General features: G+C 45.9%; 2 protein-coding genes and 1 non-coding gene across 5 annotated transcripts; 2 read left to right on the top strand and 1 right to left on the bottom strand.

The window, feature by feature from the left end:
- Positions 1 to 9,806: 9,806 nt before the first annotated feature.
- On the bottom strand, positions 9,807 to 33,076 carry LOC125406361 (phospholipase A2 group V). 3 transcript variants are annotated; one of them, XM_087906991.1, is made up of 6 exons: positions 32,917 to 33,075; positions 21,337 to 21,448; positions 17,041 to 17,090; positions 15,405 to 15,549; positions 11,003 to 11,109; positions 9,807 to 10,318 (listed from the first exon to the last, which is right to left on the bottom strand). In XM_087906991.1, the coding sequence occupies exons 3-6, from the start codon at positions 17,078 to 17,080 to the stop codon at positions 10,197 to 10,199; spliced, it is 414 nt and encodes a 137-aa protein (XP_087763117.1). In that variant the 5' UTR covers positions 17,081 to 17,090; positions 21,337 to 21,448; positions 32,917 to 33,075; the 3' UTR covers positions 9,807 to 10,196. The 3 variants fall into 3 exon arrangements, with proteins under 3 accessions (XP_087763117.1, XP_087763115.1, XP_087763116.1); XM_087906989.1 differs by lacking the exon at positions 21,337 to 21,448 and adding an exon at positions 24,890 to 24,963 and having other exon boundaries at positions 32,917 to 33,074; XM_087906990.1 differs by lacking the exon at positions 21,337 to 21,448 and having other exon boundaries at positions 32,917 to 33,076.
- Positions 33,077 to 41,122: 8,046 nt separating this feature from the next.
- On the top strand, positions 41,123 to 41,282 carry LOC125406380 (U1 spliceosomal RNA). Its single transcript, XR_007233882.2, has one exon. It is a non-coding gene; the product is annotated as a U1 spliceosomal RNA (small nuclear RNA).
- A 736-nt stretch (positions 41,283 to 42,018) lies between these two features.
- On the top strand, positions 42,019 to 45,387 carry LOC148121661 (phospholipase A2, membrane associated-like). Its single transcript, XM_087906988.1, has 5 exons — positions 42,019 to 42,123; positions 42,761 to 42,812; positions 43,024 to 43,168; positions 43,473 to 43,582; positions 44,944 to 45,387. The coding sequence occupies exons 2-5, from the start codon at positions 42,770 to 42,772 to the stop codon at positions 45,084 to 45,086; spliced, it is 441 nt and encodes a 146-aa protein (XP_087763114.1). The 5' UTR covers positions 42,019 to 42,123; positions 42,761 to 42,769; the 3' UTR covers positions 45,087 to 45,387.
- The last annotated feature ends 15,561 nt before the right edge of the window (positions 45,388 to 60,948 follow it).

Genomic DNA, 60,948 nt, shown 5'->3' with positions numbered 1-60,948 from the left:
ACTTACCATACCCTCCTTTGTTGTTGCTATGATCAAATGCGCTGACAAAAGTAACTTCTGGGTGGAGGAAGGATTCATTTTAGCACAGTTTCAGGGTACAGTCCATCGAGGTGGGGAAGTCAAGCCAGCAGGAGCTTGAAGCAGCCAGGAAATCAGAGGGATGGATGTGTGCCTGCTAAGCCCAGCTGGCTTCCTCAGTTTTATACAGCTCAGGATCCCCAGTAGGGAATGGTTGTACCTGCAATCAAGATGGGTTTTTCCACAACAATCTACATAATCAAGATCATTGAGGCATACTCTGAGGCCCATCTCCCGGGTGATTCTAGATTCTGTCAGGCTGACAACTAATATCACAGTAATGAAGAGGAACAGAACACACTACCCAAACAATATGCTGCTTCGATGTAAGGGCTGTGTACTGGCAACTGAGAATGGATAGATTTAGAAAGAGAGCACTTGGCCTCCCCTTATCGGACCAGCAAGGTACCAGTTTCCCTTTGGGGAAGGGGGCCCTTTCCTCTTGTGCTGTGGAAATCAGGCATGAACATCAAGATGACTTTGCACAGATAGACCTTAGCTTAGAAACCCTTATCTTTCATTACCTGCACTTCCTGGTAATTTCGTCCGCAATTCATCATCCCTTGAAGACCAAACTTCTCTTTCTTAAAATGCTATGGATGTTAAACTTCATTTTAAACTTCCATGAATGGACATGCACACACGTACTTATTGTATATATTATATATATTTATATTATATAAACACATATTATATATGTGCTGTATATAATATTATATAATATGATACACACACATATACATATATACATATACATACATATATGTATATATACATACATATATGTATATATATATATATATATATATATATTCCCTGCAAATCTGTCCTTTCCTAGTCCAATTTGCTGGTCCCATAGTGACTGAACACAGAGGGTAGAGAACATTTTCTCTCCAACTGTGGCCTGTAATTTCCCATCGATACTCAAATGACTATAGAAAAAAACCCAAACCTCGTACTAATAGAAAAATGACTAGATAGCCCCAAACACATTACACACTACTGGGGAGACGTGTTGCATGGAAGGCTGGCAGAGAACACCCCTGTCATGGCCATCTATGGGGCTCAGTCCCATGAGCAGGCTTGTCAGTGCTGGGGTCTCCTCATTTCCAGGCTGTAGAAGCATGGATAACAAGTTGTTGGCACTTTTTGAGCCTCAGTTATTACCCAGGAAGAAGAATTACAGTCCCGTCCCCACTAGTCTCGAAGTGTTCCAATGAAATGGAGTGTGTTTCACAGTACAGAGACCAGTGTGGAACCCAGCAGCTGTAATCATCCTTGTTACCATCAGTGTTGGAGGCCACGGGTGATGTGTTTTATTGGCACTTTTTATGACTGTGTCCTTCCGTCCTTCCCCGGGGCTCATTGCCACCCAGAGCAGCTTATTTGAGCTCTCTGAAGTGATCCAGCAAGTCACAGAGGAGTGATCTTTCTGCTGCCACTGTGACTTGGAGAATCAAGAGTAGCTCACAGATGCTACCAGCATGTACTCTCCTGGGAAAGCAGCTACACTGTCCTGGTCCCTTGAGTTGCCCTGAAAACAGGGAGCCAACTTAGATTGCTTGGACTGTCAACTCCAGGGTCAGAGAGCCTGTTTTGAGTGCTACCTTCATCACAAATCCTAGTGCAACCTTCCCCAAGACACTTCTTTCATCTCTCAGGTTCCTTCTCAGTCAAGTGGGCTTCTGGGAGATTCGGTCCAGGTCAGAATACTTGGAAAAGGACAACCCAGCACTCCACACAGGACTGAATCTCTAGAGTTCTCCATGTTCCACAAGGTGGCAGGCCTGTCTAGATGGAGCCATGGTCTGGAAGGTAATGACAGGTTCACAGTTTACAGCCCCACAGGTTTATTGGGACCCGGAGTAAACTTGGCACCCAGCAGCTGGTTCGCTTTGACTCATGGGAAACCAGTCGCGCAACATTCTAAATTTCCCAGATCAGCAGTTCAGGGCTGATGACTCAACAAATTTTTGGCACGGAGAAAAACAAGCCTTCAGAGTCTCAGAGCTGGGTGCTCAGACTGGACAAGTGGCTTGGCAGATTCCCAGAAACTCTGCAGAGGGGAATACATGACTTTGAAATGCAACCTTTCTTTTCTCTGAGTCATTATGTTCTCCTAAGCTCCTTGCTAGGCTAGGAAAAGATCAGTAGGTCAGTAGGTCAGTAGCATGATGGGGGGCGGGGGGATTGACCCGATGACCCAGAACCATTTAGGAAGGGTAAGGAAGGGCTAGTGAGATGGCTTAGTCTCTAAGCCACTTGCTCCACATGTGAGTGAGGTGAATGAGGACTGAAGTCTGATACCCTAGAATTTGTGTGAAAGATCCTTCACAATAGCGGCTGTCTGGCACCCCAGCTGAGGTGGGCATGGGTGGAACCTGGTGCAGGCTGGCTAGTTGGTACCGCTGAACTGATGAGCTCCAGATGCAGTGAGAATCTCCCAGCATCAGTATCACCTTCTGGCCTCATGTCCATATGCACACATGGGAATATGCACACACTCTCGTACGTGTACACACACACTCACATGCGGGAGGGAGTAAGGCAGTTGTGACAGGCATGCACTCTGTTTTAAAAGCAGAGGGGCTGGAGAGATGGCTCGGCAGTTGAAAGAGCTGGCTGTTCTCCTAGAGGACCCGAGTTCAATTCCCAGCACCCACATGGCTGCTCACAACTGTCTGTAACTCCAAGATCTGACTCCCTCACACAGACATGCATGCACACCAATGCACAGAAAATAAAAATAAATTATCTTTTTTTTTAAAAAAAAGCAGAGAAGTTGAAGACCACATTGTAAGAAATTATTCTGCCATAACAGATGAAGGAAGCTATAAATAAGCCCTTAAAAGGTAATAAAAAAACCAATAAAGTGTACCTGTGTGGGTGCCACTTGTCGTGATGTCTCCTGTATTCATAATCAGGACATGTCTCCCACACACTGACCTCTGGGCCACCGTGCCAGCTTCAGAGATCTGGAAGATTCATGCCAGAAACTCAAGTTGCCCCAGATTCTAACTGCCTTCAGTATATCCCTCAGGTATGTGTGAGCATCAGGCGAGCTCTGCCCACCTTTTGGTCTGGGAGTAACAAAACAGTATGCCATGCCTGTGACATCTTCAGTTTCCTGGGACTTGTTCCTCCCTGGTGTCTCCACAGCTGACCATGGATTTCCATGCTGTGGATCACCGGCTCTCGTTACTTGGGCATTTGGTTATTCTGAAATGAACTTTCTGCCTCTGCATCATAAGGGCAAAGAATCTTAGAATACCCCTAGAGCACAGTCTTAGAATCCCCCAGGCTCCTCCTAGGCAGAGCTTTCTCCTCTCCATTAGGTCAAGGGGGCTGAGCTGTGCCCCCAAGCAAGTAGGTGTTCCTGATCCAGAGACATCCATGTTGTAGGTTGGTGTGGCTCTGCTTCAGGGGCCCTGGGGCCCAGGGGTCCTTGGCAAGCCTTCACCTGCCCTGTCTCTTGGTTTAAGCCAAGACTTTGTCCCTTAACCTGTTGGCCTCTCATGATGCCAGTACTTGTCTGTTGCAAGCTATTCCCTGCCCCAGTGTGAACCTCCTGAGGGACAGACTGGCAGGTATCTGAGTCCAGTCAAGCGTGGCACAGGTAGATGCTTAGTAAGCCTGTGTTACAGGACTAACCATGGGTGCTCAAGGGGGGGTGGACCTTGGGAGAGCAGAAGAGGAAGGAGGACCCCTGCTGGGGAAGATGGAGATGGCACACTTTTCTGAAGGAAGCAGAGCGTTGAAGCCCAGGACTTTGCCTGGTAAGATGGAGTTGGTGCATCCATCCAGCCTGATACACCACACAGGCAAAGGGCAGAGTGTGAGAACGGGTAGCCTTTGGGACCAGCTGCAGGCCCGTTTGCCTGATGTTCAACTAGGGTCTCCCCGTAGCTGCTGCCTCTCTCATAACTGTGGCTTCTTTCTCCTGCAAGCTCATAGTACTCCCCTAAGCAGAACTGCACCTTTTGAGCATCACCTGCGGTCACACCCACGAGGGTGGGGTCTGGAAAAGAGGAAGGGGAGAGTAGAGGGTCCCCCCACTCTCTGGCTCACCGCTGCCTTGAATCTCGCTTCTTGTGTTTTGGGGCTGACATTGCTATTAGAGAGCTCAGGCTCAGGTTGGGGCTCCGCTCCCATGACATTCAGAATATAATGCATACTTTGTACCCCACTTTATCACAGAGACACCCCTGGCAAGCTAATGAAGAGGGTGTGTATTAGCTCACAGGACAGCCATAGAACAGAGACATAGAGAACAGAAATCAAAGGCCTGAGGCCTCCTTGGGGTGATGTAAGCCCCATTTTGCTTTATTTTTTTAAGGTTGATTTTTTTAAGTATGTGTATACATAGATGTATGTCTGTGTGTATATTCCCATGAGTACAGTTGCCTCGGGAGTCCAGAGGAGGGTAACCATTGTATCTCCTGGAGCTGGAACTACAGGCAGTGTTGAGCTGCCTATTGTGGGGATGGGGAACTGAACCTGGGTCCTTTGCAAGAGTAATGGGTGTGCTTCCTGCAAAGCCATCTCTCTAGCCCATTTTGAGGCAGAGACTCAAGTAGTCCAGGCTGTCGCTGACCTCTGTGTAGCCAAGGATGACCTTGAACCTCTGAGTCCCCTTCCTTCACATCCCAAGTGCTGGGATTGCAGGTGTGCACCCCCATGCCCAGCAACTGTCCCCTTTTGTTTACTGATTTACCAAAGACCAACTACATGAACACATCCTACCCAAACAGCCAGGTACTGTAGAGCAACCGTGGCCCACTTGGGAGAAATACCGGTGACTGTCAGCAAGACGGACCTGCATATTCACGCACAGCCCACCCATCACAGGGAACTCACCTCTTACAAACCATGACAGGGGTGGTGTCAAGGCGTCTGTGCTCCCTGCCAACATGCCCAGCCCTATCTCCTATGTGTCCCTGCCCTTTGCAGGTGCAATCGCATGTGACTGTATGACTTGGTAGATCTAAGCAACCAGCAATGTCTCTCAAAAGAAGTTTTTTGGCAGACTCTGGGCCACAAGGCTCCTCTAGAGGCCCCTGAGACAGTAGGCCCTGTGTTGTGGGGTTTGTTGTTATCTAAGGCATCCTTGGGTGTTAGTGTAAGTACGTTTAAGTTGGATGTGGCCTTAGTATAAGGCCCTGCTTGGTCTATATGGGGAATTCTAGGCCGGTCAGGGTTATATATCAAGATCCTGTCCCTACAACTGCCCAGACAGAAAGGACTGAAAGAAGTGAGAAAAAAAAAAAAAAACAAGACAAACAGGCAGGCGGGAGGGAGGAAGAAAGGGAGGGAGAGAGGGAGGGAGGGAGAGAGAGAGGGAGGGAAGGTCAAGACAACAATAAAGAAGAAAGAATAAAGGGAGGAGGGAGGGAAATTTCTTCCCAGTCACCAGGTCCACCCAGCACAATGTGGCCTGTGGTAGAGAGCCGAGTGGTGTCCTGTGGATTAAAAATTAATCCAGTTCAGGTCCCTCTGTCCAAGTCATGACCAGGACAGAGAGTCCCAGCTGCTGGGCCATTGCAAAGCAAGGAAGCAGTGTGCCATCCTGACAGCCGAAGCCAGTGTTTGTGACAGTTCCATGCCAAGACAAGTCACGCAGACACCTGTGAAGCAGGAGCCGGGGGCCGAGCTGGTCTGCTCTAACTGCTTCAAACAGCTGCTCCATGTGGAGGCCCCAGTGTCTTTCTACCCGAGCCTCTCTGTAGGTATCTGCGCCCTGCCCAGGCAGCAAGAAAACACTCGTGTCCCTTCTGCAGGTTTTGAGTGGGAATTCGAACCACGAATTCATGGTTTCTTCCTGTAAGCTCTCCTACCCTGTAGTTTTTATTCACTGAAATGCTCTGTCACACCAATGACTTGGCCGTCCCAGGACCACTGCTTGAGTGGGGTATCATTAGTAATCAATGAGGTCACTGCTTGAGCCCTGCAGGCTGTGGAAAAATGCATGTCCCCGTTATCCTGAAATCCAGTGCATTCTAATCAGGAAGAGAAACCAATCCCAGATAATCCCAAAGCAAGCCAGAAAGCCTTCCTTCGGGTTCTGTTCCTCGGAAATTACAGCTAATAACAAATTCTATGCCATCCGGGGGCTGGGCAGAGGCAGGACACCACTCTGCAATGATATACTGATGTGGGGATCTCGGTATGGGAGGCAGGCTGTTTCTTTTGTGCCTGCTGCTACTACTACTGGAAGCTGGCAGGGCAGACAATTGAGAAGGGAGAACGGTTGTGGAGTGGGTGAAGAGGTCGGACTGGGAGCTGGGAGGGTGAGAGGTGTCCACAGGGTAGACTGCGTCACAGAGTCCTTAGCCCAGTTTGCTGTGTCCTATCCTGCGGAAGTCTCCCAGTCCTCTCTCACTGAGTCAAAAACACAGCTGGGCCCGGCGCAGAAGAAGAGAGACCAGGCAGGTTCCCACCTGCCAGGCGAGCCAGCCTGTGTCGTGTCTGAGCCATCAGCGAATCTGACTTCGTGCTAGGCTCAGACCTTCCAGGTGCAAAGTGAGACAGCCTTCGACTCCCCTTCTGTTTTCCAGACAAACTACACAAAAACACAGCCTTCCCTTGTGAGACCCAGTGCTTTGCAGGGAAATGAACTCTGGGAAGCACAGCTCGGGCTTGGCTTACCACACTCACCCTGAGGGAAACAAAATGAGGCTTCCTCCAGACTTGTTGCAAGCCCTGGCCCTGGCTCCCAGTTTCTGAAGCAGGCGGATACCATCTGCTCCAGTCTGAGCATCAGGCAGCTGGCTGCTTCCTTCCTACCTGCCTTCCTTGGAACCTGTGTGGCTTCAGGCAAAGCATTCTATGTCCCCGAGCTTCTGGTGGCACGCTCACTGCGGGAGGAGAGCTTCTGCCTCACATGTGGGTGCTCGAGAATAGGCAGTCTCCTGCATGGCGGAGTTCTATGCATTAGCTTGTTCAGTTCTGGCCTCCCTGTCGTTTACCACTAGGAGACGTCCCCTCGACCTCGTTTGCAGTCTGAGGACAGCTATGTGGAGTGCTATTTTGTTTGTGATCTAACAAACAAAGCTTGCCTGAAGATCAGAGCGTAGAGGTAAGACACTAGTTAGCCATAGAAGCCAGGCAGTGGTGGCACACACCTTTAATCCCAGTATTTGCGAGTCACATATCTTTAATTCCAGCACTAGGAAGGTGGAGACAGGAGTGATATGGCTGGGCAGAGAGAGGAATATAAGGTGGGAAGAGACAGGAACTCAGATGCAGTCTGAGGCTTTGTAGAGACAGGATCGCCTCTTCAGTCTGGGGGTTCAGTAGAGGTAAAAGTCTCTCTAGTGGCTGCTGCCCCACTTCTCTGGTCCTTCAGCTTTTGCCCCCTGATATCTGACTCTGGGTTTTTATTATTAAGAACAATTAGAATTCGTGCTACAGCTATGAGCATGTGAACACACACACGCATAAGCACACATACATGCACACACCCCTCCCCCCACCACACGCACACGCTGACATCCATGGGTTCAAATTTTTGGCCCATGTTGGTATCCAATTTGAGTCCAAAGCACTATTTCTGATGCTGGCACAGGTCCTGTGGTCCCAGGGGCCTGAGTGTGTATTCGTGTTCTCTACTGGCTTTTACACATAGTGCGTTTCCCTATCTCTTAAAGGGCAGCCATGAAATTCCAGGGCGTTTCTGCTAAGAAGTGGGCAGATCAAACATGAGGTTTCGTCACAAGTTTGGAGGTTCCCTCAGCTCTCTGCTTCCTCAGAGCTGTTCCCAGCAGAGGGTGGGCCCACGGTGGCAATGATCAGGTGTTATTCCGCAGAGGCAGAAGGCATCCTAGAGCCCTGCCAACCTAACCACCCAGGGGGACAATTCAAAGAGGCATATAGAAGAGAGGAAAGGAGCAGCTGGCTCTTGGTTTGAGTCCAGGGGCTTCTCTTGGGAACCCCGTAGTGTGGGATCATCACTGAACTGTGCTGTCTTCTGTTTCTCCCTCACTGAACCAGACTGAGGACAGTGCATGACGGTGGGCAAAGCAAGGCCTAAGCATCAGATCCTCGGGTCTGATTCTGGGACCAGTCTCCCAACCTCTCCTGGCCCGAGTGGGTAGGTAGAGGTTCCTCGTGGTCCCATCCAGGTGTGCTGCTGTTTCTCTAAGCTCACAGCATCCCTGGCCTGGCTGAGAATCTTTGGATACTGGGGCTCAGAGCTGGGAGGCCCAGAGACAAGGACCTGAGCATCTGCCCTTTGGTAGAACTTACCAGCAACATGACACCTAGCCTGCCACCAGACTGTGACAGAAGCAGAGTCCAGGCCTCTTCATGACATCAAAACAGACAGAGGGACACTTCTGAGTTCCCCACAAACCCACTCAAGGCTGAGCTTGGGAAACAGTTCTGATTTTGAGAAAGAAAATGAATGTGTGGGTACATGTGTTTGTGCCCATACCCATGTGAGTGAGCATGTGCTTGTGTGCGCGCCTGTGTGTGCACGCCTGTGTGTGTGCACCTGAGTGTGTGCACATACAGCAACTTCAGTAGTCATTTCTGGTGCTGACTATTGAGCTCCAGGAATCTGCCTACTGCTGATTAGAAGTTACTAATCAGTCACTGCTGAGGTTAGAAGTACACAGCCCCACAGCCAGCTTTTTTATTTTTTATTTTTTATTTTTAGTGAGTCCTGGTGATCCAATCCAGATCTTCATGCTTGCTTGAAGCTGGCTCTTTACCAGTTGAGCCATCTCTCCAGCCCCTCCCTCACCCCAATTTTGAAATTTCCACATGTGAAATCAGCTTGTGAGGCCCACTCTGCTGTTGTTTAAATATAGTCACTAGCGTATGCCAAAAATGTGTGAATTTGGGGTGATCTCATGTAATTACCTTAACTTAGAAAGTGTTCAAACACTGGAGTTCTCTAAATAGAGACCTCAAGTGTCCTGCACATATTTTGGAGATGTGAGTGAAGGAGCCTGGGCCCTTCCTCGGGAAGATTCTTTCTTTATTGTTGAATAATGCATCTCTCCTTCCTGTCATATTGGTGTGAGAAATCTCTGCCTTTTACAAAGTGACAGGTAATAGGGATTTTCAATGCCCCTAACTTGGTGAAAAATAAACAGATTGCTAACCTGTTCTTTCAGCCTCCTTGAGTCTCATTTAAACCGTGTCTCCCCACCCAGTGACATCTCAGGACTCCAGCATCCCTGTGCCCGCACCAGGTGAGCTCTAGGAGTCTCATTTCAGTTAGCTAACTGGCACCGCTAACTGGCACCCTTTGAGACACAGTCTCATGTAGTCTAAGCTGCTCTCAAACTTACTAAAGAACAGAGGCTGACCTTGAAGCCCTGACTCCCCTGCCTCCTCCACCCACCAGGTGCTGGGATTAGGGATGTGCACCCATATGCTCCCAGAAAGCGTCTCATTTTCTATTTCAAGGAAAGTCAGAGGGATTCAGACTACCCAGAGGTTCGAACCAACCCAGCTGCAGAAGCCGGATGCTGCCCTCTCTAGCCAGGGTGAGTCCCAGGTAGTACAGGGCTGTGCTTCGTCTTCCTCTAGAAGAAACATGAGCTCCAGGTCTGGTTTGAAGAAAGCCAAGGTTTAAGAAAATGAACTCAAATAAAATGTGAAAGGCTAAAAAGGCTCCCACCTGTTTCCACCTCCATCCCTGAGGGCATGCAGGTGCTGAGGAGATTCACAAAGGTTTAGGCAATCCTACCCCAGCCCCATCAGAGGAAATGCTGGGGGTGTTTTCTAGCTTTGCAAATGGGTTTATTTAATATCTACAGAGCAGATTTATAGAGTTAATTTGGCTTCTACTCAAGTAAAAGGTCTCTGGAGGGTGATGATGACAGTTCGGTTCCAGAAATCGAAAGAAAAGTCAATAGAGCACTGACCTGGAGCTGGGGGAGCTCCCAGGCCCAGAGCCAACTTCACAAGTGCCAGCTCAGCCATCCTGGGAGCTTGCCAAGTTGGGGTCAGAGTCCCTCTCTAAGACCTTGGGTTTAGGCCTAGGGTGCTGCCCAGCCCAATGGAACGCAGAAGAAGACAGATCCAAGACCTTGGGGCGTGCATCAGGAATACAGCAGAGGGGGCCTCCACTGTGGGAGGAACCCCCAGAGCAGAGCCCACACAAGGTATTAGCAGAGAAGCTTGAGGTAAAACTGATAATCAGGATTGTAGCTCCCGAGGTTTCTCTTCAAGCAGTAGACCAGCTTCCGATCACAATCACAAACCCTCCTCGAACAGTAGGACCCGGATTCTACAAAACAGACACCAAGTGCCGAGTGAGCACAGGAAAATTGTACCCCACCAACACTGACTTGTTCAAAGTCATATCAGAGGGTGTCTTCTAGTCTGCATAGACCCCCCAATCTTTGTCCTGCTCTGAGGGATCCCATAGTGGGTGGAGGAGGAATCTGCTCCAGGGTGAGACAGAATCTGATGGCAGAGCTGTGGCTCCTGAGTTAGGGAGATGTGTAATCTGATGGAGGAGGCTCGGCTCCTGAACTAGAGGGCCAAGATCTTGAGGTTTCCACTCAGGGAGTACCTGGTCTGGTGGAACAGACGCCTGTCCTTTGGGTGGAGTGCCTAACTTGAGGGTAGAGACAGTTTCTGTGGGAGACATTAAATAGAGATGCACCTGGGGCCTGGCTGTGAACTCAGGGCCCTGGCACGAGCCCCTCCTGCTGCACACTGGCAAACCTTTGGGCTTCAGTTACACATGGGAAATAAGGGAGGTGAAACCTACTCTGTCCAGGAAGAGGAAATCTGCAAGTCCATAGTACCTAGTAAAGAATGGGTCTAAACCGGGCCCGCCCTTCCCCAGAAACCTAGAAAGACTGCAACAGCCCGTGCCTTTCATCCTCACTCTGCCTCACAAGATACAAGCTGGCCCATCTCTTGGGCAGCATGACACCCTGTCTGAATGGAAAGCCCCCCTTACCGCAGGTGACCAGGCCCTCTGTGACTTTGTAGTCATAGGACTGAAACCCGCCATTACAGCCTTCCTTCTCCACTTCCCGATAACAGTGCTCATGCAGAAAACAGCACCTGTCAAAGTGAGAGATGGGGACGCTGAGTGGACAGGCACCCCCCTGACCTCTGTACCTGGGAGAGATTCCAAGATGAGAGAAAGTCCAAGTTAAATCTAAACGAAATCAGAGCCAGAGGTGCTTGGTGGGTGGGGAGCCACACGAAGATGTGGTGCTTGGCTGTTTAAATTCTCTCTGAAGGACTTTCTAACCTCCCGCCCCTACGAGAGGGTCTCTCCTTGTCCTGCATGCACCCCAAGCTTTATGCAGCTTGCCTGAGAAAGTTGGGCTTTCTCTAAGCCCGTGACAGTTCAGGCAAGATGCTCTACATAGAAGGCTTGCCTAGTAACAGCACCTCCACCAATGAGCCAATGCTAACACTTGCCTCTGGCCTCCACAACCAATGAGCTTGGTATCTAAGCAGCTTATGTAAAAGCTCTGGTTCTCCTGCTAATTAAAATTTCCCCTTATCTCACCCTCCTTGAATAGACCCATGGTGTCTACGGCATGCATATTTTCCTTACAGTGCACCCTGTTCCCAAATCAATAGTCATTCTTTGGAGATTCTCTCTGAATGTTATTTAGCCTGACATCCCGAGCAGGTGTGAAACTACAACCATATCCTCCTGGCAGAAGCTGTGGCAGTGAGTGTGAGCTGGCAGGGATGGTGTCACCCACTAGAACTGCCACTGATCAGAAGTTCACAGGCCCGCTTCTGCCTCCTGATGGCTAGGTGGAGTGTAGGTGTGACGGTTTGAATGAAAATGGCCCCCATAGGCTCACAGGGACTGGCACTATCAGGAGGTGTGTTCTTGTTAGCATAGGTATGGCCTTGTTGGAGGAAGTTTTAAATGCTCAAGTTGGGCCCAGTGTCACTCCCCGCCTGGCCCTTGATAATGCAGATGTAGATCTCTCAGCCACCTCTCCAGTGTCATGTCTGCCTGCCTGCCTGCTGCCATGCTCCCCATCAAGACAATAATGGACTAAACCTCTGAACTGCTAATCCAAATTAAATACTTTCCTTTATTAGAGTTGCCATAGTCATAGTGTCTCTTCACAGCAACAGAACTCTAAGACAGAAGTCGGTACCAGGGACTGTGGTACTGCCGTGATAGGCTGGACCATGCTTTTGTCTGGAGGAATGTGCAACACTTTGGGACTTGGCACTAGAAAAGTAACTGAAAACTTTAAGCGAGGCTTAATGGGCCATACTAGTGACTAATGGAAGACAGTGGTGCTGAGGGTGATTTGAATGGGGGAGGGGTTTATTGCAGTGTAAGACGGTTCATAGCAGAACATCAATATGCGGCCTAGAGACTGCTCTTGTGATACAGAATATGACTGCTTTCTGCCCTTGTTCAAAAAATATCTGCCTGAAGCTAAACTGAATAGCTATGAATTACCAGCTTTGGCAGTAATTTGGCAGAAAAGAGGTCTTTCCGAAATGACTTAATATTGATTGTGTTGCTTGGTTATTACTGGCCAGTCTTATGCAGGTCGCAAGCTGAGTAAGGAAAAATTGGGGGGAAAAAGTACAGTTTGAGGTGAAAGGGGGAACCAGAAAGTATAATGGAGCTAAGTCCTGTATTCAAGGAGATAAAGAAATTAAAGAAAAGTCTGCTGCTAGATGGAATACAGGGGGTGGTGACCTCAGAGAAAGACCCCACCCAGCTAAGCTTCCAATTTGTGTGAAGGAATTAAAGCAAAGTTTAAGGCCAGGTGTGGTGGCACACACCTTTAATCTGAACACTGGGGAGGTAGGAGTAGGTAGATTGTAGAGGTCTACCTACATACATACCTGGTCATATCAGGTATGCCAGCCTGGTTTCAGAACAGCCAGGCATAGGCAGTGAAGGAGACCATCAACACCAGAAAACTGGTGTTTGAACAAGGGGCCCATGTTCCAGCCCCTGCAAGCAGAACCTGGCAGCTTCAGCCACGTGGTTCTGGCTTTCGAGTGAAGGATACAAGAAAGGGGCTGTGCAGTCTCCCTCCCGACTAAGGAAGGCCACTGAGGCCAGGTTTATGTCAGCGGTGCCCCTGCAAGGAGGCCTGGAGGTGCCATTGTGTGAAGCTGTGAAGGTGAAGCCTGGATTGCCTTGGAGACCCCATAACGTTGGAGATGCCAGAGCCGTGGGAATGGTGACACTCCCCTATCAAAAGGTAGAATCCAGATCTTTCCTCTCTCTTTTCAAGTTGACACATAGTAACTAGGCATATTGATGGGCACAATGGGGTACTATACATCCCATTAAAACTGTTCATCTTGGGATACTATACATCCCATTAGAACTGTTCATCTTGACTGTCAGCTTGACCGGATTAGTAGCTGTCTAGATGATTATAGAATCTTGAATGGGTCTATGAGGGATTCTCTAGCGATTCGATCATGGAGGCTAATGAGTGGCTTCATCCACTGATGGACTCAGAATACGATGGCATTATTAGGATGAAGCCAAAGGTGGAAGCAAGACCTAGTTAAATGAAGCGGACCACTGGAAGTGTGTCTCTGGTGACGATAACCTTGCCCTGTCATCTTTCTGTATCCTTCACTCTGCTTCCTGCTCACCATGAAGGGGCTCCGGTGGCAGATATTCCACCATCATATCCTGCCTCAAAACAGGCCCAGAAACACGGCCCCAAATGGCCATGAGCTGAATACATTGAAACTGTGTGCCAGAATAGCTGATTATGTTCTTCAGTTGTTCTGACAGTTATTTCATCACAGTGTGTGTGTGTGTGTGTGTGTGTGTGTGTGTGTGTGTGTGTGTGTGAGAGAGAGAGAGAGAGAGAGAGAGAGAGAGAGAGAAGGAGAAAAGTAACTAAAGGACCCATGACACTGCATAGCCATCGTAGTGATGCAAATCACTTACCCATCACCTCAAACACACATTTCTTTGTGGCGAGACCATCCAAGATCTCTCTTGGGCTGCTCATCTCCTGAGCTGCTCACTGCCCATTGACTGCCTTCACAGAACATCAATGCTTATTCCTCCTCTGTTGCATCTGTGCACTCATTGGCTAGCCTAGGTCTCCTCCCAATGCATCTGTGCACTTGTTGGCTAGCCTAGGTCTCCTCCCAATGCATCTGTGCACTCATTGGCTAGCCTAGGTCTCTTCCCAATGCATCTGTGCACTTGTTGGCTAGCCTAGGTCTCCTCCCGATGCATCTGTGCACTCATTGGCTAGCCTAGGTCTCTCCTCTCTTGAGCATTTGTGATTGGACCAATTAAGAGGACCACATAAGCAATACCGTGGAGCGTCAGAGGCATAGGACAAAAATACTATCTTGTGTTGTTGTTGTTGTTGAGACAGGGTCTTGCCAGGCAGCTGGGGCTGACCTAGAACTTGCTATACAGCTCACATCAGCTTCAAACTCTTGCTCTTACTGCCTCTACCTCTCCAGGACTGGGATTGCAGGCTCACACTCCTTCACCTTGTAGTTTGGGAATGTTTGTTCATAACCTCCCAAGAGTCTACCATGCTGTTAGAAAGTCAAGACAACCCTGCAAAGGACTCATAGAAAGGGCCCGAGGCAACAACCCAAGTTACAGCCATGATCCACCTGTGGTGTAGATCAACCAGCCCCAGCCAAACTTTGCAAAAGGAAACTGAACAGATAGGAGCGATTCTGCCATGGCCTCCCCAGACATCAGGTCCATGGGCAAAGTAAACAATCGTGTTTGCATTAAGCCAACACATAAGGATCATTTCTTATATTGCAATAAACCAAGTGACAAATTAAGCCATTGATATATTGGGACTCTTGGGAGTTACATGGCATATCTTTAAAAGCGGTTTAATTCTTCTGAGTCTTAGTTCTTCTTATTTTAAAGATTTATTTTAGAAGCCAGGTGTAGGGGTGCACTTCTTTAATTCCAGCACTAGGGAGGCAGAGGCAGACAGATCTTTGTGAGTTCAAAGCCAGCCTGGTCTACAGTGTGAGTTCCAGAGCTACATAGGGAGACACTATCTCGAAAAAGTTAAATTTAAAAAAATATATATTTTAGTTTCAGTTGAGTGTGTGTGTGCGCGTGTGTGTGTGTGTGTGCGCGCGCACGCGCACGCACATGTGAGCACTGGTGGCCAAAGAGGCCTGAGATATCAGGTCCGCAGCAGCTGGAGTTACAGGTGGTTGGGAGCTGACTAACATGGGTGCTGAGAACTGAACTCAGGTCCCCTGCAAGAGAAGTGTGCACTCTTAAGCACTGAGCCATCTCTCTGGTCCTGAGCCTCAGTGGTAGACTAGACACAGAATAAAAGGGGGTAATGAGAGCAGAGCCCAGGGCATTAAAGGTGATAATGTCAACTCACCAATCAGTATAATCCTTGGGGATCCCTTTGTCGCCATTGATACAGTAGCAGCCATAGAAGTTGTAGCCAAATACTGGCTCCTTCCCAGTCACTTCCTTGATCATGGACAACAATTGTCCGAAGTTTCCGTGCACAGCAGGCACACCTGCAAAACAGCCCAAGCCTCCAGGTGACACTGGGAATGCTGCAGCAACCCCACTTGGGGGCCGGGGATGTGACTGGGTTGACAAAGGGCTCGCCTAGCATGCATGAAGACCTAGTTTTGACCACCAGCAGTTTTCAAACTGTGTGTGGAGCAGGCCTTTTCCTAGCACTCACGAGGTGGATGCAGGAGATTAAGAAGATCACGGTCATCCTTGACTACGTAGAGAGTTCAAGGCCAGCCTGGGTTACATGAGATACTTTCTTTAAAAATAAAAAATCAAAAATCAAATTTAGAAGCAGAGTTTCGAGACAGCTCCCTCGCGTCACAAATTGGGAAACTAAGACTCCTATAAGTCTAGAAGGAAGTATGTTGCCTAGGGTTTTCAATGTAAGGAGCCAGGGGCTCCTTCCCTTCCTTGGGTCTCAAGTTCCTCCTAGGATCTCTAGATAGCTGGAAAGGCATCAAAGAGCAGAGTTGCCCATCAGGGACTTGTATGAGGGGCTAGGGAGCTACAATGAAGTCTAAAGTCAGATGCATTGTACCAGGCCCTCAGACCTTAGCATGACTGACTCCATGAGGGAAGTACCACTTGGGCCATAAAAAGCAGCACATAGACAGCACCACCTGCCAAAATGAAAACAGCAGCCTAATTCATGAAAGTCCAAACTGGGAAAGTTTCTAATTGTACTAACCTTGCTTTTTAGCTTCTGTTGGTTCTGCATCCGGCTAACTGTTCTTGTTAACTGAAGTCTGTCAAGCCAGGATATGGTTTTTTGTACTTAAAAGCACACCCGGGGAAAAGTTCAAGGCTACACTGTGAACATCCAGTGTGGCTGCCAGCCCCACTAGTAGACTTTCTATTGACTTAAACCCAGGTCCAAGTAGTCTTCTCTGAGGGCTGCCCTGCAACTTTTCAGAACCCTCCAGATGGGGTAGTATGCAGAAATACTGAACAGAGAATGACTTCAGAATCACCAGCTGGAGTCTGTCTGTCTGTCTGTCTGTCTGTCTATCTATCTATCTATCTATCTATCTACCTATCTATCTGTCATCGACCTATCCATTGAACCTAGTGCACCACTGTGCTGCAAGCGCCCTGCTGCTGAGCTGGCCCCCAGCCCGGGGCTGGGATATTTCTGAAGGATTTTGTGCTCTACTTTATTCTCGCTGTTTGTCTTTATTCTTTTTTTATACTTCGGGGGGATATCTGCCTCCCACATTTACAAGCTCCACGTCTTCATGTTCATAGCCTTCACACCCTGGCCTACAGTATCCAAATCCTGCCACAGCACCATGTCCACCAGTGCAAACGCAGGGGCCCAGGGAGATCAAGGCCTTTGCTGATATCTTTGTTTGCCCCGTCAGCACGGAGCTGAGGCTCAGACATAGGTCTCTGAGCCTCAAAGGCTGCTGGTCACCTTTCTTTCCTCTACCCATCACTCCCAAGGCTGGGGGAGGAGGACATCCAGAGATCAAGGAGCCAACACTTACTGCAGACCAGGAACCAAGCCAGTATGAGGAGGCCCTTCATCTCTTGGGTTCTGGAAAACAAAACACATCCCATTGTAGTGACGAGCTGCGGGCAGGCCTGCTTATCATCCTGCCCAGCTCCCGCACTGCTAGCTTAGCCCCAGAAATAATAACACATAAGTTGTATTCATTTAAATACTGCCTGGCCCATTATCTCTTAGTTACTGGCTAACTCTCACATCTTGATTAACCCATTTCTAATAATCTCGTGGTAGCACCACGAGGTAGTGGCTTATCGGAAAAGATTCAGCATGTCTGACCTGGTGGCTGGCTCCATGGCATCTGCCTCATTGCCCTCTTCCCAGCATTCTGTTCTATTTACTCCGCCTACCTAATTTTCTGTCCTATCAGAGGGCCAAGGCAGTCTCTTTATTGACCAATGAAAATAACACAATAGACAGATAACCCTCCTCCATCATCCCATGGTGTCTTTTAAATAATCGCTGCTGAGGCCAGTTCGGTCCCCACCCAGCTCCAAATTATGTCTGGGTGTTCCCTCCCTCATTGGGTAATCCACAGACTGCTCCAGCCGGAAAAGACAGGCAAAGCCTACAGGCCTTGATCCTCCGAATTCCTTGGAGAAAGAAGGTCATTACTGACTCTACCAGAAAGTGGGGGTGACAAGTACCCCCTACATTTGTGCCCTTGGCAGATGTGTAAATGGATATGGCTGGCACAAGATTAAGGGCAGGAACTGGCAGGCCCTAGATCCAGCTAAGGATCAATGTGGCGGGCTGTTGGTGAGGTGGCTCAGAGGGTAAAGGTGCCTACTACAAGCCTGGTGACTTGAGTTTGACCCCTGGGACCTCCATGGAAGGAGAGAACTGATTCCCACAAGTTGTCCTTTGATCTCCAGGAGCACACCTTTATACATACACACCGTGTACCAAATAGAATGTAAATAAAGGGAAGAGGAGCTGGGGCACTGAGGGAGGAGGGAGCTGGAGCACTGAGGGCAGAGGGAGCTGGAGCATTGATGGAGGATGGAGCTGGAGCATTGAAGGATGAGAGAGCTGGAGCATTGAAGGAGGAGGGAGCTGAAGTATTGAGGGAAGAGGGAGTTGGAGCATTATGAGAGGAGGAAAATGGAACATTGAGGGAGGAGGGAGCTGGAGTACTAAGGGTAGAGGGAGCTGGAATGCTGAGGGAGGAGGGAGCTGGAGCGCTGAGGGAGGAGGGAACTGACACTTGTATCTTGCTCCTGAAGTTCATGGGACTAATGTCTCTGAGCTCCCTGATGGTTATTTGAGGGCTGTAGCTGTTGGTCTTGGCACTGTTGCCACACTGAGAATGTTGGGTGGCCAGACAGTTGCTCTAGAATGGAGTCCAGGACCCATAGTGAGTCCTGGCCTTTGGGGGTTTCACTATGGCTTTGTGGCCCCAAGGCACACTGCAGGTTCTGACAGTCTACAGGTGTCACTGTTCCCATGGGAACAATGGGGCTCAGAAACTGCCCAGAATCTGCCAGAGGTCACTCAGCGAATGGAGTGGAATCGAAATGTGAATCTGGGTCTGGCCCCTCTCTACACTGTGCCAGCCCTCCTCGAGAGGTAACGTCTCTTAGTCCTGGCATTCTGTCTTCCTTGAAACTCATCCTCTAGGACTCTGCCTTAGTGTCTGTCTTTAACAAAAACACAGTTCCCGACTGGAAGTTTGCTGGCAGTCCTGGCCAATAGGCCGAGGAAAGGTTTCCAAGGTGGCCTCTAGAAGGTTCCTCTGTCAGAAGCTGTCTGCTCTTCTCCACTCCCAGAATCCCTGACCCCTGAGTGTGCACAGCTGTCCAGCTGGTCTGTGGCCAGTTAGGACTTCCTTTCAGATGCCACACTGTCTCCAAGCCCCCCAAGTGGCCAGTGCTCTCTGCCCAGGTCCCTGGCACCCCGCAAAGGCCTGGCCTCCAAACACAGCATTTTAGACTCCTGGGACTTCTGGCTACTGAGCTGGCCTTTGTCCAGCAGCACCTCTGAGTTCCAAGAACATTCCTGAGAGTGCTGTCCCCACACAGCCTGTGCTCTGAGGCCTCCAGGCACCAAGATCAAACCGCCCGAGACACAAGTTCCCACAGTCATCCCCTCTGCTGCTTTCCTGAGGTTGTTCTGAAGTAAAGACGCCAGAGGCTACACACTGGGCATCTCCAATGTGCCAGACACTGTTCATATCACTCCCAAGCCAGCCATGGCCCTGACAGGGGACCTATAGACAAGCCGCTGTTTCTCCCCTTCAGTGGGATTTGTCAGATGAGAGGATGAATGGATAACAGTTGTTGATTTGACAGACTCAGGAACTGTGAGGCTCTGGCAAGAGGCTGGGGAGATGGCTCCATGAGTTAAAGCCTTGTTGGGCAAACATAGGGATGTGTGTGGCTCTAGCACCCACCTAAGGCAAGCTGAGTGTGTTTGCATCTGCCTCTACCCTCGTGCTGTGGGGCACAGCCCTGGGATTGGCTGACTCATTCCAGATTCTCCAGATTCACTAAGTGACCCTATCTCAAGGGAGTAAGTGGGCAGGGTGATAGAGCAGGTCACCCAGTAGGGCTCTCAGACCTCTGTGCTCACATATAGAATGTGCACACATGCACATGCGCTCGAGCACACACACACACACACACACACACACACACACACACACACACACACGAGGGGGGAGGGGAGGGGAAGGAGGTGAGAGATGGGGAGGGAAAGAGAGGGAGGGAGGGAGAAAGGGAGGGAAAGGGAGGGAGAGAAGGAGAAAGGGAGAGAAGGAAGAAGGGAGAGAGGGAGGGAGGGAGAGGGAGAGGGAGAGGGAGGGAGGGAGAGAGAGAGAGAGAGAGAGAGAGAGAGAGAGAGAGAGAGAGAGATATCTTGCATGGGTGAAAAAGTTACCCAAAGGTTTAGCCCAATCTGGTGAATCCCTCCTACTGACTCTTCACTTCTCTGAGTTACTGGATGTTTAACTCTGTTGTTCTTTTCCTGATTTCTTTTAGTCTTACTTTTTTTCCCTCCCCCGCTTCCCTCCCTCCCTTCTTCTTCTTCTTCTTCTTCTTCTTCTTCTTCTTCTTCTTCTTCTTCTTCTTCTTCTTCTTCCTCTTCCTCTTCCTCTTCTCCTCCTCCTCCTCCTCCTCCTCCTTCTCTCCCTCTCTCCCGCCTCTCTCCCTCTTTTTTTTTCTTTTGTAGGGGTGTCTTGAAGTCCAAACTGACTTTGAACTACATAGCCAAAGCTGACTTTGAATTTTTGATCCCCTTCCCCCACCCCTTGACTGCAGGCATGCACCAACCACTGGTCAGCTTATATGGTACTCTGCGGCACCCAGGGCTTCAGGCATGCTGGGCAAGCACTCTGCCAACTGAGCTACATTCCCGTCCCATGTATTTTCTTTCATAAAGCTTTGACATCTCAAGGATCTTAATGAATAGAAGGTGCCCATGTAGGCTAGCCAATTCCTACACAGCTAGCACCCGGCTCTCCTGTGGGCATGCTTTTCACATGCCAGTCAAGCAAGTCAAAACCTTCAGCCCCAGCTCCCACACACTTAACTCTCACAGGCCAGTCCAATCAATGTTAGCCCAATGGACCCTCAAGAGAAGCCTAGAGCTGCCCAGGCGAATCTCACTAGCCAATCCATTCTGCTCCCTCTCTTGCCCTTCAGACTCACTCATGCCAGTGACAACCCCACCCAGTGTGACCCTTGGCTCTGTAGCCCTCTTCTCCTCTGTAGGGAAGACTCTTAAATAATCATCGTCTTTGTGACCTGCTCTCCTCACCCGGGACTCTACAGAGCTCCTTGTGCTGTGCCATTGCTGTGTGGATAAGGGAGTTCCTACAAAAGAAATGCAAAAATAAGACACATTGGGGAGAGGAGCTGGCAGTAGGTCCTGGAGACAGCTGTCCAGCTGACCATCGGTAGAGCCCAGGGCAGCCCCGAGACAAGGCTGTGGCTTGTCTGTTTTTATCTGATAATCACAGGGGCACTGGCTGATAATTTCAGAGTGGAGTAGGGCTGCGATACTGAAAGGTGGGAAGGCCAAGGCAGACGCAAAGGAAACACAGAGGAGAATGTGGAAACCAGGGAGCTGCCAAGGTCATATGAGGAACAGGCCCTTCAAGGCCACATGAGGGAGCCCCATAAGCCCCAGACCCCCACTCCTATCTCCTGCCTGGAAAAGAATACCATGGTCCAGTCAGCTTTGAGATGACAGCGGCACCCTGTGCTGCCTCTGCTCCCCCACAGAGGGGCAGGGCCCACACACCCCTACTGGGAAGCCCCAAGAATGATAGCCTCACCTGAGGGCCCCTCTCTGTCCTCAGTTCCAGAGAATGGGCAGCAGCTGGACCTGCTTGGGTTTAAGCTGGACTTGACGCCTCCCACAAGCTGCCTGGGCCACCTCCAAGTTTCCTGGGAACGCAAAGAGGCCCACTTCAAAACCCCCTGTTGCTCTTCCCTCTAGATTCTTGCTGCAGGCCTCAGGACTGGGTGGCTTTCAGGAGAGATCTCCGGAAGGGACTGGCTTGAGCTGACCTGGGTCCAAGGCTGTATTTCCCACCAGAGACGGAGCCCTGGATCCCCACCCAGGCGCACTTCCTCTGCGATAGTAGGCCTTTGTGGAATGATCCAGTCTCTGGTTCCTTGTGGTTTTCCAGCCACAGCAACAACTTCTATTTTGTTCTGTCTTCTTCTCCCTCTGCTCAGAGCCGGGTCAACTCTGTCTTCCTTCTCTCCTTCAGCCCCAACATTCTCTGGAGCCTGTAAAGCCCCCCCCCCCCACCCGGGGACACTGCAAGATGCCACTTACTTAATCCAGCTCGTAGCACTGTTGACATCTGACTCACTCACTATGGAATTCTTACACCCAGCTTGTCCCCAGTAGCTATTTAGTAGCTGTGTGACCCTGGGCAAGTAACAAAACCTCTCTGTTTCTTCAGATGAAACACTAAACACAATGACACCCCCCCCCCATAAGCCGTGCTGGACTGTTGGGGAATATTATTTTCAGGTGTGTTGCTTTTGTTTATGCTGCATTCTTTTTTTTAACTTTGTGGAGCTGTGATTCTTTGCCTGTCTAAAACTTCTGATGGTCCAAGAAAGAGCTGAATATCTGATAGCAAGGCAGGGGCAAGGGTAGGCGGGGCTGGCAGACAGAGAAAATAAGTAGAAGGAGAAATGAGGATGAGGAGGAGCAACCCGACAGCGAGGGGAGGTGGACATCAGGGGCCAGCTGGCCAGTCACCCAGTTACCCGGTCAGCCACGGAGTAAGAAGGAAAGTCAGACATACAGAAGTCAGGAAAGGAAAAATCCCAGAGGCAAAGTGTAGGCAGGATAGTTTAAGTTAAAAGCATTCAAGAAACAAGGCAAGGTAAGGCCGGGCACTCATGAAAAAGAATAAACCTCCACGTGTGTGATGCGGGGCTGGGGGGCTGGGCAGCAGAGTGGTGGACCCTTTAAAAAAAACAAAAGAATAAAGCATCACACACCACTGAACAAACTATTAAGTAATGTCACACAGAAGAGCATGTGGCTCAGTGGGTAATGTCACAGCTTCTACATCTTCGGTTCAAATCTAGACCTGGTCACTGACTGAAAACATTGTCTCAGGTAGTTTGCCTGCTTGGAGAAGCAGCCCTGAGCCTTAAAGGAATCAGTGCACATCTTAACACTGGTCACAATGGTCAGGGCCAAACGCTGCTAGCAAATGAATGATGGAGTGTTCTAGAAACAGGACAGCGTGCACTAGTGTGAATCCAGATAGCTCTCTCCATCCATCATCATCACGGCCATTATCACCTCCTCCTCCTCCTCCTTCCGCTCCTCAGTGCAGCTAAACTGGCTAGCCATCAAGCCCCAGAGATACCTAGGACGATCAGTGTATGCCACCATGCCTGGCTTTATTTTAATGCTAGGGATCAAAGTTGGAGCCTCATTTACTTGTGTGGCAAGCACTCTGCTGCCTGAGCTATCTCCACAGCCCTCCTGACTCTCTACCCTGCCTCCCTCCTATCTCTCTCTCTCTCTCTCTCTCTCTCTCTCTCTCTCTCTCGCAGTGAGCAACATTCATGACCACTTCTCTCCCTATGGCCTAACCACAGGAACTTCTACATAGCCCTGGGAACTCAACTCCATAAAAAATACTTGTCTACTGTCTGCCAGACACCGAAGGGGGTCCACTGCTGAAGGAGACAGAGCCCCTGCCCTCTGGAGGAAAGAGACCATTAGCGAAGGCACATGTTTGGTAATGACACGCGCTGCGGCCAGCACCATCTATTCTGCATTCTCTTCCTCCTCCTTGACCGAGTGTCTTCTCCCTGGGGAAGGCTGGGTGGGGATGCATGGCCATAGGACATGCAGAGATCAGTGAACAGCTCACAGGAGTTGGTTCTCTTCTACCAGGTGGGCTCAGAGACAGAAGTCACAGAAGCAGGCTTGGCAGCAAGGCTTTACCTGCTAAGCCAACTTGCCAGCCCCTCAAATCACTTTCTCTGTCACAAACACCTGCTGGCCTCGCCATCCGATATGGAACAAAATGGTCTAAGTAACAGAAGACAAGGAGATAAGGATGCGTGCTCTTACATGTAACACTTATAACAATGCAAAGGCAGAACACTGTTAATAAATGAGTGATGGAATGTTCTAGAAATAGGACATGGTGTGCCTGTGTGAATCGTGTGTGTGTGTGTGTGTGTGTGTGTGTGTGTGTGTATGTGTACGCATGTGTAGCAGAGTGTTTGTCTGGCCTGTAGGAATCTCTATGTTTGGTACCTAGCTCCAGTATAAACTGGTTCTGGTGGCATGCATCTGTAATTCCAGCATCCGGGAGGTGTAGGCAAAGAGGGCCATTCTCAGCTACATAGCAAGTTCAAGGCCAGCCCAAGATATTGAAACCGTATCTCCAAACCAAAAAAATGCCACCTCCCTTTGCCTCTGATGGCCTTCTCTAGCTTTTATTTTTCTCTAAACAACCCATTTCTGGGGAGACACCTCCATGTCCCCTGATCTTCACCCCTCCTGGCCTGGATTCTGCATTGCTGCAAGCCTGGCACCCTGTACCTGAGGTTCACTCCTGGGGTGCCCAGGGCATTTCACCTCCTCCAGGCTCTCCCTCTGCTGGCACAAGCCCCTCGGAGTCAGCCCCCTGTCTAGATCCTTCTCTGATCCTGCTACCCTACCCTAACACCCCAGACACAGGCGGACGCCCCACCACACATACACACCCTGACTCGCTCTCAGGAGTGTCTCTCCACTCACCATCAGCGCTCAGGGACTTGCTCTTAGTCCTGAACGGGTGTCTAGGTGACAGGTGTCTAGGTGGGTGTGAGGGCTAGGCTGAGTTCAGTAGGAGTTTTGACTTAGCAAGATACGCTTAACGACCAAAGGACAGGGTGTGGGAATGAGAGGACACAGTGCCAGTCAGGGGACCCAAGATTCCAGTCACATGCCCCGATTCCAAACCGTGCGTTGTCACCCTCGCAGGGTATTTAACTGCTCCGAAGTATAGTTCTCTCACACAAACTATAGCGAAGCTATGGCTGTCTTTAGCGCTGGCAAAGCAAGCCTGATGAGATGGGTTGGGCTCTTGAGGCCAGAATTCCTGTGTGATCCTCTCTGCTCAGTCACAAGAACGGCTCGTCACACTAAAAGGGTCCCCAGGAAATCCCCATGGGTTGAACCAGGCATCTGATAACATATTATCTCTCTGGAGTTTTCTGGATCTAAGAGCAGCAGACCCAAGTTGCTCAAGTCAGTGCGCAGTGGAGTACGTAAGGGGTACCCACTCCAGGGGAAGAGGAGACACTGTATTGAAACCCGCAGGGTGAGGTGGTCAGTTGGCAGAGCTTTCCTACCCTGCCTGCAGCTCTGAGTTCAGTCCCCAGCACTGTAAACCAGGCCTCGTGGCACACGCTGACATTCCCAGCACCTGAGATGGAACCAGAAAAACCCAAAGTTCAAGGTCGCCCTCAGCCACAAGTTCTAGTTCGCTAAGAATACATGAAACCCTGTTTCTAAGGGTATGAACCGGGTGGAGGGCATTTAAATTGAAGGGTGTCCGGGGTAAAAGGAATGGACTATGTCAGACCCACAGGCACCTTCAGGGAACTGAAAATAGCTGTGGAAGAGCTGGCATTTAATGAATAACTGCAAGGGCAGAAATTGCTCCTTAAAACCTCCCAGGCTCTGTAGCCAAACACATTCCCACAGTGGACCAACCCCTGCCACCAGCACAAGGTCCCTGAACTGTGACCTTGGACAAGTTGTTCAACGACCCCACGTCTCAGTTTACCATTAGGAGTAGTGGGGGCCAGGGATTCTTCCCCATTCTGAGATGCCCTAAACCAGGTGTTTAGGCACACAGGATGGTGTTGATAAATGTTGCCTATTTTCAGTGTATGTGTGTGTGGACGGGGGAACACTCTGGTTTCACTAATCACAGAAAATGATAAATGTCTTTACTAGCAAGTAGGGATCCCGGAAGAACTTTGGGGAGGACAGGTCTAGCATGCAGCTATGGTGCCACAAGGGACATAGGAGATCAGGCAGAGAAGTTCAGTCTACTGTCTTTTGTTGTAGAAGGCCTTGATCGAGTCCCTAGGAAGAGACTCTGGTTGTCCCAGGCTTGAAACACACAAGGGGAGGGGGTGACCCAGCTCAGCCATCACAGGGGTGACACCACCCCCAAGCCAGTTTCCATGATATCACCTGCAAAGGGCACCTTGAACAAGGTGGCACAAGGACAAACCCATGGGAATCCAGTAGGCCAGAGACCACCCCTGAAAGGCAAGAGGAACCACAGAGCCCAGCCTTGGGCTGAACAGACTTCTGGAAGAGCAGGGGACATCTGGGTCATAGGACATAGGTAGAGGAAGTGGCTGACTGGCCTTGTGAAGGTGGCTCAGGGAACCATTGTCTTCAAATCTCTGAAGGACTGAGGACATCAAGAAGATCACAGATATAACATGGGGCTCAGATGGACGAACAAATACCATCTTCCCAGCTTTATGGAGTGGAAGTTGGCCTTAGGCCAAGACATCTCATGTGTCCTGGGAAGAGATTGAGCTGTCATGGGAGACTCTCTTGTCCCTGGTGTTCTGGGATATCTGCACATTGTGTGAAGATGTATTGATGTGGTTGGTGTAATGAAAAGTTGAATGACCAATAGTTAGGCGGGAGGTAAAGGTGGGACTTCCGGGCAGAGAGAGAACTCTGGGAAGAAGGAAGGTAGATTTGGGAGCCAGACACGGAGAGAAAGAAGGAGGCACAAAATGGAAGTTGTAACATGAGGAGGCCGGGCCTGCTTGTTTAGATTTTGTATCCTGCCCAGCCCCCAGCTGTTTAGTCCCAGAGAAAAATCACACTGAGATCTCTATAAGTTATAAAGCTGATTGGCCCTTTAGGTCAGGCTATTTATTAGCTAATCTCTCATCTTGATTAAACCATTTTTCTGATCTATTTTAGCCATGTGGCTCAGTACCTTTTTCAGTGGGGCAGCTTACATCCTGCTGCTTCGGTGATCTGGGCAGGAGTGGAGGAATCAACTTCCTCCTCCCCAGAATTCTCCTGCTCTCCTTGCATCATTTCCACTTCCTGTCTGGTTTTCCCACCTACACCTCCTGCCTGGCCAATCAGTGTTTATTTAAAACATGATTGACAGAATACAGACAATTCTTCCTCACCAGGAAGTGAGCTAACACCAAGTGGCAGAATATAGATTAATATATCTGGGTTAATTGACATTATAAGAGCTAGTTGAGACAAACCTATGCTAAAGGCCAAGCTTTCATAATTAATAATAAGTCTCCATGTCGTTATTGGGGAGCTGGCAATCCCATAAAAGATAGTCGGACAAGAAAGTTTGCTACTCTATAGGACACTTTCTATCCGCCACTGGTCAGGAAAAGCAACAAGGAGCAGGATGTAGGGAGGGATAGAACAAGTGGGATACTCCCCAGTGCTCTATCAAATCAATCATTGCAACACCTCCATGCTACTCCGTAAAGTTGTCCATCAAAGACCCAGGGGTAGCCGGGCGGTGGTGGCGCACGCCTTTAATCCCAGCACTCGGGAGGCAGAGGCAGGCGAATCCCTGTGAGTTCGAGGCCAGCCTGGTCTACAAGAGCTAGTTCCAGGACAGGCACCAAAAACTACAGAGAAACCCTGTCTCGAAAAATCAAAAAAAAAAAACAAAAAAAAAACAAAGACCCAGGGGTGTGGCTCAGCACTTATCTATACAAAGCCCCTTCTCCAGCACTGCCTTAATGAGATGTGGTAGTGAGCACTGTCAGGAAGCTCCACCCAGCCTTGCCCCTCCCTTCCAGACACTGCCCTCGAGAAAGTCCAGTTCCTCCCCCTGAGAAGCACAAGACCATACCTATAGGCTATTAAAGAGGCTGACTCCCAACCGGCCAGGTGGTTCTCCCTTGTGGCTTTCTTCTCTCTCCACCTCTGCCCCCACCACCCGAGAGTTACTTTACTCATTAAACCTGGACTTTTAAATCTTTTTTTAAAAAATTTATTTATTAGGTATGCAATGTTCTACCTGCATATATGGCTACAGGCCAGAAGAGGGCCCTACATCTCATTATAGATGACTGTGAACCACCATATGGTTTCTGGGAATTGAACTTGGGACCACTGGAAGAGCAGCCAGTGCTCTTAACCTCTGAGCCATCTCAACAACCTGTGGACTTTTAAATCCTAATTTGGATTAAGAGAGACTTAATATTGGGGTACAGAAACCTTCCACACACCTATGATCCCAGCACTTGGGATGTGGAGGCAAGAGGATATAATGTTTAAGTTGATTGGCCAATATACCTGAAGTTGAAGTCCAGCCTGGGTTATAAGGTACAATGTCTCAAACAAACAAGCAAGCAAGCAAACAAACAAACAAAAGGTAAGGGGGGATAAAGTAAAAACATTTTAGTATTTTTGTTATTGCTTGTTTGCTTTGCTTTTGCATTTGGTTGTTCTTGTTTTGGTTTTTGCTTTTGTGGTCCAGGCTGGCCTACACACTATATATCTCAGGCTGGCAATCCTACTGTTTGAGGCTCCTGAGCATTGGGAACACTAGCTTGTGCCACACAACACAAGTATTAGTATATTTTATTGAAATTACTGTTTTTTATTTTAAATGTATGGGTGTTTTGCCTGCACATATAACATGGATAGTGAAAACTGAGACCATTAGGCAGGTGTCCAGTCTCCTGGAACTGGAATTGCAAAGGCTGTGAGTCACCATGTGGACACTGGGAACAAAACCCAGGTCCTCTAGAAGAGCAGCCAGTGCTTTTAACCACTGAGCTGAAGAAAAATTTTGTACCTGTTAGTCAGTCAGCAACCACATGACCTGGAGGGGTCTATTGGAAGCATCATTCCCTCTGTACTCTGGAGCCCTCCCCGCTTTCTCTTCAGTCCAGAGTCCTGTTCAGTGACATGGCAAAGAATGACAAAACCCACGAAGTGGGAGCCAGACTGGGCAGCAGGTGCCCACCACGTCTGCGGTTGCACCAGTGGGGCGACTGGGTTGTTCCAGAACCTTCACGTGTTTTCTACTCAGATTTCTTCACAGAATGCCCTCTAGAGTACTCAGCAGTCATAGTGCTCTTGGTTTGTTAAACTCTGGGACTCATCTTAAATGCCACCCCTTCCAGGATGTGTGAGAGCCAATGCTACATCGTAAGTTCTAGTATCTAGACCATAGAGATCCATGAAACAAAAATGCCTCTGCTCTGCCAGTCCCTTGCCCAAGGACAGACGTTCATGAAATGCTGGAGGCTGTGGTTTATGGGTGATAACAAGCCACGTGACTTTGCTCCCCTAAACAAGTTCGTTTGACCTGTCTGTACCAGACATGCTTGGTTACATGTCGGTGGGAAGTTCAGAGGCAGGAAATATGTCAGGATGTATGTCTGCCCCTGATTGGGTGTAGGCTGACTAGACCTGATGGGGAAAAAATAAAAAATAAATAAATAAATAAATAAATCAAAACTGCTACAAAAATTGAGTCCAGGCCATTTTTCTGGGGAACTAGAGACAGACCTGGCCAGGATCCATCCACCTGAATAGTATGTAATTAAAGTTTCCTTAAAATTTGACCGAGCTAAGACCTGTCTCCTCCCATTTTATATTCCTCTCTAGTGTTGGAATAAAAGGCGTGTGTCACCAGTGCCTGGGCTGTTTGGCTAACTAGTGTTGTTGCTGGGATTAAAGGTGGGTGCCACCGCTGACTGGTATGGCTGCTTTGCATTCAGATCTGCAGGTAAGCTTTATTCATTAAAAATTATTATTATTAAAAATAATAAACCACCATATGCTTCTGATATTCCCTCTTGGCTGCCCAAGACCATCCTTCCACCTCTCCCACCCCAATGAGAGCACACAGCATGTCCTGCCTCCATTTTTTTCTTTTTCCACTTCTCATTCTTTCTTTTTGCCTCTCTCCCCTCAACCCCTCTTCACCTGTTCCGCTCTTAGCTGCCTTCTATCCTCTTGTTCTTATCTTTCTAGATACAACGTGCTCGTCCCTCAATAGCTCCTTGGTAAGCACTTGGACACAGCTCTGAAGGAAGCAAGCACGGACTATCTTAAGAATACTCCATGCAGGGAGAAGTGCGGAGATTCTGGGGAAGAAATCTGCCTGGGAGCTGGAGAGACAGGTAAGCCAGGTCTCCCTTTGGTGGAAAACTTTCTTAGAGTTCACCTTACCCTGAACTACAAAGACCCAACTCTGAGCCCTCTGGGCACCCAGAAACTGTGAGGGCTAAAATTTTAAGTTTAAATTGCTGTGCTTAAGAGAGCTATAAAACAAAAATGCCTCCAATCTGTAGCCCCCACCCCCCACACTTGCCCAAAGGCAGATATTCCTGGAATGCTGGAGCTGTTGCTTATGGAAGATAATGAACCATGTGTTTTTCCTTCTATAAACAAGGTTGGTTGCCCCAATTGCAGAGGATGTGCTTGATCACAAGTAGGTGGTGGCACATAGGCAGGAAGTATGTCATGATGTATGCTTGGCCCTGATTGGACGAAGGCAAGACATATGTATTCTTGTGAATTTTTGCCTTTATAAGTACCTGATCAATGTAGCTTGCAGCCATTCTCTGGGAATCTCAACTATGGACCTGGGTAGTATCCATGATCCTGGTCAGTAACTTAAGAAAGTTTGGTTCAAATTTGACCCAAAACTGTGATAGCTAGCGATCTTATTCTCACCCGGTGAAATTAAAAGAAACTATTTGTGCCGTGATACCCAGTCCAACAAAATCCCTCGAGACAGAAATTGTGTCTTGTTTTGACATTCATGCCTCGTGTGGGGCAAATCCTTTCGTCTATAGGGTAGAGACAATTGTGTTGTTAAATCAAATGTTTTGTCTGACACCACCTCTGTAAAGTTTGCCTCAAAGACTTCTCTCTAAATAGTAAACTGAAGCTTAACTTGACACACAAATAAAACCTATTTACAAAAATAGTCACCCACACAACAGTAATGGAGCCCCCTAGACGCTCACCAATAGAAGAGTGGCAGGTGTGCACAATGGAGAATTATTCGGCAATAAAGGACATGACATCATCTGCAGGGAAACTGACAGAATTGGAGATGATCATGTTAAGGGAAGTGGCAGGGACACAAAGACAAATGCCATGCTTCCCCTTGTGTGTGGAATCTATCTCTCCATCCATCTACTCGTCTGTCTATCGGTACCTCATCTGTAATGATCCATACCACATGAAAGGACAAGGGAACTGTTGAGATACAGGACCAGTAGGGGAGGGAAGAGAGAGAAGAATGGCTAATAGTGGTGAAGAGCAGAGGGTGTAATGCGCAGGCCTAAAAACGTCATAGTGAGGGCAGCAAGATGGTTCGGTGGGTGAAGGGGCTTGCAGCTAAACCTGACAACCTGAGTTCAATCCCCAGGACACACATGGTGGAAGGAGAGAACTAGATCTCACACATTATCTTCTCTCTCTCTCTCTCTCTGTCTCTCTCTCTCTCTCTCTCTCTCTCACACACACACACACACACACACACACACACACACACACACACACTGGCTTGTGCAAGTCTCCACAATCCCAGAAAAGAAATAAATATGCATGATCAAATCCATCACTTTGCACAATGAACACATGATAGTGAAAAAATTAGCATATTCTCAAGGTAAGAAGCCAAAACACACTGCCTATGTGAATATTTGGACTGGAGGTTTAAGTATTTTGTTTGTTTTGTTTTATATAACCCAGTCATTGGGCCTTCATAAGCTCCCTAATGTTCAGATCAGGCACTCACAACCCAGTGAATTCTACCCAGTCAGGCTGACACCCTCTCTTTCCACACCACTTCCTTTCCTCTGGCTATAAATACAGCCTGCCCTTGTCAGGGTGGGGCATCCTGAACCACTCTTGGTCTGGAGTGCTGCCTGACTTGAATCACCACCACGGTGAAGGCCTGTGACAAGCTGCTAACAAGGCTTGTCGCTTTCCCCTGCAGCAGTACGGTTGTTGCAGATCTGAGCACAGAGAGGCTCCTTCTAGTCACAAAGCACTTAATCTCTGGGTTGAACCCAAATGCCCCAATGTCAAGGCTGAATACCGTCCAGAGCGGGGCACTCAGAGAAGGGAGGATGCAGAAGGGAAAAGAAAGAGCTCCTTGTAAGATGCATTCAGCAATGGTGTGGCACACTTCTCCGGATTGCATGGTTTGTGCCCTAGGTGAATGGCACACAGAAGGTAAGGGGTGTTAACTAAGGTGGATGAACCCTTCCCCAAAGGGGAATGTTTTCTTCTGGTTTGGATTAAAAAGAAATCCAGGGTGCTGAGGAGATGGTTTGTCCATAGAAGCATGTAAGCATATAGACCTGAGCTTGCTCCCCAGAATCCATATAAAGGAAACGAAATGAAAGAATGCGAACAAAACACAGACACAGCGTTTATGCCTCTCATCCCAGCACAGGGAAGGCAAGGAGCTTACAAAATGGCCAGTGTATTCAGTCAGTGAGCTCCAGGCTCAGTGAGCCCTGCCTCAGAAAATGAATTGGAGATGTGATTGAGTCAGACACCTGAGGTAAACCTCTGACCTCCACATGCATACAATGCATATGCATGCATGCCTGTACAAATCCATATACATACATGCCCACAGAAACATGTTCATACATCTGAGAAAGCTGGACAAGCCTTCAGGTGAACGTAAGCATGAGCCATAACCCACCCTGCCCATAACCCTTTCTGCCCTGGCTTTGTTCATTTTAGGAATGACCATCTGAGTACCCTTACTTTAGACATGGCCTGCCTCAGGAACTGCCCTAGCCCTGGTCTGATAAAGATGCATGTAAGGGATCCTGAAGCCCTAGGAGCTTTCTCTGGCAGAAGCAGTATCCACCCTTCCCCTGGCCCCCTCTGGTTTCTCTCTCTCCAGTCCATTGCCTCCCCCTCCTTGAGGCCCCTCTCTCCCCATAACTGACCTCGTTGGCCTGGTCTCAGCTCCTGCTCCCAGGGCTGTTCCCACGAGCAGTCTTAGTAATCAGAATCCCCAAGTTTATGGCCTGCAGCCCAAGCATTAGGCCCCCAAGCTGCGAAATAGGATGGACAGACTTGGACGCTGTCTGTGGGAGCACACAGTGAACACTGGCCTGCAGTCACCCTGCTCAGCCCCCAGCAGCCTTCAGGGTGGCAGAAAGTCCAACAAAAGAAGAGACTGGCACAGCCCTGGCCCTTCTGCCCCAGGGCCCTGGGCAGTCACCCAGCACATCCCAACAGGGAGGGTAGTTGTCCAGTCCCAGGTTATCCAAGTCACAGCCTTCTCCTTGTCACAAGCCTGTGCTCTTCCCTGCAGTCCTGACTGACCCCCATGGAGCCTGCATTGGAACTTAATTACCTGAGAGGCTGCTAAGAGCCTTGACTGTCTGAGGCCCCAGGTGCCTTGGTCTTGTCCTGGCCCGGAGGGTGGACACAGATCCTGCCGTTGGGATGGCTCCTGGGACAGTGGAGAACTAGGTGCTGCTGAAGCTACTGGAGAGGCCAGAGTGGCTCTGGATGCTAGGGTTATTTATACCTGGAGATCCCTGGCAGAGAAGTACAGTTTCAGTTTCGATTACTCCAAAATGCTTTTCTGAATAACAAGGAAAAATCTCTGTCTGGCTGGGGTTCAGATTCACAGGTTCAAGGGAAAGTCATGACCCCTGGGGATGTCGAAGTCCAATCCTGGACAGTGTACACAAGCAGGCATGCCACCAACATCAACAAAGTGAGTGACAGATGAGCTAAGAGCAACAGAAGAAGCAGACATCACTCCTTACCCTGCCAAATCGACAACCAAGGAAAAAAGAGGAAGGCCCTCCATGGCCTCTGCATCAGCTCCTGCCTCTAGGCTCTCAGTTCATGCTCTGGCTTCCCTAATGATACCTGTGTAACCTGTGAGTCAAATAAACCCTTTCCTTCTCGAATTGCTTTTGGTCAGAGTTGCATCACACCACCAGAGAGACAAAATGACAATAACATATTGTTATTCTTTTATAAAGATATGGTGGTAGGGGACCGGTCCCTTGAGGGATAGTGGTCCCACCAGGAGCATCGGCAGGTCACGGGGTCCTCAGCGGGTTCCCTTAGCGGGTGGGAGACTGTGGAGAGTGAGAGACAGATATGTCTTGCAGAGAGAAAGTTTGAGTGTAGAGTTTATTTAGTGGGTTAGGGAAGGGAAGAGAAGGGGAGAAGAGGGGAAATAAGTTACTTCTACAAAAGAGGAAGGGGAAGATAGATAGCCCACTGGAGAGGAGGGGGGATCTGCTAACCTTGGTGCAAGGGGGTTTGGGAGTGGGCAGAGCTTGTCTCTTAAAGGCACAGAGTACCCAGGTGACAGGGAAGGTCAACAGAATAATAACCCATGTGCACTAAACTCTGTCACATTCCTGTATGCAAAGGCAGAGACAAATCCAGATACAGTGCTAGTGGGAGCTTTGATTTCCCTGCTCCCATCGATGTATCCATCGATCCTTCAGGAATAAGGAAACACATAAGACACTCCAGACTTAACCTGACAAAGTTATCAATGCAATCTCCGACAAAATTCCAGCAAGAAATACAACAAAATCCAGAACTTCATGTGGAATCAACAAAGTCCTAAACTGTCAGGGGCAGCAGGACCTTCTTAGCATATTAGACTACAGACTGCAGGACTCCAACATCACAGACACTCTCCACATTCCAGAAAGGAATAAAGGCCTGAGAAAGTGAAAGAGGCTGGCCAGCTGGTGTAATGATTTGGATTTAAATGTCCCTGAAAAGCCCTAATGATGAAAGCCTGGTGCCCAGCCTTGACATATTGAGAAATGATGGAAATTTAGCAAGATAGTGGACATTAGGGAAATCCCAGGGGCTATGTCAGGAAAGGGCTATCCGAATCCTTGATCTCTCTCTCTCTCTCTCTCTCTCTCTCTCTCTCCACCATTTCTAATCTCTCACCTTTCTTCCTGGGGATGGCAGCCTAACTCAGGCAGAGCACAGCCTGTTGTCTGCAGTCACAGAAACACAAACATCATCATCTTAACCGAGTGGTTCTACGCGGCTGCCTGCAGCCCGGGCAGTTCCTTCCCCCTCCGTGACTTCCTCTCAAGTAAAACCATATTCCTGGCTACACCATAGAAAAGAACTTCAGGATAGTGTAGAGGTCAAGTTCATTAAAAGGCGTTTTTGACCTAGATTTGAAACTCAAGTACCCACCCAAAGGAACAGTGAGACACCCCCAAGTATGGGTAGAGGCTCCTCGAAGGAGAGTCGCTCCGTGTCTGGGCAATAGCTGCACATGTAACCCCTCGGCTTTCTAATTCCCATCACTAGGAGAAAATAGTTCACAGCAAGTTGAAAGGTTAAACATTTCTGTAGTGACATTTCATTTGTATTTTAATAAATAAAACTTGCCTGAAGATCAGAGGGTAAAACGGCCATACTGGTCAGCCATACAAACTAGACATTGGTGGCACACACATTTAATCCCAGTAGAAACCCTAGGTAGCTATTGACGCTGGGTGGTGGTGGTTCATACCTTTAACCCCAGTACTAGAGAGGATTACAGAATGGGAAGAACATGTCTCAGCCTGAGGATTCCTGGAGGGAGGATTGCCATGATCTACAGTAGAGGTAAGAGCCAGTGGCAGGCTGCTTTGCTTTTCTGATCTTCAGGTTGAACCACAATATCTGTCTCTGCATTTCTATTATTTGTAGTACAATTGGTGCCCAAACATTTGGAGCATAAATTTATGAAAAAAGCTACCGGCACAGGCCGCAGCTACACGTGGGGCTCCTACTGAAGCTGGAGCCCAACCTGGCTAGGCGTTCTTTTCTCCCTGCTCCCTGAGACTCTGAGCAAGTTTGGTATTTTTCTGTCAGATCCTTCCTGCAGCCCTCTAACACATGTGCTTTTCCTGAACAGTCCCCTGGGTGTTTTTCAGAGATTTGCTGTATTATGTTTGCTTGAGTTAATCTGAGTGCTAAGATACAGGCCTTAGAAAAACGTAATGAAACAGTTCACAGAGATATTCAAATCCAGACAGAAGAATTTAACGGAGAGGCAATTTTAGCATTGTCGAGGCAAATCAGCACAATTCACACGGTTCTGAGAAATGAAGACTCAGAGACACACTGAGAATGAACTTAGCTCTGTGGCCGCAGGACTCAGTCCTGGTGAACTGAAGCCTTCCCTTCACCTCCCAGAATCTTAATTTTTCCTATATTAACACTTTGGCTAGAAAGCTTTCCACATCTCAAAACAAACTGAGAGAAGTTTCTGATAATACAACGCCAGGTACAAATCCCTGATTCATGAAATACTGCAGTTTTCCCGGGATTCGCCAAAACCAAGTTTTTTTTTGTTTTTGTTTTTGTTTTTATTAAAACTTTCCACCTCCTCCCCTCCTCCCATTTCCCTCCCACTCTCCCCAGTCCCCCTCCCCCTCCCTCTCCAGTCCTAAGAGCAGTCCTAAGAACCTAAGGGCAGGTTCCCTGCCCTGTGGGAAGTCCAAGGTCCTCCCCCATCCATCCAGGTCTAAGAAGGTGAGTATCCAAATAGACTAGGCTCCCACAAAGTCAGTCCGTCCAGGAGAATCAAAACCCAGTGCCATTGTCCTTGGCTTCTCAGTCAGCCCTCATTGTCAGCCACATTCAGAGAGTCCGGTTTGATCACATGCTCGCCCTGGACTAATTTTTGCGTAGGCTTTGTTTCCATGGGAAACTCTCACTCAAAATTCACATAGGACAACTAAAGGGAAATGTAACACAAGCTAAGGCCTGGGGCTGGGTGAAAATTCCAGAGCCAGGCCAGGGATAACCCAAGGGGGGCTTCATGGTTAGTGGAGGTTGCTTGCTATCCCTCTGATGCCGGGCCATCAGGACATTCTACCACACAGCACTATATTATAAGAATAGAGAGGAACAGCCAAAGGTTTTCAGACAACCAACCTTCATATAATCAGTAACGTTACAGGAAGTGTCAAATACAGAGGATCCGTTACAGCTAATGAGACTCCTGTGCCAATGTTAGATTTAAGGGGATTCAAGGAAGCAATCGTCTCATGTGGCATGCAGTCACCTTTTGTGGGGCAAACGTTAAACTCATGGTCAGTTCGTAATAGAATCATCCCTAATGACTGGATAGATTCCGTTAAAAGTGTTTTAGTGCCTGGTCCACGATTACAATGGAGTGCTGGTTCAGAGAAGAGGCTAAGACTATTGAGGAATGGTGTAAAGCAAGAGGTAGGGAAATCTTCCAAGATCAAATTCTTGGAGGAAGAGACTATGCTACTACAGAAGGGCAGGCAGTATATGATGACCACACCCTGGATTTATGCCATGTCGCAGCTTTGAATGCTTGGGACAGAATTGGAGAAATAGGAGGGTAAATTAAGTAAATTTAGTAAGAATCATTCACAAAAGTTGTACATGGCCCAAAGGAAGACGTTACAGATTTCTTACAAAGACTGACTTCTGCAGTAAATAGAAGGATGCCAAATTCAGAAGCTAGACAAATAATAATTGAATCTCTGGCTTTTGAAAATGCCAGTTCCCTACACAAAAGGTCATTAAAGGCAAGGCCAGCACCTTTGGTGGAATGGATCTGAGATACAATTAATATTGAATTTCATGAAGATGATGATGCGTGGATAGGAGAAGTGATTTCCAGAGGTTTGAGGAAAAATTGAAATGTCCATTGTTATACCTGTGGCAAAAAAGGTCACCTTAAAAGGGATTGTAGACAGGGTGTTCCTAGGAACAATGATTTTTCTAAGAATAATCCATTCAAAACATCCTTCCCTTTTGGATTATATGGAAGGTGTGGCAAAGGCAGGCATTGGACTATGAATGTAGGTCAACGAGGAATATTCATGGTAATCCTGTGCCATCAGGAAACTCCATGAGTGGTCACTTTCAGGCCCCTATGCCAAATCTGGTTCAGTCATTTCCTGCCCTCTTAGAGAAAACTCATTCCCAGAGCAATTGAAGAACCTAATGCCTATTGTAAGAAACCATTCTGCTCTGAATAATAGAACAGCTCTAGAAGGGAGAACAAAAAATTCGGGAGAAACTATAAAACAAGTATTTTGGCAAACTTCTATAAATAAACAAAGACCAAAATTAAAATGTAAATAAATAATGTTGCCATTGAAGGTCTGGTGGACACAGATGTGGATGTAACAATAATTTCATCAGAATCTTGGCATCCAAACTGACCTCTTCAGAATGTAAATGTTTAACTTTTAGGGACTAGAACTTTTTTATATCAAGACAGAGTTTCTCTGTAGCCTTGGCGTCTGTCCTGGATTAGCTCACGTAAACCAGGCTGGACTTAAACTCACAGAGATCAGCCTGCCTTTGCCTCCCAAGTGCTGGAATTAAAGGCATGTGCCACCACAGCCTGGATAGGGATTGGAACATAATCTCAGGTAAAGTTGAGTGCAAGATGGGTCAAAAGTATAGGGCCAGAAGAACAGAGAGGAAAATTAAAACTATATGTGGCTAACATAGCAATGAATTTATAGGGACATGATTTGTTGCAGCAGTGGTATACTCAGATTAACATTAGTCCAATCTCAGAAACAAACCATAAATAAATGTATGTTTCTGGGTAAAGTATTACAAGGTATTATAAAGAACAATCACTGACCATTCAGGTTGTACAAGAATTGGGCAAGACAGCTGATGATAGAACAGTTCTAGAAGAGAGAACAAAAAATTCAGGAGAAACTATAAAACAAGTATTTTGGCAAACGTCTATAAATAAACAAAGACCAAAATTAAAGGCAACAACCACCCTACCTTTAAAATAGTTGACAGACAACCTGTATGGGTTAAACAATAGCCTTTAACAATAGAGAAACTGCAGGCTTTAGAACAGCTGGTACAGGAGCAACTAGATGCTCAACATATTGAAGAATCAACCAGCCGTTGGAATACTCCTGTATTTTTGATTAAAAATAAATCTGGAAAATGGTAACAAAACTAAGCTGTTAATAAGGTGATACAGCCAATAGATTCTCAACAGTCTGGCATTCTTTTGCCTTCTCTACTGCCTAAAGGATAGCCTCTCATAGTTGTTGATTTAAAAGCTTTTTTCTTCACTATATCTTTTCAAGAAAAATATAGAGAAAATTTTGGCTTCACAGTGCCTACTTACAGCCCTTCTCAGTCTGTTAAGAGATATCAATAGAAGATTCTCCCCAAAGGAGCATTAAATGGCCTCCCCCTGTGCCAATATTTTTATAAATCAGCCATTGGAAATGATATGCAAGCAATTTCCTCATTCTATAGTTTACCACTACATGGATGACATTTCGTCACCTGTTTCAAATGTATATACTTTAGAAAGAATGTTTGATGGAGCAAAGGAAATATTGCCTTGTCAGGGATTACAAATTGCTCCTGAAACAATATAAATAGGAGATTCTATTAATTCTTTTGGCTATAAAATAGGTTTGCAAAAAAGTAGACCCCAAAAAGTGCAAATTAGGGGAGATTGATTGCAGATTCTTAATGACTTCCAAAGATTGCTAGAAGCCATTTTGCATCTACAGCGCATTATTGGGGTAGGTCTTGATGACCTGATTCCTTTAAACAAAACCTTACATGGTAACAAGGACTTCAATAGTCTCAGGGAATTATCAGCTGGAGCTAAGAGAGAATTGACTTTGATTGAAGAAAAATTACAGAAGGCACTTGTGGATCATGTGGATTCAAAACTTAACTGCATTCTAAGCTGGAAAATAGAATTGTGAGGGTGTTGTCAGGAAGAAATATACAAAATCAGAGATAGAAGTTCTTTGAGCCTAGAAAAGCCACCATTTGCTCAGTTTAGTTATCTTTAATGTTTTTTAACTTGAGATGTTTTAAGGAAAAACCGCCCATCATCAATGCAGGCAATTTTGGCATTATCAGCAGTGTGCAACTCTGACAGCTGGAATGACAAACCAACCACATCTCAGGATACGGGATTTCTTTTCCCTGTCCCACCTCCTCAATGTTTCTTCTATCGTACCTTGCTATGAGTGACAAGTCTTGTATTGCCTTAGAAATGTTTCCATCTTCCCAAGAACATTGGCTACGGCTTTTGCAAACATAGCCTTTAGGATTTTATCTAATTTGATGAGGGTATTTTTTTACTCATAAACATAGTTTGTATGTTACAAAGTTGATATACTACATCTATTGAGATGGACAGATGGCTTTGCTTCCCCCTCTGTTAACACAAAATGCCTTCTTTCATCAATTTGCAGATACCAAACCATCCTTGCATTCTAGGAATGAATCCCATGGGATCCTGGGTGTGACCTTTTTAACCTAATGTTACATCTAGTTTGTGAGCATGTTGCTGAGGATCTTGACTCTGGTCATCAGAAATCACATTTTGGTCTTCATTACCCTCATCCACCCTGTGATTCCCATTTGAGCAGACATCTTGTCTTGTTTAGAGATGCCCAAGAGCTTAGGTTTAGACATGGGGGGAAAGAACACAAACAAGTGGACAGAATTCGAAGAGAAAGTCCTGAAAATGAGAAATGAAGAAATTCCATCTGGTGTCACCAGGGTCCTTAGTATTGATGGAGTCCTAAAGACTGGACTTGGTGGGGCCACCGGGATATATGGAGCGGGGGGGGGGGGACACTTTTGACTATTGCTTAGTAAGTGCTCAGGAATCTGAGAGGCTGAACCAAGGGGGAATGTCCACCCCAGGGAATGAGGTCTCTAAAGGAGATGAGATCTCCCTGAACCTTGATGTAGGCTTCACATCAGGTGCTCGGGGAGGAGCCTGGCCAGAGAGGAATGCAGGAGCTAGCAAGGAGTCACCTTACTTCATTGTGTCTTCTTCCCTCCCTCCGTCCCTCCCTCTCTCTTCCTTCCTTTCCTTCCTTCCTTCCTTCCTTCCTTCCTTCCTTCCTTCCTTCCTTCCTTCCTTCTTTCATTCCTTCCTTCCTCCCCACATAGAGCCTTGCACTGAGGTGAAGCTGGAATCTTGGCTTTGCATTGGAAAGTGTATCAGGCTAAGCCGGCAGCGAAACAGGGCTCATGGAAGGACTCTTAAAGCAGAGGCCTCAAACACAGATCTTAACAGTGAGGTGCCCAGGGGAAGAGAGAGATCCTTAAGTGTGGATGTGGGCTTCTCATGGGAGTGTCACACTTGGCCCTGTGCCTCTCTAGTTTCCATCACTCTGGGCAATTGACAGCAAGTTGGGAGGTCAAAGGGTGTCCTGTTATGAACAAAGTTGGAAAGTGGGTTTACAAGGTGTGTTGTTGGGAATAAGAAGTGCTAAAAGTCAAGGTTAGCAATCATTTGGGTCCTCAGTAGGCATGGCTGAATTTGTCTTTAATATTTTCGGTTGAGATGTCTCAAGGAAACTGCCCGTCATCTCTGTGGATACTTCTGGTGTTATCACCAGTGTTGGAGCTTCCTGGCTGTGCCAGCAGGAAAAATAAACCAACCAGGTCTCAGGTGAAGGGGGTCCTTCTCATGTCACTCCAGTTTTGGGTCTTTCTATCTTGCCTCCTTTAGACTACTCATTTTGAGGAGCTTTGGCATTAGTAGAAAGCTACCAAGAATACTATTTTCCTGATAGGGGAGACACCTTGATCATGAAGGTAGTTTTCTCAGCGAGGCTTGTCCACTGCACCCTGGATGTGCTGACCCCTGCCATTTCCCCAGATGTGGGAAACGTGACTATTATTTGTTGTAGTGAGAGGAGTATTAGTACTCACCACTTCCAAGAAAGAAACAAACATGTGCACACACAGCTGCACACACATGCACCTGCACACACAGGCACAACCACAGACACATAACCACACAGAGAAGAAAATCACATGGGATGAGAGAGGGGGAGGACCATGAAGGGGAGGAAGACGAGAATATGGAGATGCTGGGCTGTTTGGGGAACAGAGAATCTAGCTCATCCAATCCTTCCCGTGCTGGAGTGGTCTGTGGGGCCCCAAGAACTTGACTCCTGAACGTCCTCGTCACCCCCTCAAGAAGTTTGTGCAGCCTTGGACCTCACAGAGGCTTAGCATGTATCTGTTGTGATTAAATGAATGATGAATGGAGGAAATGAACAAACTACTGAATCAATGTCCTCTTTCCTATTCGCAAATGTCACAATCCGTTAGAAAAAGGAGCATTCCTGGCTTACAAACACCCTCATTCCCACTGCTTACACAGACCTTGCCCACTCCTGGGAGTGGCTGCTAGGAGGTGACCTGTTGGTTACACCCAGATTGGATAGAGAAACTTCTTCAGCCAGGAACTGAGCCCTTTTCTCAGCAGTCAGAGAATTTCAAAATCGGCTGGATTTATTATAGTGTCAACCTATGTTATGAGGATTTTCCAGCCCTCAAGGCTGTCCAGCCAGATGATGAGGGGGAAAAAGGGGGGATTGCTCAGGGATTTCGGTGTCCTATTTACGAGTCCACTATTTGACCACGCCCACCTATCTATCCCGGTGTCTCACCACCCCCCAACCCTGCAGAAGGAAAGGCTATTTAAGGGCAGCTGACATTCAGGGAAAACAAGACAGGCCCTTGAGGAAGAAGCTGCGGCATCACCCGAGAGGTAAGTGCCCAGAAACTCCAGCCTTGTGACTGCATTTGAGTGGTTGTCTAGGTGCATGCATGTGTGTGCTAATGGACCAGCCTATGGATGTGAGCCTCCATCGTGTAAACATGTAAAACACAGCATTTGTGTGCAAGTATGTTGTATGGGTTTGTGAAGGTGCTGAGCGAGAATTCAAGAGCACGTGTGCACACATGCAATCTGTACGGGGTTAGAATGGCTTGGAAAGAGAATGTGCAGTTCAGTTCGGGACAAGAACTGTTGGGAATCAGACCCCATAGATGGAGTTCCCAAGCCTTCACTCTAACGTAGGGATGCAGGTTGAGTATCTAATGAGGAGAGGTGTTGCCTTCAGCCTCCCAGTGTTGTGGAATGAATCCAGTCTCCCAGGAGAACTGAAGGAGGTGTTGGGTACTCCCGGTACTGTATCATATTCCCCAGAGCAGGGAAGGGACAAGAGGTGACACGCGTGATGCACTGTCTGAAGCCACCCTATGCTCTCTATGACTTAGCCCCACGCAAGAGCACGTCTGTACTCCAGGGTTGCTAAGTCAGACAGCAGAGCAGGGGCTGGGGCAGAGGATGAGACTCCCGGTAGGAAACACCCGGGTCAGTCGTCTATACTTGTCGTTCACAGGCTGACAACATGAAGGTCCTCCTGCTGCTAACAGCTGTGATCATGGCCTTTGGTAAGACTTGTTCTGAACTCAACAGAGTGGGGGGTAATCTAAGGAGAAGGGCACCCCATCCTCCAGTGCCCCTTCCCATTGCCCCAGCCCTCTCTCAGTGGGAATGGGGAGGAAGGCATTTGTGGGGAAAGAAGCAGTAGAGAGATGCCAATGCGGAGGAGGGGCACAGGGCTCACTGCCCTTCACTGGCCATTTCTCCATCTCCTTTCAGGCCCAATACAGATCCAAGGGAGCCTTGCAGAGTTTAGACAAATGATCTTACTTAAGACGGGAAAGAGAGCTGAGACCAGCTATGCCTTCTATGGTTGCCACTGTGGCTGGGGTGGCAAGGGATCCTCCAAGGATGCGACAGATCGGTGAGGACACCCCTATCTTCAGTTCACTCTGTCTGGGATGGGACTAGGACAGAAGTGGTACCAGTTGCCTCAGGGCCCTGGTGGGGTCAGGACTAGGACAGACCTGGTATTTTTCCTCAGGGCCGTGGGGTACCCCCTCCAGTAAAACAGTCAGTGCATTGGGAACTCTGTTCTAGACCCCTCCAATGTTTCTGAGTCTCTGCTCAGGGTTAAAGATCAGGGGGTGTGGGGGAGGCACCAGGATTTCAGGGCTGTGAAAATGCAGCCTCAACAGGACATGCCCTCCTCTGCCCCCACCGACCAGGTGCTGTGTTGCTCACGACTGTTGCTACGCCCGGCTGCAGAAACACGGCTGTGGCACAAAATTTCTGACCTACAAGTTCTCCTACCGAGGGGGCAAAATCACCTGCTCTGGTAAAAAAAACCCTGAGATCCTGGGAAACGGCCCTCATGTGTTTATTGAGCAAATAAATGCTGGGCAGTGTGCTGGAGCAGAAGGGGAATTTATCTCTGCTTAGAACCTCAAAGAAGACTCCAATGGGAAGGCAGAAACGGGTTTTGTACAGCCTGAGGCTTGCAGGGGGGCCTGCAAACTGTGGTACCTAAGCTGAGTCCTAAGAGAGTCAGTGAGGCTCATAGTGGGAGAGGAAGGTTGGACCATCCCCCAAACAAGGCCCAGCATGGCCAAAAGTTCAAAGAGGACCGTTGGCCACTCTGAGCAATGAGACAAAGAAGGGACAGGGACAAGCCGGGCCTTCCTAGCCATTGTCTTCAGGTTTGGGGACCCCAGCAACAGAGACCTATTATTTAGCAAAGCAGCAAAAGACACTTCTGCACAAAGAGGGCTCACCCTGGCTGGGGGAGATGGGCAGGAGCGGAGGGGAGGACAGCGAGCCATGATGCCTGCAGGGTGGGGACACATGGAGTAATGGGGCCTCTGTCAGATGGGAAAGAATTCTAGGGCAGTGTGGTGCCAATCTGGGCAACTGCTACAGCCCGGGATCAAGCCTGGTCCTCAGCTCCGGCATGGTGCCAACATCTGTGCTTATACTACAAGTCACACTAGAGCTCCCAGAATGCCCTTGGCCACCCACGACAGGTGGCTTTCCCTCTCCAAGACTCTGAAGAGGGGAAATGAACACTTCCCAGAAGCCTCTGCTGACTTCCTCTTTAGCACTTCATTCAGAATAAAGCTGCATATTACTTAAGACCAATCACAGCTAAGGGGGAGGAATAGACCACACAGGTTTTCACCAATTCCATCCATCCTGAGGTCAGTGAGGCTGGGTTTCCTTACACAAGCAGGTCTGTTAACACGAAGGTGGGGCCAGAGATATAGCTCACCTGGCAAAGTGCCAGCCTCACGTACCCAAGGATCGGGGTTCCATCCCTACCACTGTGTAAACTGGGCATGGTTTAGTGTGCCTAGAATCCTAGAGCCCAGGGTGTAGAGGTAGGAGGATCAGAAGTTCAAGGTTATCCTCACCAAGTAGAGTTCAAGGCTAGCCTGAGCTACATTAGACCCTGTCCTTAAAAACAAAAACTAAACTAAACTAAACTAAAACCTAGAAGAGGTTGTCTAGGAAGCTAGGCAAACCTCTGGCGGTGCCAAGCTTGGCCACTGTGCATCCCCATCACACGGGCTGTGTGTCCCCATCTGACGGGGTCTGCCTTTCCAGTGGCCCCAGTGCTTGCCTCAGAACAGGCCGATCCCCAGCAGCAGCCGTGGGATATTAACAACCGTCAGCTCAGTGTCTGCTTTCCTCTAATTTCAGCCAACCAGAACTCCTGTCAGAGACAGCTGTGCCAATGTGACAAAGTCGCAGTTGAATGTTTCTACCGGAACCGGAAAAGCTACAATGTAAAGTATCAATTCTATCCCAACAAGTTTTGCAGTGGAAAGTCGCCAAAGTGCTGAGGGAGTAGCCTTGTTCAACATCTGGACACATTGTCTCCTCTCGCAACCCTTCCCAGCCAAACCAAGTCCCCGCAGTGATAAAACACCCCTCTCCCACACTACAGGCAGAGTGGGGGCCCTTCTGTACTCATCCAGAAGGAGACCCCAAGCCTGGTGTGTTACACTGATCTTTCCTCATCACTCATCAACCTTCAACGTGCAGATTGGTGGCCTCCAGCTTCCCCTTTGAGTGCAGTTTCCTGCCTTGCAGTACCAAAGAGACCCCTGGGAGGCTCTTACAAATAAAGTACTTCCCTAACAACCATGTGTGATCTCTTAATGTGGAATGAGACTGATATAAAGTGTATATGCTAAAAGTATAGGGGCTGGGACAATAGCTCAGTCCATAAAGAACTTACCAAGCTTGAGGACCTGTGTTCAACCCCAGAACCCACACACATGAAGCACACACTTGTTTACAACTTTAGAGTTGGGGAAACAAAGACAGGTGGATCCCTGCGACTCCATGACCAGCCAGCCTACTTGAATCAGCGAGTTCCAGGTCGGTGAGAGACCCTGCCTCCAAAACCAAGGTAGATGGTGTCCTGAGGACCAAAACCTGAGCTTGATATACAGCTTCCACACATAAATGTGCACACATATGCATGTATGCATCGGCATGCACACACAGAGACACAGAGACATACACGCACACACACATACACACACGAACAGGCTTCCTGGTCAGTCAAAACGGATCTAACTATAAATACCCCACCACTTTAAGCCTTGATTCTCTTATTCAAGTGGAGCTCCTTGTCAGAGCCTCCTGCTAGGGCTTGTTTGGGAATTAAGAGGGGACACAGATGTCAAGCAGTGTCCAACCACTACAGCTGCCATCCCTGTCAAAGGCAGGACTCTCTCTCTCTCTCTGCCGCCAGGCCCAGGCTGTTTTTCCTGGCCAGTAGGGCGAGGTGGAAGCCAAAACCAGCAGAAGAAAGTGGAGTTGCTTCTGTCAAGGCTCTGCCACTTTGAACTTAAAGACAACAGAGATTACGGTGTATGGCACCATGTGCCCACACGCCTGGCGCAGACCCACTTCCGGAAGACTGCCAGAGCCATGGCGTGTGCAAAGCTGCCCACCGAGCAAAAATAAACTCCTGCACTTGTCAAACTGAGAAGCTGTGCACAGATCCTTAAGATGCCCTGACAGCTCCACACTTCTCTTTGCCTGGAAAGGAACAGTCAGAAACCAGTGAGGTCCCCCAGTTCTGGGTACATCTGTGGGAACAGAGCCAACAAGTAAAGACACTCACTTGTCTGTCTGGGCTGTTTCCTCTGCCTGTTTTAAATCTGGTAACTTTTTCACATATAAAGACAAACTGCAATAAAAAACAATTTAAAAACCGAGCTAACCCCCAGAAGAGAGCTTTTCTTTTGACATTTTGGCCAATAGATACAGTGGCATTTCATTTCTATTATTATAAATAATGCTTGCCTGAAGTTCAGGGAGTAAAACAGCCCCACTGGTCAGCCTTACAGACTGGGCAGCGGTAACACACACCTTTAATCCCAGTAGCTACACTAGTTTGCCATAGAAACCGGGCAGTGCATGCCTTTAGTCTACATGCCATTCAAACAATCTCTAATGATGAGAAGACATCATTAATGGAAAAATCTAAAAACTTGGAATCCCATGTGTTGAATGAGAACAAGAAATTAATTGATTTGATGAAATCATTAGAAATATTCACAGGTCAAGAGATTCAGACTTTACAAAAGACAGTAATTAAAAAGATTTGAATCGATTGAGAAACTTGTCAGAACTGATAAGTAAGGAGAGGAGGTACAGGAAAAAGACAGAAGTAGAGATTTAGCATTGCCTGTACCTGTCAGAGTCAGAGATGACTTACCAAGAGTTTTAGCTACTTATCTTGTTATTACCACAGAAAAGCCAAAATACTCAATACCCAAAAGGATATACAGAATGTAAGTGGGAACCTATACATATGAATGATCTAAAAGATATTAAGCAAGCAGTCGTATCTTATGGCTTATATGAGGAAGGTGGTAAAGACATGGGCTTCGAGAAATAAGGTCACTCCACATGATTGGCTTCAACTGCTCTCAGCTGTACTAGGCCATGGTCCATAGCTTCAGGGGAAGAAAATTTGGAGAGAAGAGGCTAAGGCCCTTGAGCATCAACGTAGAATCAGAGGTTTTGAGGCCTCCCCAAATCAAATTTTTGGTGAGAATTCTTATGCTGTATCTGTATAGTCAAGATACAAACAATGAACACATCTTGTCCCTATGTTATACAGCAGCCTTGAATGCTTGGCACAAGATTCAAGAACCAGGAAAAACAATAGAATCATATATATATATATATATATATATATATATATATATATGTGTGTGTGTGTGTGTGTGTGTGTGTGTGTGTGTGTGTGTGTGTGTGTTTGTGTGTGTGTTTGTGTGTGTGTGTGTACATACACTAAGGTTATACAAGGTTCAAGAGAACCATTTAGTGACTTTCTGCAAAGATTAACTAAAATTGTACAAATAGGAGTAGCAGATCTAGAAGCTAGACAAGTGCTCATTAAGTGTCTTGCTTTTGAAAATCCTAACTAGAATGTAAAAACATACTTAAAGTTCAAATCAACACCAATGGATGAATGGATCAGACACACAACCAATATAGTCCTTTGGCCATAGCACAGAGGCTTGGGTAGTAGAAACAATTTCCAAAGGTATGAAGAGACACCAAAATACCAAATGCTTTAATTGTGGTAGAATAGACCATCTGAGAAGGGATTGTAGACAGGGCATTCCTAGAAATAATATTTCTTCTGGGACTCACCCAAATAGAAGGTCCCAACCGTCTGGGTTATGCAGAAGATGTGGCAAAGTGTAGAGCCAAAACTGACAATCAAGGCAACCCGTTATCATCAGGAAACTCCTTGAGGAGCCTCTTGCAGGACCCTAGGTTGAACGGGGTCCAGTCATTTCCATTTACTGTGGAGGACATGCCTCTCCAGGAGAATTAGAAAATACAATGTCTGTTATAAAAACCATACTTCTCTGAATGATAGAATAACCATGAAGGATGAATCAAAAATTCCAACAGAAAATAGAAAGCGTATATTTTGGCAAACTTATATCAATGACAAAACCAAAGCTGAGAGTATGAATAAATAACATTAAAATTGAAGAATTATTTAGACAAAGATACAGATGTGACTATAATTACTCCAGAACCATGGGATCCATATTGGCCTCTTCAGGAGGCAGATGTTCAATTCTTAGGAATTGGAACCTTAACTGTCTCAGGTAAAACAAAGCCTGAGATAGGTTGAATGTATAGGTCCAGAGAAGAACAGAGAGGAAGGCTAAGGGCATATGTGGCTAATATAGCAGTGAATCTATGAGGTCGTGATCTGTTACAACAATGGAATAACCAGATAAACATTCCTGCAGTCTCAGAAACAGAACATAAACCAACTCATGCTTCTGGGAAGGATACTATAAGGTACTATTAAAAACAGACACTGACCATACAGGCTGTATAAAGACACAGAACAACAACTGATAAACTCTCAGATATACCAATGGCCCTACCTCTAAAATAATTGACAGACAATATTAGTTAAGCAATGGCCTTTAACAATAAAGAAACTGCAGACTTTAGAACAGCTGGTACAGGAGCAACTAGATGCTCAACATATTGAAGAATTAACCAGCCTTTGGAATTCTCCTGTATTTGTTGTTTAAAAGAAATCTGGAAAATGGAGAACGGTAACAAATCTAATAGCTATTAATAAGGTGTTTCAACCAATGGGCCCTCTACAATCCTGCGTTCCTTTGCCTTCCCTATTGCCTAAAGATACCCTTTTATAGTCATTAATTTAAAAGATTGTTTCTTCATTATACCTTTACAAGAAAAGAGCAGAGAAAAATTTGCCTTCACAGTGACTATTAATAATAATTCTCAGCCTGCTAAGAGATATCAATGCAAGATTCTCCCATGGGGAATGTTAAATAGCCCCACCCTGTGCCAATATTCTATAAGTCAGCCATTGGAGATGATACATTAGCAGTTTCCTGAATCTATAGTTTACCATTACATGGATGACACCGTGCTATCTGATTCAAGTGTAGATACTTTAGAAATGAAATAATATTTGAAGAAGGAAAGAAAGCTTTGCTTGTTAGGGATTACAAATACTCTGGAAAATATACAAAGAGGAGATTCTATCAATTATATAAATATATATATATATAGTAGGTTTACAGAAAATTAGAACACAAAAATTGCAAATTAGAAGAGACTGATTGCAGACTCTTAATGACTTCCAAAAATTGCTAGGAGACATTTCCAATCTACAGCCAACTACTGGGATCAAAACTGATCAAATAATTCATTTAAACCAAACCTTAGATGGTGATAAAGACTTAAATAGTCCCAGGGAATTTTCAGCTGAAGTTGAGAGAGAATTGACTTTGATTGAAGAGAAATTACAGAAAGCACATGTGGATCATGTGGATTCGAAACTTAACTCCATTCTGGTCAGATTGCCCTCCAAATATTCCCCTAAAGGAATTTTAATGCAGAAGGAAGATATTATCTTGGAACGTATCTTTTTACCAAATAAAATTAGTAAAAAATTAAAATATTATGTGGAAAACATCTCTGAATTAATTATAAATGTAAAATTGAGATTTCATCAATTAGCAGAAATAGACCCAGCAGAAATTATAATACCTTTTACTAATGATAAAATTAACAAACTAGGGGAAGACAGTGAACCCTGGCAAAGAGCTTGTACTAATTTTTGGGGAGGGATTAGCAACAACTATCCTAAAAGTAAGAGAATTTAACTTATAAAGAGAGTTAAATGGATCCTTTCTCACATTGTATGAGACACACCAACAATTGGAGCCCCTACATTCTATACTGATGCAAATAAAATAGAAAGGGCAGGTTACAAATCAGAAGATTTAAGTAAAATGGAACAAAGCCCTTATGATTTTGTCTAAAAGGCAGAATTATATGCTATGCTCATAGTACTAAGGGATTTTTAAGGAAACTTTCAACATAGTTACTGATTCGCAATATGCAGAAAGAGATGTTTTGCATATTGGAACCACTGAATTTATACCAGATGATACAGAAGTAACTTCATGATTCATTCAGGTTTAAGATATAATCATGAATAGGCTTCAACCCATCTGCATAAAACACATTTGATCCCATGGGGGCTGCACAAGGAAATGAAGAAATCAATGATTGGAAATGTGCTGAAGGCCTCAGAATTTCATTAAAAAATCAGGTTAATAGTAAAATTAAAAAATAACTTTTTCATTACATGGCAACGAACCAAGGAGATGTCCTACTTGTTCTTTGTATAACCAAACACCATTACCTTCAGGAAGAAACCCAAAGGGTACTGAAATCTGGAAGATGGGATGTTTGGAAAATTAAAATATGTACATTATACCATTGACACTTATTCAGGTTTTCAATGGGCAACTGCTTTGAGTTCAGAAAAGGCTGATTCGGTAATCAAACATTTATCAGAAGTTATGACCATCATGGGTTTGAATGCACAATAAAGACAGACAATGTTCCAGCATATATCTCTGAGAAAATAAAATAGTTTCTTGTTTATTATAATATAAAACATATTACAGGTATACCACATATTCCTACAGGTCAGACAGTTATAGAAAGATCTACTCAATCTATAATGGATATGTTAAACAAGGGATAAAAAAGACCTCCAGAAATGATTGCATAATGCTTTATTAACTGTGAGTTTTCTTAATGCTAATGAGAAAGGAACAACAGCTGCATAGAGACATTGGATAATAAAAAAAGACTTCTGAATTAAATCAGCTGGTGTGTTTCAAGGATGTGTTAACCTCAGAATGGAAACCAGATGTGCTATGTTGGAGAAGAAGTTTCACTCTTGTTTCCACAAGAGAAGAAAAGCTATGAATACCATCAAAATTAGAAAAGATTCGGTTTGAAAGAGAGAAACCCCTTGAGAAAGAGAAATGAAAGCTCATCCGCAGAGGAGACAATCCTACAGGTTGTAAGGAAACTTCATAAGGGTTGGGAGTGGGTTCTGTTTTTGTCTTTGCTGGAAAATATTCCTCTTCATAAATTTGAGAGACCTTGGACATCTAAATGCCTGAAGAAGAAAAGATAGATATCACAAAAAGAAATCACCAAGCAAGGAGAAATCTGACTTATGGTAACAATATCCTCTGCAGGGTAAAATCCCGCTACCTAGATAGACACATTCCCTACTTCTCAGTATAAGGGGAATCACAACTCACTTAAAAATCAAAGCTGGCTTTGGAGTTGAATGGTGGCTCTCCTCTAAATCTAGGCATGTTGTTAAAAGGAAATTTCAGAGTTTCTGTCTCATATCAAGAGCCACCTGGTGTGGAACAGAAGGAAAATAAAAACCTAAGGACTAAGGTTATCAAAACTCTGCTTTCATAAATTTTACTTCTCCCCATACCTATTTTCATCTTTATAGTACCTTTCTTTGAATATATGTCTATTGAAATTCAGACTTTCCATTTTGATATAAATAATGTTTAAATTTTCCATAGTAAATAATAAATTTTCCTATAGTAATCTTTGAAGTCTCCAGGAAGAAGATGGGGTCCCACACCAACAATTCCACCTGGTTCCTATGATGTCATTCAATTGATAGCACTATTTAAAGGTCGACTTTGGGCTATAAACTGCTCAGAACAATTTCTAGGTGGCTAGCTGAGATGATCCAGCCTCACAGACTCCTTTAGCCAGGACTTGAGACAAACCCTGAACTTTCCCATGATGCATAGACTGAATGATTTAGCTACCTCTCCCAGGATTTGACAATTAACCCAAATTTTTCTTTCAGGATGCCCTAGAGATACTATCACCCATAGACAACAGGAAGTAAATTTAAGAACATGATGTCCACATTCCCAAAAGATGGGTGGGTGGTTTTTGTTGTTCAATGGATTATGAATATTATAGATGTGATAAGAATCTTCTCTGAAAAGAAAAAGGGAGGATATAGATATAATAAGATAAAAAGGTAGATTATTGAGTCAGCTTTTAAAAAGAAACTACTTGTTTTAAATCTTTAACATTAGATTAGACTTTTGAATATTGTATACAAATTATGGATACTGATACAAATTTGAGATTAATTTTGTTAAAACATACTGTAAATACATTTCTTCTCTTGTTTAAGGTATTGTACCTATACAGCTCATTCAATAATGTAAAGAAAATTTCTAGTTCTAGAAAATTATTATTACCAACTGTTTAGGGTAATAAAAAATAGAGTCTACCAATTAATCACCTAGTATTATCTAACTTGTAGTCACATTAGGTATGTTTTCAAGGTCAAACAAAGATATTTTAGATAGACAGTTCATCTTCAAACACTTCCGAGATCTACAGAATATGGCATTTAAAATGTTTTAGTAACCTATGTTCTTCTTTTTATGACAATGAGATAGGTCTGCTCCTGGAAGCACCAATCTACTTCAGAGAACATAATGGGCATCAAAGAAACTCCACATGGAATTTACTTTCTTTGTGGCAAAAGTAAGTCAGTTAGCAAAATAAAATAAAATAAATATCCCTGCCTAGACACTGACAGTATGCTGTCTTAATTAGATAAGCAAGACATAAAAATATTATGTTTGACAGAAAATTCTGTCAGATAAGCTAGGCCTGTAGGCTGAAGATGTATGTCCCAAGGTTGCAGAGGAACTTTGGGTGACTGTCCAGGCAGCCAGCTGTTTCTGTCATTACTCACATTTTCTGGAAGTTGCTTGCTCGCACTTTTCCCTTACCCAGTTAATACTATTTCCTTCTTGGGTCTCTGAGAGAGTTGACGACTACATAGTTATAGTGTGCGAGTCACAGAAAGCAAGTTATGATAGAAAGTAAATCAGGTATAAGATTTTGGATTCACAAAGACAGGATAGTTACAGAGTATTTTATCTGAATATGTCACATGCAAATGGACTAGATGTTGTTAATGTATTTATTGCCTATATATTGTATCTAGTTATTGTACTTATTGTATACAGTTTTTCTTATATTAGTTATATCCTCCTTTTTCATTTAGACAAAAAGGGGAAATGTAATGGCATTTCATTTTTATTTTAATAAATAAAGCTTTCCTGAAAATCAGAGGGTAAAGCAGCCCCACTGGTCAGTCTTATAGACCAGGTAGTGGTAACAAACACCTTTAATCCCAGTGGCCACACTAGTTTGCCATAGAAACCAGGTGGTAGGTGCCTTTAATCCCATCCCTAGAGATGATTATAAAATGGGAGGAAACAGCTCTCAAACAGTCTCATTCTGAGATTTCTGGAGGCAGGATCGCCATTTCAAACTGAGGTCAAGGTAAGAGCCAGTGCTGGATGTTTTGCTTATCAAATCTTCTGGTTGAACCCCGGTCTCTCTCTCTCTCTCTCTTGGTTTTATTAGTCATGCTTCAAATAGGAGATGAGATTTTTAATTCCTCTCACCATCGAATAGTGATTTTGCAACTCACAGGAACACCTTAGCAGCCCTTAAGCACCCTCCTCAGAAATGAAAACTTGGGATTTGAGGCTTGGAATGATGAACTTCATGAAGTCACCCTGATGCTGGAGTCTGAGCCTTGTGCAATAGTCAGATCTCTGGCATGAAAAATTAGCTTCCAGTGTCATGCCCACAAAAAAATTCCAACAACCTCAAAACTCATTCCCAAAAATGCTTCCTGCTGTGGCCCACAGGAATCATGCAGGGAGAGTTCAGTTGATAGAGCAGTAGGCTGATCCACCAGAATGAATGTGTTCTCATGGAGATAAACCCAGTTCATGAAGGAGAATGCATCAGATAGGGGGGACACAAATAAATAAATCCCACACTACCTCTGAATATGATATAATAAAGGGTTCTTTATTAAAGGGAAACTCACAGATCACTACAGGGAACAGGAACAGAATCCAACATCCAGGTGTGGCTAGAGGGGAGTGAGTGAGTGAGCAGGCAGAACCACACACTTTTTGGTACCCAAGACCACGCCCAACCTGACTCAGCCTCTCAAAAGCCATTGGCTGAGGGAGGTTCTCCATCACCTTGCCCTTTTGTCTAAACGAGAGAGTTCCAAACACAATACAAAACATTATAGAATAAGACAGATATCAAGTATAAAAATTAGAATTACAACCAGCATAAGCAATATTAAGCAAGAAACATATGCTAAATGTTTTAATAATTATTCTATCCTAAAGAGTTTAAGTCATGTATTAGAAATGGCATGACTAAGTCATAAGAGGAAAGTAACTATGATTATCTAGTCTTCAACCCCATTGAATGCCTGAGAAGGAAGATATTATTACTTGAACAGGCAGGAAGTGCAATCAGGCAGCCTCCAAAATGTGCAGTAGATGACAGAGACAACTGGCTACCTGGGCAATCACCAGAAGTCTCATTTGCAATGTTGAAGCAATCAACTTTGGCTAAGGCCAGGAGTAATTGACAGACCATTTTCAGAGGCAGAAGAATTTTCAGAACCATCTTACCCTGTCTTGGCAAGATATGACAGTCTTTTTTTTTTTGCTTGTATCCTGCTTGTCCATGCTGAACACCATGCATTTTGTCAGTGGTCAAGGATGGGGCAGGTCCTTGCCCAAAGGCCAGTTTTGCAAAGAAGAAAACAAGCTCCAAGCGGAGTGTCTTTGGTGCTCAACATTCTCTTGGGAATAGATTGGTGCTGCCAGGAGCAATCATGTCTCCATCAACAGAACTCTAAGTTATTTAAATGCCATATTCTACAGTTCTTTGAAGTGGTTGAAGATTATCTATCTATGCAGAATACAAGCTCTAGGTATGTAAAGAACCTGATTAGTCTAAATATAAATATTACAAACATGGATGACTATTGACCTATAATATTTAATATCTGTATAACTTAAAGACTAAGACTTCATGTCAGAATATTATGCAATCTTTAAACAACTGTGCAGCAAATAAAAAATGGCCTCAAAACATAAGCAATGTATAAGTATCTTGATTAGAGGCAGAAATGCATAATGCAATATGATAAATATATCCTAAAACTGTATAAATATACAAAACATATTAAACAGAGGTAGAAAACATGCAAGCATACAATCTGACTGAATAACTTTTCATAGGTGTACAAATATTGTAAACAGAAAACAAAGCATATTCACTTAACAAATAAATTTTGAATTTGTACCATTATACAAAAATCTATACCAATGAAAATTGTCTATAAATAATAGCTCACAAGTATTCACTCTATTGCTCACTATTATTATTATTATTCGCGTGAGTAAGCTCACACTAATCCACCTATTATCCCATTCAGTTTCCTTTCTTGAGAGATCCCTAAGCCTACAAATTGTAAGCCTACAAACCCCAACCCTATACCAGTTATAATCAACCCCTAATTGATGTCCCTAAGCCTGAAGACAAACTTTGTTGGGAGAAGGGTCATTATCTTCTAAAATTTCTTCCAGCTGTCATGGGACAATGTTCTTTTTATGGGTTCCTGAAAAACTAAAATGATGTTTAAGTTTAAAGATTACTGTCTGGTATAATTGTAAATAGTCTGAGTAGTTGATAGGTTTTTTCTGAAGTTCTTATTTGAAGTTCTGGCCAGAACATTGTAAAAAGGTGCACTATTTCAGCTAACCAAGTTGGAACTATCGTGCGCATCTGGTACCCAAAACCAGTCTTATAGTACCACTATCAGCATCATGACATCTTATCAATAAGGTGGAGTCGTTGTTGTGGGGCCCCATCTTATTTCTGAAAACTTCAAAGATTACTGCAGAAAAAATCTACTGTTTATTATGGAAGATTTAAACATTATTCATATGGACACATATTCAATGAAAGATATGATATACACAAAATAAGCAAGGAGAAAAGTAGAATTCTTCCTAAAGTCTTTTGTCTTTCTGTTCCACACCAGATGGCTCCTGACATGAGACAGAAACTCCTAATTTTTCTTTTAACAACATACTTGGATTTAGGGAAGGGTAGATCCATCGTCCAACTCCAAAGTCAGCATTAATTTTTAAGTGAGTAGTGACTAAGTTTGCTGAATACTATGAGCCAGTAGGCTGAAGATGGGTGCCCGCAACACTACAGAAGAACTTTGGGTGACTGTCCAGGCAGTGAGACATCTCTGTCAATTCTAGAGTTTTGGAAGTTGTTTACAACGTACTTTCTGTTTACATAGGAAATATGGTATCCTTCTGGGGTCTTAGATGGAGTTGACACTTGTGCCCCACCCTTCCATGAAGGTCTCGAGAAATGGAAATTTCCCTGGGAAACTCTAGAAAAATCTGACTCACACAGTTCTGAAAGCTCGTCAGACCACCTTCTGGGGGTGGCCAGAGCAGAGGGGACAGTGGGTCAGTGATACGCAGGACCACGTCTTGACCAGGGATGCTGAGTTAGACAAACCTCTTGCACTCTCATGTCAAGACCCTGAAGACGAATTGGGCTTCTCTGGGCCCCTTTACTCCTCTTCCCACCGTGGCTACATTGATTTTATAATTCTCTGCTCTTTTCCTGAGGCTTCCCTTTAATTGGCCTGCTGTGGTTGGGTGACTGAACCTGGCTCATTAGGGCTGCCAGGGTCCAGCCTCTGACCCTAAGCGCTCTGGTGACATCATCACACCTCTAAAGCTTGGTCATCTCAGAATCAAGGAGCAAAACAGAAGAAAGGCAAAGTCTAGAAAATTCTCTAGCTAGGTATAGTAGCCTGAACCTATAACTCCAGCATTTAGGCATGTGGGAGCCCACAGAAGTGGATTCTTTCTTCCTTGACTAAAGGTCAGAGAGTTCAGACCTATTCTTGCTTCTTCAAGACTATGTAAAAAAAGGTTTGGCCCAAGGTGTGGCATCTGACAAAATGTTTTGACCTAGAACGTGGTTACTTGATGCTTTGGGTATTGAGAAGGTGAAAACTTTCTTTGTTCTTTGTATCTTGGTAAAGAAGCCTCTTCCCTTGCCCCTCCTCTTTTTACCGGGGTACATAAAGCTTATGAAAAATAAACATGGGGTGAATGTCAGTATTTACCAGATCCCAACTCTATTCTGTGTCTCTGTCTTTGGTTTTGTCTTTCTGTCTTTTCTACCTGCCATGTCTTAATCCTCATGCTTCCCTTTAAGCAGGAATGAATAAGCCCGGCAAGCCCTGGCTGATGTTGGCGAGCCTGGAAGTTGGATTAGTCTGAAGGCCCTCAACGTGTGCCAGGGGGAGCATGTGAGCCAGGAGGCTGAGGAGAAGCCTGAATCTGAGACCAGCCTAGGCTACATGATGAGAGAAAAGAAAAGAACAGTTTCCTCCACCTCCACCCACGGTCTGACCCTGCTCATCCCCTGCTCCAGGACCCTTGGCTCAGCTCCCCATAACTGCACCCTGCCGTCTAGGTTGTCCCCAGCTTCCTACAGAGCTTGGCTTAGGATCTTTTGTTATCTCCTTAGATCCAAGCTCCTTCCTCAGGCCTGTCATTCTGCCAGACTGGTTTTGGCAAAGGAGCCAGGAGCCTCTGCTAATTTGTAGTCTTCTCACACAAAAAAAAAAAAAACGGGGTGGGGTGTACAGTGCAGCATCATGTGTATAATTTAGCACACACAGATTTCCACAAACACTGAATCCTTTTCGAGGAACCATACTTCTAAACAAACATAAAGAGTCGTCCCAGTGGTGAGTGGAGGACGAGAGAAGAAAACAGATGCAGTATAGCACAACTGTGTCTTCCACCAGCCAGGGATAGTAGCATGTCGTGAAGAGAGACCTCTGGCAGGGCAACTGGATCATTAGAAAGGTGCTTAGGGCCGGCTAGATGGCTCAATAGGTACCTGCCGCCCAGCCTGGACCTGAGTTTGATCCCTGGGACTCACATAATAGGAGTGAAATAGCACCTGCAAACCAGCCTCCAGCTTTCACACATCTGCCAAGATTCAGAGATGCGCACACTCACATAAATAATGAATAAATAAATTTAGTAATTATGGTGACATTTTGTGCTCTATCAAATAAAGCTTGCCTGAAGATCAGAGATTGGAGCTAGCCACTAACTAACCATAGAGGTCAGGCAGTGGTGGCACACACTTTTGATCCTAATACTTGGGATCTCATGCCTTTGGCCTCAGTATTTAGGAGGCACACACCTTTAACCCCAGTGCTAGGGAGATGAAGCAGGAAGTGATAAGGCCAGGCAGAGAGAGGAATATAAGGTGGTAAGAGACAGGAGCGCAACCATTCAGTCTGAGGTTGGGAGAGGTAAAACAATCTCTCTAGTGGCTGGTTCATTTATTTCTCGGATCTTTCATCATTTACCCTGATATATGACTCTGAGTTTTTTTTTTTCTTAAGATCAGTTTGAATTCTCACTAACCTGCATCCAACATGGAGCATAAAATCATGAAGAAGTTGCTTGACCGTGGCTTTGCAGCCACTGGCACTTGCAAAAGCTGTATGCAGGGGCTCCCGCCGGAGTCACCACCTTGCCAGTTAGGTTCTCCTCTCTTTTTTTCCAACCCTCTAAGAAAGATTAGGACTTTTCTGTTGCAACCTCTTTGCAGCAAAATTCACAGGGGTTTGGGCTCCAAACGCCACAGGAATTAACGGCTTTTGCACATTCCCTGTGCAGAATGCTGGATCTTTGGCTTCTTTTCTCCCAGTGAGTAGTGGGCTTTCCCTGGACCCCCTTCTCAGGCTACCATGGAACCAAGTAGCTGCCTTGGAACCCACTCAGGCTTCTACTGTTCTATGTAGGCAGCAGCAACTGGCCTCATATTTGAACATCATTGCCGGGAGATTTGGTGAGACCATTGAGAATTCTTAAAGGAAAGATTAAGTTAAACAGACAAAGTTTCTCCCACAATAAAAATGAAGACCACTGATCCAATAGAGGGAGTGAGGTCTCTGTATGATACTATGATGGGCAGTTTGAAAATGGAACAATTAAATGAGAGGACAACTAACTTAAATAGGATTTATATAATGTCAATTATAAGCATTGTCAATTTTATGACTTGTTTTATCACTAAAAAAGCTGGTTAATATGAGTGCTAATATACCATATTTAGAAAAACGTATTAAAACATATCATAGAGATATTCAGATCCAGACAGAAGAATTTAAAGGAGAACCAATTTCAGCATTATGTTGTATGTTTAAGAGGAACAGCCTAAGGATTTCAAACAACCAACTTTAATTTATCCAGTACCCCCTACAAGGATTTCCAAATGATAAATATCCTGAAGACTGTATAAGAACTGATTGGACTCTTGTGTGAATGTTAGATTTTTTTGAGACAGGGTTTTCTGTACCTTTGTAGCCTGTCCTGGAGCTAGCTCTTGTTGACCAGGTTGGCCCCAAACTCACAGAGATCTGCCTGCCTCTGTCTCCCGAGTGTGGATTAAAGGTGTGTACCACAACCACCTGGCTGTGAATGTTAGATTTAAGGAGGCAATAGTCTCATATGGCATGTGTTCACTTTTGTGAAGCAAATGTTAAACTCATGGTCAACATGTAATAGAATAGAATCATCCCTCAAGACTGGAAAGACTTGGTTACAGAAATCTTGGATCCTAATCCTCAATTACAATGAAGGATATGGTAGAAAGATGAGTCTAAAACCATTGGAAAATAAAGTATGGCTAGAGGGATGGAAATCTCCCAAGATCAACTTCTTGGAGAGGGAAATTATGCAAATATAGAACGCCAACTTCTGTAAGTGGGTATACCCTGACTTCGTGCCATGCAAAATCTTTGAATGCTTCTGACAGAATTGAAGAAGTAGGAAAGAAAATCAAATCATTTACTAAAGTAGTACAGGCCCCAAATAAACCTTCACTGATTTCTTACAAAGATTGTCTTCAGCCATAAATAGAATGGTACCAAATTCAGAAGCTAGAAAAATAGTAAGAGAAACTCTGGATTTTGAAACTGCCAATTCACAATGCAAATGAATAATTAGGCCTTTAAAGGGAAGATCAGCACCCTAGGGGGAATGAATTTGAGATACAACTAATATTGAATCTCATGACCATGATGATGCTTGGATAGGAGAGGTGATTTCCAGAGGTTTAAAGAATAATCAAATATCAGATGTTTCAGTTGTGGTAAACATGGTCTCCTAAAACTGTAAACAGGGCATCCCTAGAAACAGTGTTTTTTTATAAGTGTAATCCAAACAGAATGCCCTTCCCTTCAGAAATATGCAGAAAACGTGACAAAAGCAAACACTGAACCAATAAATTTAGATCAGCAAGGAATATTCAAGACAACCCTTGCCATCGGGAAAGGGCTCTTGTAGTCCGCTATGCCAAAGGTGTAGTCATTTCCTGTAACCATGGAGGAATCTCCTTCCCAGAGCAATTGAAGAACCTAATGCCTATTATAAGAAATCAAATTGCTCTGGATGATAGAACAGCTATAGAAGAGAGAACAAAAAATCAGGAGAATCTGTAAAGAACATACTTTGACAAACTCCTATAAATGAGCAAAGACCAAAGTTAAAAATATGAATAAATGGCATTGTCATTGAAGGTCTTATAGACACAGGTGCGGATGTCACAATAATTGCACCAGAATCTGGCATCCAAATTGGCCTCTTCAAGATATAAATGTTCAGATTTTAGGAACTGGAACTTTATCTCAGGTAAAACAGAGCATGAGATAGGTCAAATGTCAAGAACCAGAAGGGCAGAGAAAAACATTAAAACCATATGTGGCTAAAAAAGCAATGAATTTATGGAAACATGATTTGTTTCAGCAATGGATACTAAGATTAACATTTCTCTGATCTCAGAAACAAA

Source organism: Myodes glareolus, chromosome 6 (genome assembly GCF_982192425.1).
Source record: "Myodes glareolus chromosome 6, mMyoGla1.1, whole genome shotgun sequence".
Lineage (NCBI taxonomy): Eukaryota > Metazoa > Chordata > Mammalia > Rodentia > Cricetidae > Myodes > Myodes glareolus.
The sequence above is the reverse complement of the archived record's forward strand: the minus strand, read 5'-3'. Positions and strand labels throughout refer to the sequence as shown.

Excerpts from the sequence above, each read along its gene's own strand:
- LOC148121661 (XM_087906988.1), top strand. The coding sequence starts at position 42,770 with ATGAAGGTCCTCCTGCTGCTAACAGCTGTGATCATGGCCTTTG. Across the intron at positions 43,169-43,472 it reads TCCAAGGATGCGACAGATCG|GTGCTGTGTTGCTCACGACT; the intron begins GTGAGGACACCC and ends CCCACCGACCAG. Across the intron at positions 43,583-44,943 it reads GGGCAAAATCACCTGCTCTG|CCAACCAGAACTCCTGTCAG; the intron begins GTAAAAAAAACC and ends CTCTAATTTCAG.
- LOC125406361 (XM_087906989.1), bottom strand. The coding sequence starts at position 24,954 with ATGTCAGCGTGTGCCACGAGGCCTGGTTTACAGTGCTGGGGACTGAAC. Across the intron at positions 17,091-24,889 it reads AACTCAGAGCTGCAGGCAGG|AACCCAAGAGATGAAGGGCC; the intron begins GTAGGAAAGCTC and ends TTTGTTTTCCAG. Across the intron at positions 10,319-11,002 it reads AGAGGGCCTGGTCACCTGCG|AATCCGGGTCCTACTGTTCG; the intron begins GTAAGGGGGGCT and ends TCTGTTTTGTAG.